Source organism: Pseudorca crassidens, chromosome 5 (genome assembly GCF_039906515.1).
Source record: "Pseudorca crassidens isolate mPseCra1 chromosome 5, mPseCra1.hap1, whole genome shotgun sequence".
Lineage (NCBI taxonomy): Eukaryota > Metazoa > Chordata > Mammalia > Artiodactyla > Delphinidae > Pseudorca > Pseudorca crassidens.
This window is the reverse complement of record NC_090300.1, coordinates 46259123-46331211: the sequence shown is the minus strand read 5'-3', so window position 1 is coordinate 46331211 and position 72089 is coordinate 46259123. Positions and strand designations below refer to the sequence as shown.

Sequence of the window (72089 nt, the reverse complement as noted above, 5' to 3'; positions counted from 1 at the left end):
GAATTGGTGATTTTCCATGGTGGTATATTCTGATTCCCCTCTCTTTATTTTTTATGAATCTACTAAAGGTTTTTGCTTTTGCGGTTACCATGAGGCTTACATAAAACATCTTATAGCTAAAACAGTCCATTTTAAGTTGATAGCAACTTAACTCCAATCACATGTAAAAGCCCCACCCTTTTACTCCTCCCCCTTTTTTGTTTTTGATGTCACAGTTACCTCTTCTTGTATTGTGTATTTGTTAACAAATTAAGGTACCTATAGTTATTTTTAATACTCTTGTTCTTTAACTTTTACACTACACTTAAGTGGCTAACACACCATCATATTACAAGTATTAGAGTATTCTGAATTTAACTATAAGCTTACCTTTACCAGTATATTCTATACTTTCTTTTTTTTTATTGAATTATAATTGACATACAATATTATGTTAGTTTCAGGTGTACAACATAGTGATTTGATGTTTAAATGATTACCATGATAAGTCTAGTTACCATCTGTCACCATACAGAGTTATTATAATACTATTGACTATATTCCCTATGTTGTATATTATATCCCTATGATTTATTTATTTTCTAGCTGGAAGTTTGTACCTATTAATCTCCTTCACGTACTTCACTCCTCTTCCCCACCCGCTTCCCTCTGGCAGCCATCAGTTTGTTCTCTGTATCTATGAGTCTTTTTTTTTTTTGGCTATGCCACACGGCTTGCAGCATCTCAGTTCCCCAACCAGGGATTGCACCCGGGCCACAGCAGTGAAAGCCCAGAATTCTAACCACTAGGCCACCAGGGAACTCCCTCTATGAGTCTTTTTTGTTTTGCTTTGTTTGTTCATTTGTGTTGTTTTTTAAATTCTACATATGAGTGAAATTATATGGTATTTGTCTTTGTCTTACTTCACTTAGCATAATACCCTCTAGGTCCAACCATGTTGTCACAAATGGCAAGATTTCATTCTTTTTTATGGCAGAGTATATATAGATAGGTATATACCTATATATGAATATTGCTCATTAATAGACATATGGATATATATATACCACATCTTCTTTTTCCATTCATCTATCAGTGAGAGTTTAGGTTGCTTCCATGTCTAGGCTGTTGTAAATAATGCCATAATGAAAATAGAAGTTTATATAATTTTTTAAATTAGTGTTTTCATTTTCTGCAGATAAATACCCAGGAGTAGAATTGCTGGATTGTATGGTAGCAGGCATATTGTATGGTATGAATTTTTTGAGGAATCTCCATACAGTTTCCCATAGCGGCTGCACCAAATGTGTTTGTTGGCCATCTGCATGTCTTCTTTGGAAAAATGTTTATTCAGATCCTCTGCCCATTTTTAAAATTGTATTGTCTGTCTTTTTGATGTTGAGTTTTTTATATATTTCAGATACATATCAAATACATCATTTGCTAGTATCTTCTCCCATTCCATAGGTTGCCTTTTCATTTTGTTGATAGTTTCCTTACTATTACTGTAGCTTTGTAGTATAGTTTGAAATCAAGGAGGGTGATACCTCCAGCTTTGTTCTTCCTCAAGATATATTTGTCTGTTCAGGGCCTTTCATGTTTCCATATAAATTTTAGAATTGTTTTTTCTAATTCTGTGAAAAGTGCCACTGGTATTTTGATAGGGATTACACTGAATCTGTAGATTGCCTTGGGTAGTATGGTAATTTTAACAATATTAATTCTTCCAATCCAGGAGCATGGGTTATCTTTCCATTTGTCTGTGTCATCTTCAATTTCTTTCATCAGTGTCTTACAGTTTTTTTGAGTATAGGCCTTTTACCTCCTTGGTTAGATTTATTACTAGGTATTTTATTCTTTTTGATGCAATTGTAAATGGGATTGTTCTCTTAATTTCTCTTTCTGATAGTGTTGTTAGTGCATAGAAATGCAACAAATTTCTGTATATTAATTTCATATCTTACAACTTTACTGAATACCTTGATGAGTTCTAATATCTTTGTGATGGCATTTTTAGGATTTTCTATGTATAGTATCATGTCATCTGCAAGCAGTGACAGTTTTATTTATTCCTTTCCAATTTGGATGCCCTTTCTTTCTTTTTCTCATCTGATTGCTGTGACTAGGACTTCCAATACTATGTTGAATAAAAGCAGCTAGAGTGGAATCTTTGCCTTGTTCCTGATTTTAGAAGAAATGCTTTCAGCTTTTCACCTTTGAGTATGATGTTAGCTGTGGGTTTGTCAGATATGGCCTTTATTATGTTGAGGTATGTTCTCTCTATACCCACTTTGTTCAAAGTTTTTATCATAAATGGATGTTGAATTTTGTCAGAAGCTTTTTCTGCATCTATTGAGATAATCATAAGGTTTTATTCTTCAGTATGTTAATGTGGTGTATCATATTTATTGATTTGCAGATATTAAACCATCCTTGCATCTCTGGGATAAACCCCACTTGATCATGGTTTATGATCCTTTTAATGTATGGTCAACTTCAGTTTGCTAGTATTTTGTTGAGAATTTTTGCATCTATGACCATCAGTGGTATTGACCTGTAATTTTATTTTTTTATAGTGTCTTTGTCTGTAAAAGTCTATATAGTGTCTTTGTCTATAAAAGTGTCTTTGTCTATAAAAGTGTTTTTGGTATCTGGGTGATGCTGGTCTTGTAAAATAAGTCTGGAAGCATTCCTTCCTCTGCAAGTTTTTGGAATAATTTGAGAAGGATAGATGTTAACTCTTTTTTAAATGTTTGGTAGAATTCACCTGTGAAGCAATCTAGTCCTGGACTTTTTTTCCTTGGGAGTTCTCATTGCGGTTTTGATTTGCATTTCCCTGATGATTAGTAATGTTGAGCATCTTTTTATGTGTTTGTTAACCATCTGTATGTCTTCTTTGGAAAAATATCTCTTCAGCTCCTCTGCCCATTTTTTAATCAGGTTGTTTCTTTTTTAGATATTGAGCTGTCTGAGCTCTTTATATATTTTGGATATCAACCCCTTACCAGATACATCATTTGCAAGTATCTTCTCCCATTCAGTCAGCTGCCTTTTCATTTTATTGATGGTTTCCTTCACTGTGCAAAAGCTTTTTAGCTTGATGTAGTCCCACTTGTTTATTTTTGCTGTTCTTACACTTGCCTGTGGAGACATGCAAAAAAAAAAAAAATTGCTAAAATTGACGTCAAAGAGCTTATTGCCTTTGTTTTCTTCTAGGATTTTTGGTTTCAGGTCTTACATTTAAGTCTTTAATCTATTTTGAGTTTATTTTTTATATCATTTAAGAGTGTGTTGTATATTTTTTAGGTTACTAATTAGCATCCTTACATTTCTGCTGGAAGAACTCCTTTCAGCATTTCTTGTAAGGTATTTTTAGTAGTGTTGAACTCTCTCAGTTTTTGCTTTTCTGTGAAAGTCATTATCTCTCCTTCATTTCTAAAATATAACTTTGCCAGATACAGTATTCTTGGTTGGCAGTGTTTTTTCTCTTAGCACTTTGAACATATCATCCCACTCTCTTCTGATGTAAGGTTTACACTGAGAAATCCACTGGTAGCCTTATGGGGGTTCCCTTGTAATTTCCAAGCTTCTTTTCTCTTACTGCTTTTAAGATTCTCCCTTTGTCTTTAAATTTTAACAGTTTTAGTATAATGTGTCTTGAAGAGAATTTCTTAAAGCTGAGTTTGTTTGGTGACCTATGAGATCCATAAACTTGGATATCCAAATCTCTGTCCAAATTTGAGAAGTTCTCAGCTGTTATTTCCTTAAATAAGCTTTCTGCCCCTTTCTCTTCCTCTCTTGCTATTGAAACTCCAATAATTCACAAAGTATTTTTTTTCATGGTATCCCATAAATCACATAGGCTTCCTTCATTCTTTTTCATTCTTTTTCCTTTGTTCTCTGACTGGATACCTTCAAAGTTCCTATCTTTTAACTCACAGATTTTTCCTTTGGCTTGATCCATTCTGATGTTGATGCTCTCCATTTCATTTTTCATTTCATTCCTTGTATTCTTCAGCTCCAGAATTTTTATTCACTTCTTTATGATTTCTGTCTCTTTGTTAAACTTTTCATTTTGTTTATGTATTGTTTTCCTGATTTTTTTGAACTGTATTTTCTTGTAGCTCATTAAGTTTCCTTAAAACAACTATTTTGAAATCTTTATCATGTAAAGTACAGATTTTCATGTCTTTGAGATCAGTTACTGGAAAATAATTATAATCCTTTGGTGATGTCCTGTTTCCTAGATTTTTTCATGTCCTTGAAGTTTTGTGTTGCCATCTTCTCATTTGAAGTAACAGTCTCTTCCTTTAGTCTTTATTAACCTCCTTTGAGAAAGAAATACCTTCCACCAGCCCTGCTAGTGATTGAGGCTTTCTACCTGCTCCGTGCTTCTTGCTCCCTCTTGTGGAAGAATTCCTAATTTATAGGCATACATTGAAGAGATGGCAGGTTCAGTTCTAAACCACCACAATAAAGTGAATACCGCAATAAAGTCACATGATGTTTTTGGTTTCCCAATGCATATAAAAGTTATGTCTACATTATACTGTAGTCTAGTAAGTGTCCAGTAGCATTATGTCTAAAAAGTGTACATATCTTAATTAAAAAATACTTTGTTGCCAAAAAATACTAACCATCATCTGAGGCTTCAGCAAGTTGCAATTTTTTTTGCTGGTGGAGGGTCTTGCCTCGATGTTGATGGCTGCTGACTCGTCAGGCAGGTGGTTGCTGAAGTGTGGGGTGGCTGTGGCGATTTCCTAAAATAAGACAGGAATGAAGTTTGCCACATCAATTCCTGCTTTTACAAATGATTCTCTGTAGCACACAATGCTGTTTGATAGCATTTTACCCACAATAGAACTTTTTCTAAAATTGGAATCAATCCTCTCAAACCCTGCCGTTGCTTTATCAACTAAGTCTATGTAATATATGTAATATTCTAAATCCTTTGTTGTCATTTCAACAATCGATTAAGTTCACTATCTTATATGGGCACAGTTTGTGGCATCCCAAAACAATTACAATAGTAACATCAAAGATCACTGATCATAGATCACCATGACAAATATAATTATAATGAAAAAGTTTGAAATATTGTGAGAATTACCAAAATGTGACACAGAGACACAAAGTGAGCAAATGTGGTTGGAAAAATGGCACCAATAGACTTGCTCAACACAGGGTTGCCACAAACCTTCAATTTATAAAGAACACAATAACCTGCAAATTGCAGTAAAGCCATGCACAATAAAATAAGATATATATACACTACCAAACGTAAAATAGATAGCTAGTGGGAAGCAGCCGCATAGCACAGGGAGATCAGCTCAGTGCTTTGCGTCCACCTAGAGGGGTGGGGTAGGGAGGGTGGGAGGGAGACGCAAGAGGGAGGAGATATGGGGATATGTGTATATGTATAGCTGACTCACTTTGTTATAAAGCAGAAACTAACACACCATTGTAAAGCAATTACACTCCAATAAAGATGTTTAAAAAAAAAAGATATGCCTGTATACCTTCTCTTGATTTTGCAACAAACCAGGCTGAGTACTGATGGCCTCCTTTTTGTTTTTACAGAAGTAGCACTAAAACTCAAGTTTGTAGGTTCTCCCTGGTCCGCAGATTCAGGTCGATTTTCTGTACATGCTCACTAGCCATTTGCCAAAGCTCACTCTTGCTGCCACCAGTGGGAGCATGCACAGGGAGCCACCACAGTAAGCCGGGGGTGGGGGGGAATGAAGCACACAGAACACTGGGGGTACCCATAGGCCAGTTGGGGGGATCTGCTGGCAAGGTGCCCCCAGCAGCTCATGGGCAAGCTTCTTGATGGAGTCTGTGACACAGGAGAATCTGTGTCCCTTTGACGCCCTCCAAGAGTCCAATCTGGTGCCCTCCCAGTCTTCCCCTGCACCTGCCCAGTCATGCAGCTCACAACTCAGTACCCTGGATGGGTGAGAGAAATGAGCGTCAGGAGTGTCCCACACAATGGGGAATCCAGGTGCTCATTCACACACTCTCATTTCCCCCACTGGAGAAATCACAGGCTGAGAAGATCTGTCTTGGCCCTAAGCAGTGCCGTCTTGGGGATGGGGTGATGCAGGTAGTCAAATTGTTCCTCTTACCCACTCCATTGCATCCAAACTCATATGTTTTTGTTTCAGTGGTATGCTAGGATTTTTCCACTGGAAATTTTGACTTCCCCAAAGGCTCTCTTGCTCACGGATGACTAAGACAGTGTTTTCCAGGGGCTCCTGGACTGTAGCTAAGAGGGACTGGAGCCGGTTCACAGGTCATTGCAGGGTCCAGAGCCAGGACCAAGGTCCAGTTGCCTATTATCTGTCACATGAGTGGGCAAGACTCTTCCTGGACCCCTTGACCTATGAGGCTGGATCCCACAGCTCCCACAAAGGCACTTTTGTCCCTGGATGGATGCCAAATTGTTGTTGTTGGGGGAAGGCCACAAATGAGTGATGTCTTATTCAGCCATATGGCTGACATCACTCCCCAAACAGCTCAGCCCTGTATCTTTCAGCAAACTGAGAAATTCATGAATGGAAAAATGTGGACATCCCAGCTTTATTTACCACAAAATTCTTGGATCCATCAACTACCTAACTCTTAACCTCCAGCTCCATTCCTATAATTCCCAGATTTATTCCTGTCCAATATTGCCTCTAAACTTTGAACACTGCCCCCACTGTCCATCCCATGCTTGTCCTTTGGATCTGAAATGGACTTGGCTTCTCTGATTTGACCCCCTCCTTATTTCCTGGCTCATCCATCCTGAGTATCTACTCCAGGAGATCAAGCCTAGGCTCCCAGACCAAACTAGTCATTATCCAGATGCTTATCTGACATCTGCTTGGGAAGAAGTGGGAAACAGTACGTGATGGTTGGACATGCTACAATAATCATGAGTATAGTCAGGAGGGCACAATTCTGCCATGCTGTCTGCTTCTTCTACCACCACCAGCAGCAGCACTTTTCCATGTCCTGGGTGTGTGAGGAGTGGTCTGGCTCAGCTCACCACCACCAGAAGCAACAACTGATTTATCACTAAACTGAGAGACCAAGGCATGAAAGTAGAGAAGACTATAAGCTCCCTAGAGGTAAGAATTATGTGTGTCTTATTCATAATTGCCTCTTCAGGGCATGCCAGTGTCTAATATGTGAGTAGGTTCTCAACAAATTTGTTGAAATAATTAATTAGGAAAAGAGTGGTACTGTCTTTGATCTCCATCTTATTGTCCTTTAAAGGAATTTAAGTCAATAAACATGTATTGTTCCAATCACGGTGCAAGACCTTGCAAATATATGAATAGATGAAATGAGTTACATGTAATCTTTTCTCTCAAGAAGTTTACAGCTCCCTTTAAGCATAAAGGCAGACACATTTTAGACGCCTGTGTGTTGTTTCACTAGAGTTACAGATAAATAACTACGAGCACAGATAGCACTTTATGGAGTAATTTATTCTGTTAAAGTTGGAAGCCTACAGGGGAAAAAAAGTGACATTTGAGCTGGGCCTTGAAATTGGAAGCAGTATCTCAGGGGAACTTATAATGACAAGAATGAAATTGACCACACAGTGAGGGCTCTGTGAAGAACAGCCCAGCCTGAGACCAGAGTGGGTTCAGGGCTGCTAGTGCCCCTCTGGCAGACAGAGCTAACTGTTTGACAGAAGTCTCTATCACAGGAAGCCTAGGACGTACTGGAGATGTCCTAGAAGAACACTGAGGACATATATTGGGAACTTATGACAACCACAGCTCTCCACCAAGATCAGCCAGTGGTCCATGCAGCTCAGCCTGGAAGATGCCTCAGGACTCTCTTCAGTTCTAAGGCTCCCTCAGAGGGTTTCTGGGTTCTTCTGGGCAGGCCCTGCAGATCCAAGTCTGATGAGGTGGGTCAGAGCCAAGATGGAGAAGTCTGGGACTCAAGAGACGACCTGGAACCACTCGAGCCTCTAAGAGTATAGCTAGCTTTCTGTGCTCACCCCCAGCAGGAATCTCCTGTGCAATTTCCCCAGCTCCTGAGGTCATCAAAACACAGAGCCTCCCTGAAGACTCAGACTAGTCTGAACATATGGGTGTAGACATAAAATGGGGGATACCCTTTTACCTGCAGTCAACTATAGGAAATAGGCTGGAGCCCAGATACTGAAGCCCATGTGGGAAGAAAAAGTCCATGATCCGTAAAAATGATGTGGGGATGTATTAAAACCAGAAGTTTGTCTCTCTTGACTATTTACAAGACAAAATAGCAACTTCACTGAGCAAGAAGCTAGTTACGCAAAATTAGAGGAAGTGAGACCCCTAGTAGCACTGAATGCAGGTGACCTAAAGACCCTAAAGAAACACCCCAGGATGAATCAGGATATTCATATATTCCCCTGAAACGTCATCAGGGCTCCAGCTGCAGCACTGCTACTTATTGTTTGCCTGATGTTTCTGTTACTTAAATAAGTGTTATCAATAGAATGTTATAACAGAAAATACATTTGCTAAGGAAAAATGAGCCTCACTGAAATTATTTGCATTATGAACTAGATTAACGAGTAATGACAATATCTTAATTGGTACAGAGTTTCAGTTTTTAAGATACTTTCCCACTCATCATTGTATATGGTGTTAATAATCCCTGATGAAGTAGGCAGGTAAGACACTAACAGAGAGGTTAACTGCACCTCCCATGGTTCCACAGTAAAACAGGAGGCAAGCCCAAGGCGGCTAATTCCCAATTCTGTGGTTTCCTAATCCTGGCCAAATATGGCCACCAGGAATACCACTGTGATCCACTCATTTTATTTAGCCATTTCCAGATTTCATCTGTCAGATGCTTTCCATGTGAGTTGCTCAGGTGACGAATTGCTCTGTAGCTGACTGTTCAGCATTCAAAACACCTTAGTTCTTAATACCTATTACATACTTTACGAAAAGTGTTCATAGTAGTGTTTGAAACAAAATAATTCTCATCTTTTTCTTTATGATGCATGTTACCTTTAGCATGTAGTAAAAGGAATGTAAAACTAGCTTTATATCAGGCTTTTAAATATCTAAAATCACAATATGGATAACTATTTTAAGGTAGATAAGATGTGCCGCTAAGTTCTGAGGAAAATTTCATCACAACTGAGACTTTAAAGTCTCCACATATTCCCTTTATTTTGTTTTTAATTAATAATTAATTTATTTATGGCTGCATCGGGTCTTCGTTGCTGCATGCAAGCTTTCTCTAGTTGCGGCGAGCAGGGGTTACTCTTCGTTGTGGTGTGTGGGCTTCTCACTGCAGTAGCTTCTCTTGTTGCGGAGCATGGGTTCTAGGCATGTGGGCTTCAGTAGTTGTGGCTAGCAGGCTCCAGAGCTCAGGCTCAGTAGTTGTGGCGCACAGGCGTCACTGCTCCCCGGCATGTGGGATCTTCCCGGACCAGGGCTTGAACCTGTGTCCCCTGCATTGGCAGGTGGATTCTTAACCACTGCGCCACCAGGGAAGCCCCTCCCTTATTTTAAACTCTGAATTCAGGAACCAGGAAGGATGCCAGTGAAGTCTTTTACCTGTTTGCCATTGTATGGAAAGTGCCCAGGGCCCAACCCTGAGCAAGCAGGCACTCCCTCGGTGCACACCCACTGGTCCCCCGTCTTTCCCAGGCTGGTCCACTGCACCTCACCTCTAGTCACCCACATGCTCACCACCACCTCAAGACAGGATATGCACCTGCTTCCCCATCCAGTGTTCCACTTGTAGATTTGCCTTGTCTGAGTTCCAGCTCTGGTCTCTCTTATTAATTAGCACAAGCTTGAAAAAGAGCATTGGCCCACATGTTGGATGGGTAATACATTTACACCAAACTCACAGAGGGACAAATAGACAGTCCAGTAAAAAAAGCTTAATAAAACTTGACAGCAAGCATCAAATAAAAATGTCCTGCTCCTCATTTTAAATCTATTTTTGCTGATATTTGCTGTTGATATTACTCAGATTGCAGCTATAAACAAAGCCAAAGGACAGAGGAAGGAAACAGGGAAGGAAGGAAAGAAGGAAGGGAGGGAGGGAGGGAGGGAGGAAAAGAAGGAAGAAAGGAAGAAAGGAAAGAAAGAAAGAAAGAAAGAAAGAAAGAAAGAAAGAAAGAAAGAAAGAAAGAAAGAAAGAAAGAAAGAAAGAAAGAAAGAGAAAGAAAGAAAGAGAAAGGAAGGAAGGGAGGAAGGAAGGAAGGAAGGAAGGAGAAAGATGGACAGGAGGCTCTAGCCTCACCTCTTTGCAGCTTTGCTCAAAACTACTAAGTAACTGATACTTGTCTGTCAATTAGTTTAATATGTTACTCTTTTAAGAATATATCTTTCTAACAGTTGAACCCAAAGAAAACTCAAAGGTCTGACACTTTATGGATAGAATTTAAGAGACTATGACAACTGAATGGAGAGATTTAGAGGTAGGAAGTTCCTTCTAAGACTTCTTATACCATGACACCCTTTTAGATTTCAAAACAAAGCTCAAACTTGGTAATGAGTTGCAGACAAAAAACGTTGCCTGCCATTCCAGTAAATACTGCCCGCCATCAAGCCCTCAGCCACAGCAGCCACCTCCACTGGTGTCCCCTGAGAGGGAATTCAGGATAGAGAAAAACAGGACACAGGTCCTAGATAAGATGCATATCTAAGGAATAACTTCAGTGAGCCCAGACTCATGTACCTTCCCATACATAGGAAAGCACTAAAACCATTAACTTGAGATGTCTATTTTTTGTGATTAGCAGTAATCTTTTGATGTTTGACTACACTTTTTTCTTTCCCCAGCAAAAACTCCTATGTATCCTGGCTCCTCCCTTACCTCTTTGGAATAGTTCTTCAGAGCTATCTGAGGGATGTCTCCCGGGCTACAGTCCTCAGTAAGCTCCCTGAATAAAACGTAAGTCGCAACTTTTGGGTTCTACGTTTTCCTTCAGCCAACTAAGTTTTCAATAGAAGTTCTTGCAATACTCATCCTAAAAGAGAACCACAAGATTCCACCTGTCTTGTTCTGAGTATACCCTAGCCTGTTTCTCTTTGGTAATCTTATAAGCTTTTCTCTGAAGCCAGACTCCCCAGGTTAAAATCTGGGTTCTGCCACTGTATGACTTGAGGCAAAATACTGTCCCTTCTCCACCACTTACTAGCTGTGTAACCTTGAGTACACAATTTCACCTTCTTTTGCCTCAGTTTCCTCATCTGAATAAAGATAACACTATTACCTACCTCATAAAGTTTTTGTAAGGATTACATGAATTAATGTATTTACATAAGGCACTTAAAACAATGTCTGACTTGTAGTACACACTGTTTGCTATTATTATTTCTTCCTAAGAATAAAGACATTCTATCGGTCTCTAATCACAACTAGAGTTGGTTATGCAAATGCCAACCACAAGCCCCAGGAAGAACAAAAGATAATGGGAAAACAAAGTAATACAAAGCAGTGCTAAATCACAGATTCCACACTCCATCTGGTAGTTTTAACTAGTGAGCTGCGATTTCATTTGCTTTCCCTTCCCTTGATCACCCTTTTGATCTAGAGATATAAGAAGGGTGATGAACTTGAAAGGCAAGCAACAAGAAGTAGGAATAGGGAAATAAGAAACTGGTGCATTTCAGACTGGACAGACAGCCCCTTACCAGGGGAATGCTTCACCTGCCCCAACGCTGCTCTGTCGCAGGGTTCAACCTCTTCCCTGCCTACTTACTCCCTGGTTATAGAAGCACAGAGGAATGGAGAGAAGTCTGTGCTAGGATTGGCAAACTTCCAGAGCTGTAAGATACAGAAGAAAGGGCATGGATCTAGGAATCAGGCCTCTCATCCTAGCTCTGGCCCAGGCCTCTGAGTGACCTACGATGAGTCACCTGAATTCTTTCTTCTTCTGTTTCATTTACAGAATGAGAATGCCTATCAGAGTTAGGTCCTAAGCTTAATTATAAACAGATTTTAAAGCTACAAGGACAAAAGTAAGTCCCAGGGGGTGAGGGAGAACTCTTGTTTTTACAGGACAGACTGTGCACTGCACACTATCTACTGTCCATGACATCTGGGCCAACTGGTGTGACAAGAACACTCCCACAAATTTATAATTTATAAAATGTCTCCTAGGGGGCAGTACCACTCTACTGAGAATCATGGCTAAAAGGCTTCAGAGAATCTTTAACATGATAATGTGAGCGGTGCTGAGAAAAAAGTTTGCTTAACCACAGAACACCTTCCAAGTAGCTTCTGGAAAGATTATCGTTTCACTAATCACACTTCGGGAAATATTGGCATTGATCATTTTTTAAAAGTGAATTCAATAGTGAAAACATGCTGAGTACCTGCCGCAAGTGAACAGCAGTAAGAAGGTTCTGGAGATATCAGGGATGGAAAGCCTGATGCTTGGCTGGGCCTCTCAATGTATTAGTAACATAGAAAAGATATCATGTCTCCAAAAGACAAGAGAGAGGGAGCTCACAGAAACTTTTCTAGGATGTTTGGAACCAGGCACAGAGCCTGAGTCATCAGTACCATTCAGAATAAATGGTATGAAAGTTTTATACTTGGAGTACAGATTGTTGCTTGGAAGTTACTCTTATGGTCCTTGGATATATTAATTAATATTTATTTTTCAAAGTCTACAAATTTCTCTATGCTTACTTCCCAAAAGGAAATGGTACTTGTAGATCAGTCCAGTGAATGAGGTGGATAATCTTGCCTAATTTTTTCATTATCAATTCATTATATAAAATTAAAGCAATGCAGTGTTATTTCCATGATTTTCCCAACCTGCAGGTTTTATACACGTTGAAAGATATGTTTAAATTAGAAAGTCTATATTTTAGGTTTCTCTTCTCCCAAACCTGGCTTTAACTCATAATCTAATGATTACTAGAAAAATAAAAGTCCCACTATTCATGGCCTAGTGAGGCTAAGAATGTCCTGATCTCTACCTCAAGTGAAAGAAATAGACTCTAGTAAATAATTACAGAAGAAAGATATCTCACCCAACCTAGAGCCTCAGAAAGGGTTTCCTGAAGACTAATTAATAGGGAGCCAAAATTATCTCCATAATTACACTGTCAATACATTCTTATTTCAACAGATTTTAAGATAAGTGTGAGAATAATGCTTCTGATTTTCATTAAGTACTTATCATGCACTGGTGCCATCTGGTGGACATTTTAAAACTAAAGCTAAAAGTATTATTTAAAAGAGTTTGGGGCTTTCTCCTCTAACTTAAATAAAAAGAAAGTCGAAAAATACCTTTTATTATTTTGCAACATACTTTATCTTATAGTTTCTATAACTTGGGGACCAATGCATTAATTCACTCCCACGAGGTTCTATTAACCTAATTCAGGTCACTTGCAACACAGCCACATCTCATCTTTATCCAGATTTATGAATGGGTTAAGTTACCACATTATATGTAAGATAAGTACTTGCAGTGATGTTGCAAAGCAAATTCAGATGAAATGGGCAACAGCAGAGCATAGTGTTTGTCCATATCTTTAAACCTGCTTCAATTCATCCAACAGTTTTTAGTGAGAAGACTTTTATTTATTCAGAAAATCTAAATTATAGGTATCAGTGGTCCTGCTTGAACAAGATTCAGAGAAGCACAAACCTTAAGGAGAAAGAATTTCTTGTTATAACTACATCAAAGTTAAATACTTCTGTTTAATGAAGGATATTATTTGCAAATTTAACAACTAATAAAATGAGTGAAGATATTTGCAATTTCTGAAACCAGTAAGTGCTATTATAAGACATTTCATCAAATCAACACAAGACAGAAAAATCAAAGAAAGAAGAATATAAATAAGCACTGACCAAAAGGGATATGACTGGATATTCAGCGTGTTATCAAATAAATATAATTAAAATGAGATATCACTTTACACCTATCAGGTTTACGAAAAATTATTTAGAAACACCTGATACTAGCAAGTAAGTGCTAGTGAAAAGTGTGAGGAAACAAAAGCCTCAAGTATTGCTGACAAGAAAGAAATCTGACAGTACTTAAGTATGCATATATCCCACAGCCCCACAATCACATTTCTGGGTATATTAGTTACCTATTGCTGTGCAACAAATTACCCAAGATTATTATCTCAAAGTTTCTGTGGGTCAGGAATCCAGATGTGGTTTAGTCAGGTGCCTGAGTAGGGTCTCTCAAAAGGTCACAATCAAGAGTCAGCTGGGGCCGCAGTTACCTCAAGGGTAACTTGGGAAGCATCTGCTTCCAAGCTCACTCACAAAGCTGTTGCCAGATCTCAGAGGCTTGTTGGCTGTTGGTCAGAGACTTAAGTTCCCTGCTACATGGACCTCTCCACAGGGTGGTTCCTAACATAGCAACTTGCTTCCCCCAAAGAAGAGAGAATGAGAAATGGCAAGTAAGACAGAAGTCACAGGTCTTTAAAAATCTAATCTTGGAAGTGACATCTCATCACAATTGCCAGATGCTATTCACTAGAAGAGAACTGCTAGGGTCAGTCCACATGAAAGGGGAGGAGATTAAACAAGGTGTGAATATTAGGAGGCAGGGATCATTGGGAGCTATTTTTGAGGCTGCCTGCCACACTGGATATACACCGCAGAAACTCTCAACAGATCAATATAAAGTAAATAAAACAGGGATGAAGCTGCTCACTGCAGTATTGTATGCAAGATAACTGCAGGCAACTTAAATGCCCATCTATGGGAAAACAGATGAGAAGAGAAAGGGTGATAAATGTATATGGTAGAATATCATGCAACAAAAAATAGTGAACCAAATTTATATACAGCAACATGGATCCATTTCAGAAACCTAATGCTAAGTGTAAAAAAGTAATACAGAATAAAAATTTTAGCACAACAGCATTTATTTAAATTTAACCCATGGATAACATTACATATTGGGTGGGCCAAAAAGTGCCTTTGGTTTTTAAGTAAAAATAAAAGACACATTTTTCATTTTCACCAAGAACTTCATTGAACAACGTATTCACCCTTTTGTTCCACTACCTTCTGCCATTTTTCAGGCAACTCCATAATTCCATCTTCCCAAAACTTTTTATCTTTTTGAGCAAAGAATTCTTCCAGGTGCCTTTTACAGTCTTCCAGGGAATTGACATTCTTTCCATTAAGAGAATTTTGTAAAGACCGAAATAAATGGAAATCCGAAGGTGCAATGTCTGGTGAATACGGCGGATGAATCAACTTCCCAGCCAAGCTGTAACAGTTTTTGCCTGGTCATCAAAGAAACATGTGGTCTTGCGTTATCCTGATGGAAGATTATGCGTTTCCTGTTGACTAATTCCGGACGCTTTTCATTGAGTGCTGCTTTCAGTTGGTCTAATTGGGAGCAGTACTTGTTGGAATTAATTGTTTGATTTTCTGGAAGGAGCTCGTAATAGAGGACTGCCTTCCAATCCTACCATATACACAACATCACCTTCTTGGGATGAAGACCGGCCTTTGGTGTGGTTGGTGGTGGTTCATTTCGCTTGCCCCACGATCTCTTCCGTTCCACATTATTGTACAGTATCCACTTTTCATCGCCCATCACAATTTATTTTAAAAACAGAACGCTTTCATTACGTTTAAGTAGAGAACCACATGCAGAAATACGGTCAAGGAGGTTTTCTTTGCTTAACTTACGTGGAACCCAAACATCAAAGTGATGAACATAACCAAGATGGTGCAAATGATTTTCAACGCTTGATTTGGATATTTTGAGTATGTCGGCTATCTCCCGCGTGGTATAACACTGATTGTTCTCAATTAATGTCTCGATTTGATCGCTATCAACTTCAACTGGTCTACCCGACCATGGAGCACCATCCAGCGGGAAATCTCCAGCACGAAACTTGGCAAACCACATTTGACATGTTCGATCAGTCACAGCACTGTCTCCGTACACTGCAGAACTCTTTTTTTGCGTTTCAGCTGCACTTTTACCTTTCTTGAAATAATAAAGCATAATATGCCAAAAATGTTGCTTTTTTCCATCTTCAGTATTAAAATGGCTACACAAAAATTCACCAATTTTGGTCTTTTTTTAAAGGCACGCTAATGATGACAGCTGTCGCATACAATCTAACAAATTGTTTTGAATGAAGTTAAAGACAACTAAGTGTTACTAGAGCCATCTTACAGAAAAAAACCTAATGAACCTTTTCGCCAGCCCAATCTCTTTCAAGAATTTCAATATATCTATATAAAAGTATGGGAGGTAGACATACATGGCATAAGTGACAATGGGAAAAAGGAATGGCATGATGCATTGCATGAACAAAAATCAACATGCTATGAAATGAATAAAATCAACTTAATTCTGTAGATCTAAAGGCATTAAAAACAAAGCCCCAAAGACAAGGAATAAAATGAATGCATCCCTCCACTGCTGTGCTCAAGCCCCTAAGTTCTCCTTCCTAGAGACACAGTTACTGATTATAGAAGATATGTGCATATACATAGTCTTTGCACAGGTTAGTTACCTGTTATATTTCATCCCCCCTACCCTTCTATATGCTACTCTGAACATCTGGGGCTGGGAAACATCAAACTATACTTTTAAGTTCTCTTGCCAGGTAGCTTCCTGTTAGGCACTGAAAGGAACTGAGGAAGCTGAAGAAAGAGAAAGGCCCTGGCTCCCAATGTGTGACCATTGCTGGCAGACACTCTTGCTGCTATGGAAATGGATTCCAAATGAGCAGCCAGGGCAGAAGCAGCAGCCTTTGGTTAAGTGACACCTCTTCAGCAGATCCAGGCCTGCCTCTGTGCCTTCAAGAGTACAGCAGCAGGTCAACACAAGGGCAGCAGCATCTGCACTTCTATCTCTGGGTATCATCCCTTCATCTTCCTTTTTACTGCTCCAGGCCCACTTGTTTTCCTTTTTGCACTTCCAGCCCCTTTATGTGAGTAGAGACAGTACAGACCATCTGAAAAATACTGCATTTCTATTACCCTCACAATAATAGGACACACAATTTTAAACAACAGAATTCCCATTTTACAGATAAGTAGATTGAGTCAAAGAAGGGAAGTACTTGCCTGAGGATCACAGCTGGGATCTGAACTCAGGACATTTGGCTCTTGAGCCTATGCACTTAACTATATTCTGCACTTCCTTTCACACACATATAAGTAGAGTAAAACTGTATTACCATATGATGTCATATAAAAAAAGAAAATGTGACTGTACAGTAAAGACAGCTGAGTACCACCTGTGTGCCTTTTATTTTGTATCCTCATACCTTAGAAAAAGGAAAATATGAAAAAGCAGTTATACAATAAAGGATATGACTGACCTCCCTTCCTTCTTGATACATTCATTCATATGCTTGGGGTAAATATGGTTCCATATTTCATACTACAGGTCTGATGCTCAACTTTCCATGGTTTAGTCAGTGGGAAGCACCAGACTGGGTAAACATATTATCAGACCCGTAATTCATGTTAGATTGTTTTGCATCATAAACTATTTTTTTAAATAACTAAAAGAAGTACTAAGACAAATCATATCACAATCTTTAAAATTCTTTTTTAAAAAAAGCATTTCTATTTTTTTGCTTGCACTGGAAATTCTCAAATCACAGAACAATGGGGAAATTTGTATAGGACATTGGTGATGTTAACATCACTGAATTAGATTAGAGTCCAAAGCTAGGGCCTGTTAGATGATTTTATTCTCAAACCAGTAAGCCTCAATCCAACTCCTGTGAACTTCAGTTTAGTCCCAAATATGTGACAGAAAGGGGTCATGTTACTGTGAACATTTACAGCTTTGAACATTCCTAATGCAAAGAAAACTGCTTTTAGTTTCCTAACACAAAGGTCTCCCTGGATTGCCAAAACTGAAAATTGCTAGTCCTGTCAGTTGCCTTCTGCCTCATAAAATGTAGACCCTCTCTTCTCTTTTCCCTTACTTAATATCCTCCTCTTTCCTTTTGCTAATATCAGCAATAACAATGGGTCCTTTTGTGGGACTCCTATAAATTCCACTTGACAGAATTGAATAAACACACACACATACACACATGCACCCTCTCTTCTGTCACATTAACTTTTCTCTAAGGAACATCTTAGATTATCAGAAATGAATAACTTGCCAATAAAATGTATCAATATTCACTTAAATTTCTTTCAAATAAATCATTTATTTTTTATTATGATTATTTATTAAAGGAAAAATTTTTTCCTCTAATATTAGCTCTTACACATGGCAATGCCTTTAATTCCCCTTTTAATTCTGAAATAACAAATAAAAAAATGTACAGGGAGGTCCTGTGTATTCTCCACCTATCCTCCCACCAGGGTAACATCTTGCATAACTAGAATACAGGACCAAAACCAGGAAACTGACGCTGAGACAATCCACAGAGCTTATTCAGATCTTATTAGTTTTACAAGCATGTGTATGTGTATCTGTCTGCCTGTCTGTGCAATTTTATCACCTGTGTAGTTTCATGTGATCATCACCACAGTCAAACCTCAGAACTGTTCCATCCTCAAAAACCTCCCTTGTGCTACCCGGTTATAGCCACACCCAACCTCCACACACACACCCATCCCTAAACCCTGGCAATCACTAAGCCATTTTCTATCTATAAATTTGTTGTTTCAAGAATGTTATATAAATGGAATGACACAATATATAACCTTTTGAGATTGACTCTTTTCACTCAGCATAATTCCCTTGAGATTCATCCAAGTTATGTGTATCAAGAGTTCATTCCTTTTTGATGAATAATATCCCATGGTATGAATGTACAAGTTTGTTTATAAGCAATTTTTAAATTTTCTAAAAAATACTTTTTTCCTAACAAAATCTTACATGAAAACCAAATACCTAAATAAAAGTGAAGCTGCTTGCCTGAAGCAGAGTTGGGAACAAATGGAGCTAGGTCTTCTTGGCCTCCCCCATCTGCCCAAGGTACCATTATTTAAACCAGTAAAGCCTATAATACAGACAGAAAGGAGAATGCATGGGAATGAACCCAATAAAATTTTTGTACTTGTTCATAACAGTGAAAGCAGCAGTAAACGCCAGGCTGCTTTAAGGGACTCTACAGGAGTATATCCACTATCATCTTAACTTTAACCCTATCCAATGAATGGGGGAAGGGAGATTGGCTATTTCTACAATCAGAGAAGGTATCCACTGACAACTACTTAATGAATTTTAAAGATGAAGAGACTATCAGTTAGCTATCGCCAATGATACTACATAAGAAACCACCCCAAAACTCAAAGGCTTAACAACTAATCATTTATTCTTACACTCGGGGTTGTTTAGAGTGACACTGCTTCAAATATTCCATTCTGAGCCCAGATGAGGCAGTGACTATCCAGGACATTTCTTCTCGTGGTGAAGGCAGAAAGACAGGAACACAAATGCAAATAAGCAAAGGCATTTTAATCTTCTTACCATATCCACTAACACCCCACTGCCAAAGCAAGTCACACAGCCAAATCCAAAGTTAAGGGACAAAGAAATACACTCCACCACCATAAGGACTGGGGCAATATAAGGCTATTCATTACTTACAGAGGAATTAAGAATTGTGACCAACAATTCAATCTACCACACTCAGAAGATTTGCTATCTCCCAAAATATATTTTCTCCATTTGAATGTGCCTTTGCTTAAGTCCCTAACAAAAATGAAAATACTCTCAGGAGTAACACTTTACTCCATAACTATTTATTCTATCCCTTACTATGAATATCAAACCATTTCCTATGAAAAGAAGAAAACGCAAACATGACTAGGGAAGGCAGAGTAAGGGACTGGGGGAACAACCCCAAACAAACTTTCTGCAAATTACAAATTTACCTAGGATCAGAGTCTATCTATTCCCACAAAATAAAAGGCAAAATGCCACAGAAATAGTCACAGATGTAGAAAACAAACTTATGGTTACCAGGAGGGAAGGGTGGGTGTAGGGGGGGGATAAATTGGGAAATTGGGACTGACATATACACACTACTATATATAAAACTGATAACTAATAAGGACCTACTGTATAGCACAGGGAACTCTACTCAATACTCTAATGGCATATATATATATGAAAAGAATCTAAAAAAGAGTGGATATGTGTATATGTATAACTGATTCACTTTGCTGTACAGCAGAAACTAACACAGCATTGTAAACCAACTATTCTCCAATAAAAATAAAAAGGAAAAATGCCAAAATGGAACTCTACAATCAGAACACAGATATTTTTAAGATCCTCTCAGAAACACAGAATTCCACATTCCAGACTATTCAGAGTGTCACCAACCCAGTCTTGCAACACTCCGTGGAGACCTCTATAGCATTTGTTTATGCTGACACTCTAGAACCCAAATGAACACTGATTTATCTCAGCCTCTGTCAAGTAGTCAGCACATCAACATTATTCTGATCCAAATGCATAAACACAGGAAAACTACCAGACATATTTCATACTTCTTGAATACTGCCCAAGAGTTTATCATTCTGATTACAAGCTACCTTCCCTGCATAGGTCATTGGTACTTCTCTGTCCACATGATCATTTACAAATACCATTTGTGCTATTATATACAATAAAGTACCCTAAAGTAAGAAAACTATTTACTGTGTGTTACATTGAACAGTTGGTGTTAATACTACAACATATGACTTCTGTGATTAATTAATTATAATTAGCACTACTCACATAAAATTTACCAAGCTTAGAATTAGATGCAGGTTTTGTTTCTATTAAGTAAAATGAAGTCTTGACCAACATGAACAACTCTCCCTACAAATCCCACTTACTGCCTCTCTAACGCCAGTAAGATCTGCTTGATTTCTTATTTCATGCCAGACTCGTAAGGAATTATTTAAAACAAAACCATACCCATTTTTCAAAATATTGACTTCAGTCAAATCATACTACTACCTATATATTTGAGGACTTATGCATTATATTTGTGTTGCCTTAAGGAAATGCAGTCTAGTTAGAGAGAAAGACAAATATACACATAAAAACAGTAATGATAACTCAGGAGGCATATAAAAACTAACCAAGTAGAACAGACAGTAACTGCTACAGAAGTTCAGCAAACAGATCACTGTGGACTGGGCCTCACCTACTTAAGCAGAAAATATTAAGTGAAAAGAGAAACATGTCAATATCAAGAATAGTAAGACTGTAAAAGAGACACTCCTAAAAATTCTACCCCATGGAAAGCATCTTCTGGAAAGGATTTTTGTAATGTGTCCTGAGATTCATACACGCTCTTTGACAGTAATTTCACTCCTAAGAAAATGAGCAAAATGGACAGATTTTTATAAGAAAAGGAAAAAAAAGAAAAACACCTGGCAATGACCAACTTTAGAAATTGGATAATTAAATGCTGGCACATCAGTCTACCAATTGTCTAATGCCACAACAACGCTATGAGGTGAACACAAACCTTCAGGGGCATATAAGTTTACTACTCACGTGTCGGGTTAGTCAAGGGTCAGCTCAGCAGTTCTGCTGATCTTAGCTGGGCTTGCTCAATGTCTGAGGGTTGGCTGGCTTCATACAGGGCAATGGGGCAACTTGGTCTGTGCCATCTGTATCTCCTCCTCCAACACTCAGCCAGGCATGTTTTCACAGTTAAGACAGAGGTGCAAGTCCTCCTGAGCCTTACACTCAGAACTTCCACCTCATTCTAATCACCAAAACCCAGAGAAGAGTATAAGGGCACTACAAAGTTACATCTGGGGTCAACAAACTATAGGCTACAGGCAAAATGTGACCTACTAATTTTTTTTTTTTTTTTTTTGCGGTACACGGCCTCACCGTTGTGGCCTCTCTCGTTGCGGAGCACAGGCTCCGGACGCGCAGGCTCAGCGGCCATGGCTCACGAGCCCAGCCGCTCCGCGGCATGTGGGATCTTCCCGGACCGGGGCATGAATCTGTGTCCCGAACCCGTGTCCCCTGCATCGGCAGGCGGACTCTCAACCACTGTGCCACCAGGGAAGCCCCTGCCTTTTTTTTAAATAAAGTTTTATTAGAATATAGACACTTCCTTTCATTTACATATTTTCTATGGATCTTTCAGGCTACAACAGCAGAATAGTTGTGACAGAGACCATATAACCTAAAAATCCTTAAATGTTTATTATTTAGTCTTATCGTAAAATTACAGTAAAGGGAATGGACACAGTGAAGAGTAAAGAATTGGGGCTATTTCTGCAATCTACCAGTGGAATATTGTTTTATTATTAAATACCTTTTAAAAAATTTAACGGTTTAGAGAAGGTTTATAAAATAATGTTAAAGAGAAAAGAAGGTACAAAAATAAACAGGCAGTATGATCTCACCTCTACATAATCATATATAAGTAAATTACATATATTATATATAAATAATTCATATACATATATTATTTTCATATATATTTTTAAAGGCAAGCCACAAATAAAGAATATATTTTCAAAACAGGTATCTGATAAAGGACCTGTATCCAAAATACACAAAGAACTCTTAAAACTCAATAAGGATATAATTAACACTGCTGTATGTTATATATGAAAGTTGTTAAGAGTAAATCCTAAGAGTTCTCATCACAAGGAAAAATATTTTTTTTCTATTTCTTTAATTCTGTATCTCTATGAGGTAATTGGTGTTCAATAAACTTATTGTGATAATCATTTCATGATGTATATCATTATGTTGTATACCTTAAATATATATGGTGCTGCATGTCAATTATATCTCAGTAAAACTGAAAGAAAAAAAACTCAAATTAAAAATGGGCCACCAGGGCTTCCCTGGTGGCACAGTGGTTAAGAATCTGCCTGCCAATGCAGGGGACACGGGTTCGAGCCCTGGTCCAGGAAGATCCCACATACCGTGGAGTAACAGCCCATGCGCCACAACTACTGAAGCCCGCACACCTAGAGCCCAAGCTCCGCAACAAGAGAAGCCACCGCAGTGAGAAGCCCGCGCACCGCAACGAACAGTAGTCCCCACTCCCCGCAACTAGAGAAAGCCGCGGACAGCAACAAAGACCCAATGCAGCCAAAAATAATTAATTTAAAAATTATAATAAAAAAAATAAAAATGGGCTGCCAGACAAAGACAAATATCATATGATATCCTTTATATGTAGAATCCAAAACAAAAATGATACAAGTGAACTTATATACAAAACAGAAATAGACCCACAGACATAGAAAACAAACATGGTTACCAAAGGGAAAGGGGAGGGCATAAAATAGGAATTTGTTATTAACATATACACACACCACTATATATAAAATAGATAACCAACAAGGATCTACTGTATAGCACAGGGAACTATACTCAGTATTTTGTAATAATCTATAAGGGAAAAGAATCTGAAAAACATAAGAATATGTGTATGTGTAACTGAATCACTTTGCTGTACACCTGAAACTAACACAACATTGTAAATCAACTATACTTCAATTAAAAAAAAAAAAGGCCAAAGATCTGAACAGGGCTTCCCTGGTGGCGCAGTGGTTGAGAGTCCGCCTGCTGATGCAGGGGACACAGGTTCATGCCCCGGTCCGGGAAGATCCCACATGCCGCGGAGCAGCTGAGCCAGTGAGCCATGGCTGCTGAGCCTGCGCGTCCAAAGCCTGTGCTCTGCAACGGGAGAGGCCACAACAGTGAGGCCCGCGTACCGCAAAAAAATTAAAAAAAAAAGATCTGAACAGACACCTCATTATAGAACATATACAGATGGCAATTAAGTATATGAAAAGATGCTAATCATCCTTTGTCAACAGGGATTACAAATTACAACAATGAAATACCACTATGCACCTATTAGAATAGCTAAAATCAAAAAAGCTAACAATACCAAATGCTGGCAAGGATGCAAAGCAACAGGAACTCTTACACATTGCTGGTGGGAATGTAGAATGGCACAGCCACTTTGGAAGACAGTTTGATAGTCTCTTCCAAAGCTAAACATAGTGTTACCATAAAAGCCATCAATATGTCCCTAGGTATTCAACCAATTGATGTGAAAACCTTTATCAACACAAAAACCTGCATATGGAAGTTTATAACAGATTTATTCATCATCACCAAAAGCTTGAAATAACCAAGATATGTTTTGACACGTGAACGAATAAACAAAGTATGGTATACCTATACCATGGAATAGTACTCAACAATAAAAATAAATGCACTAACAAGCCACAAAAGATAGAATAACATTAAAGGCATATTGCTAAGTGAAAGAAGGCAGTATGAAAGGTTATATATCATATAATATGTATATATGATATGTATATCACATGTATGACACTTGAAAGGACTAAACTATAGAGATAGTAAAATGATTAGTGGTTGCCAAGGGTATGGGGTTCATGATGAATAGGTGAAGTACAGGGGACTTTTAGGACAGTAAAACTATTCTGTATGATACTGTAATGGTGAATACAAGACATGATGCATTTGTCAAAACCCATGTAACTTTATAGCACAAAATGAACCTTAACCTAATCCATGCAAATTAAAAAAAATCATTTAGGAGGTTAGGGGATTAAATGCAGACTGTGACAAGAGATTCTAACTGTATTACAAATATATAAAAACAACCTCACTGAAGGAGGTGGGGCAGGTTTATTTAGGTCACTAAATAACTCTGGAAATGACTGCAGTCTGTAAGACTAAAGGCAAAAGGAACTGCACATAAGCACTAACTGTAATAAATAATGTTGTAATGGGCAGAGGTTAACAATTCTGATACAGCTATACATGTATACCAGAATTGAATAATTAAGTAAATGAATGGCAGATGACAGGGACCAGGGTTTTTATTTATTTATTTATTTATTTTACTACTGGAGTGGGAGTTTACAGATAAACGAGGGAAGTTAGACTGATCCATGACATAATGAATTAAGAGTTGGAGACAGTATGAACTCATGTTTAGTTTAATGTAGCTAGAGATGGTTACATACAGAAATACTTATAAATATGTGTAAATACACAGGTTAGTATAAAAGCATTTTTTTCCGCCTGTCAGCTAAGAGGGCCTAAAAGAAATGACACACAGGAGCAACAAGAATTCCTTGTGCCTAGACATTGGTTTCTAAAACCATTCTCCAATAAATGGAAGCAGAATTTCTTGGCAAAATGGCTGATTCTAAGGTAGTAAATATACAAAATGACTCTGTAGTGCCATAATTATGGTGGCAGAGAATAAGGAAATGCAAAGGTGAATGTGAAGGGAGAGGGAGACAAGCGGAGAGGAGGGATGTAGGGAAGAGGGAAGGGTAAGAGAGGAGAGGGAAGGAGGAGGAGGAAGAAGAGGAAGAGGAGGAAAAGAAAAAAGAAAATCTACATACACAAGCCCAGTAGGGTTATGTCAAAGGAGCACAGGAGCCAACCAAAAGAGCTCCCAATGACCAAATCTAGAACAATTCAAAGAGCAAAGTAAAATAGTATTAGCTAATAACCCAAAATATAAAATAAGTACTCATGAGTCCATGTTGCTTTAAATAAATGATTGAACAAACTAGTACAGTTGTCCCTCAGAGTCTGCAGGGGATTAGTTCCAGGACTCTCCATAAGTACCAAAATCTGAGGATGCTCAAGCCCCTTATGTAAAAGGGCACAGTATTTGCATATTGGACACACCCCGCTATATACTTCAAATCATCTCTAGATTACTTAAAATACCTAATATAATATAAATGCTATGTAAATAGTTGCAAATACAATGTAAATAGTTGCTGGCATTTGGCAAATTCAAGTTTTGCTTTTTTTGGAACTTACTGGAACTTTTGTCCCAAATACTTCTTTTAAATTGAAGTATAGTTGATTTACAATGTTAATTTCTATTGTACAGCAACTGATTCAATTATACATGTATATACACTCTTTTTTTCCCCAAATATTTTTAATCTGAGGTTGGTTAAATCAGTGGATGCAGAACCCAAAGATATGGAGGGATGACTGCAAATGGGAAAAAAGAGACACATCTCCCATATAGAGGAATTCAAAATAATTTATGTAGATATCCCACCCTCAAGAAAAAGCAGCATGACTCACTACTTCGTAGGTGTGGAGTGTGCATAGTGACTTCCTTCCAAAGTGTACATTATGCAAAGGGGAAAAATAAGAGTAACTCTACAGTGGAGAAACCTGACAAACACTATCTCAGTCAGGTGACCATGACCAACATCAACAGTGATAAATCATGCTAACAGTATATACCCTTGATATAATGTCATGGAAATAGCACTTTGCATGTGGTCTTCCTCCCAATAACCCATAATCCCATTCTTATCATGAGAAAAACATCAGACAAACCTCAATAGTGGGGCATCCTACAAAATCTGTGCCCAGTACTCCTCAAAACTGTTAAGTTCATCAAAAAAAAGAAATTCAGAGAAATTGCCCCTGCCAAGAGGAGCCTAAGGAAACAGGACAACCAAATGTAACATGGTATCCTGGATAGGATTTCAGAAAAGAACAAGTACATTACATAAGAACTAAGGAAATCAAATCAACTATGGACTTAGCTAATAACAATATATCAATATTGGTTTATTAAGCATAACAAAGTATATAAAATGTTAAAATGTAAAATGTTAAAAACAGGAGAAGCTGGGTTTGATATACTCAGTACTATCTTCTCACTTTTTCTGAAGATCTGAAACTATTAAAAATTAATGTCTATTAAAAAAGAAAAAACAGCCAAGTATTAAATGATAGATCTCTCTCTACTGGAAATATGGGCAATTTATGATTTGTCTTTATAGTTCTCTGTGCCATACACATTTTCTAGAATAAGCACTATGTTGCTCTAAAACATATAAGCATACAAGATTTGTTTGCTCAACTTAAATACTAAACACTAGAACTGTGATTATAAATTTTAAAAGCAGATATTATTTATTGAAAAATTACAACTTGTTGCATATTGATTGTGCTAAGAATTTTTTTTTTTTTTTTTGCAGGACGCGGGCCTCTCACTGTTGTGGCCTCTCCCGCTGCGGAGCACAGGCTCCGGACGCACAGGCTCAGCGGCCATGGCTAACGGGCCCAGCCACTCCACGGCATGTGGGATCTTCCCGGACCGGGGCACGAACCTGTGTCCCCTGCATTGCCAGGCAGACTCTCAACCACTGTGCCACCAGGGAAGCCCTGCTAAGAATTTTATCAATACTCTGTGAACACTACTATTCCGTTTTAAAAGAACACCACTGTGCCTTTTTAAAAGATAAGGAACTAGAGGTTCAGAAATTTTAGGCCACAGAGCTAACAGATGGCAGATAAGCTGACTTCAAACATGCTTTTATTTTTAGATAATATAGCTTCCCTAGAATTACTCGTTCACTAGTGCCATATATTATCTTAAAGTACTTCACAACAACACTATGAAGTCAGTTTTAAATAACCGTATTTATGTGAAACTGTGTTAGAAGAAAAATGTGACAGGCACCATTGCAGTGCCAACTCCACCAAAGACAAAACAAAACCTCCATCAGATAAAACAATGGGTTTAGGTCCTGATAAACACATCATAAATTGAAAATATCATTAGGTTGAAAATGCATTTAAATACACCTAACCTATCAAACATCACAGATTAGCCTAGCCTACCTTAATGTTCATAAAACTTAATTAGCCTACAGTGGACAAAATCATCTAACACAAAGCCTATTTTATAATAAAGTGTTGAACATCTCATGTAATTTAATGAACACTGTACTGAAAGTGAAAAACAGAACCGTTATATGTGTACAGAATGACCGTAAGTACCTTGACTGTTTACTCCCTCATGGCACTGGGAGCTATGCTCTCTGCCACTGACCAACATCACAAGAGAGTATCGTACTGCATATTCCTAGCCTGGGAAAAGATCAAAATTCAAGGACTGCCCTGGTGGTCCAGTGGTTAAGACCCCGTGTTTCCACTGCAGGGAGCGTGGGTTCAATCCCTGGTCGGGGAACTAAGATCCTGCTTGCCGCGTAGCGCAGCCAAAGGAGGAAAAAAAGAAAGAGGAAAAAAAAGAGAGAGAGAAAAAAAAAGATAAAAATTCAAAGTATGGTTTCTATTGAATGCGTATCATTTTCACACCATGGTAAAGGTGAAAAATCCTAAGTTGAACTATCGTAAGTCAGTGAGCAACTGTACAAGCAGCACTGCTACAGAAACACAGTGACTGCCAAACCTACTTCTAATAACTTTAAAATATTTAGATCTTGTTTTACCAGGAGGCATCCTCAAGCATGCCTCTTTCCTAGGCAATAAGGTGGTTCTTTCAAAATGTATCAAATCAATTATTCTCCTTACACTACTGTTAAGTTCAAAGAGATATTGAGACTGATTTCTTGCCTTCATCAAGGCTCACCACCCTACTGCTCAAGCTATTTTAACATGTGACAGAATTGATAAACTGAGAATGAATAGCCTATATCTGTGTTTCTTATGATGCTATTTCATGATTCCTTAATTCACAGGCTGACTCAACTAAGCCTGGCTTATTTTTAAGAAAATTGGTCTATTTTTAGGAAAATTGGTCCCATCATGAAAATAAGCCAAGAGGAGACTGCACACATGTCCTGAACAAGGGAAATCCAAAACCTACTCAAAGAGTTACATTATCAGCATCCATGAATAAACTCAAATATATGGAGAAGAACCTGGCAAAAGGGCACAGGAGCCACACTGATGGGGCACCCATTAGCCAATTCTGGGATAATGTGAGCAACGAAAGAAAAGATTAACGAAAAGAAAACAAACAATCTGATTTTTAAAAGTAGGCAAAGGTTTTGAACGGCCATTTTACCAGTGAAGATATACGGATAACAAATAAGCATATGAAAAGATGCTCAACACGATAAGCCATTAGGGAAATGTAAATTAAAACCACAAAGGACACAACCAACCACCTATTAGGATGGTTTTAAAAAAATGACAACATCAAGTGGTGGTGAGGATGCACAGTTACTGAGATGCTGATACACTTCTGGTGGGAAAGCAAAAAGGCACAAACCACTTGGAAAACAAATATACAAATACTATAAGGATCCAACAATCGCATCCCTAGTTACTTATCCAAATAAAATGAAACCTGTATACAAATATTCAAAGCAGCTTTACTCCTAATCATCAAAACGTGGAAATTCAAATGTGCCTCACCAGAGGAATGAATAAAATGTGGTACATCCATACAATGCAATATTATTCAAAATAAAAAGTAACAAACTCTTGATATATACCACACCTTAGATGAATCTCAAGTGTACCACGCGAAGTGAAAAAAAACCACACTCAAATGGTCACATACTGTATGACTGCATTTACATATTTTGGAAAAAGCAAACCATAAGGTTAGAAAACAGATTGGAAGTTGGCAGGAGTTAAGGATGGGTGAAGGGTTTGAAAACAAAGGGAATTTAGGGGGACTGGGGAGGATGATAGAATTTTTTTTGTATTTTAATTGTAGGGGCGATTACATGAATATACACATGTTAAAATTCAAAGAACTGTAAATCAAAGCATAAGCTTCACCATCTATAAGTTAATGAATTTAAAAAGAAAAATCAAGTTAAAATAACAATTGCAAAGGATTAAATCCTTTAATCCCTTTAAACAGAAAACCAACTAATATAACCCAAAAACATTTGGGAACATCTGGACTAATCGACAGCATACGTCTCCTGATGCAATGCATTGAGAGTTTAGCATTACGTCTGGGGAAGTCCTGCTAAAAGGGCTTAACATAAATTTAATCAAGAGGAAAGTCAGACAAGCCTAAGCTGAGGTCACTCTATAAAACAACTGGTTTGGACTCTTCAAAAATGTCAAGTACGGGCTTCCCTGGTGACGCAGTGGTTGAGAGTTCGCCTGCCGATGCAGGGGACAAGGGTCTGTGCCCCGGTCCGGGAAGATCCCACATGCCGCGTAGCGGCTGGGCCCGTGAGCCATGGCCGCTGAGCCTGCATGTCCGGAGCCTGTGCTCCGCAGTGGGAGAGGCCACAACAGTGAGAGGCCCGCGTACGGGAAAAAAAAAAAAAAAAAAAAAAAAAATGTCAATTACATTAAAAAAAATCAGGAATGGATCCAGATGAAAGAAGTCTAAAGACATAAGAGAACCCAATGCAACATACAATCTTAGATATTTATTTTTTCCATAAAAGACTTTATGGTTGGGATAACTGACAAAATCTCAATGTGGTCCATCAATTGGATAACAGTATTGTGTCAATGTTAATTTTCTGATTTTGATCATTACACTGTGATTATGTAAGAAAATTCCTGGTTTTGGAGGGGAAAAACCAAATATTTAGGGGGGTTACTCTTAAATGGCTCAGGAAAAAAATAATTAAAAAGAGGAAGAAAGAATATAAGGTTATGTTCATGTTTGGCAAATCCGAGTGAAGGCTATCAAGGAATTCTCCGTACTATTTTGCAACTTTTGTCTGAAATTATGTCAAAATTTAAAATAAATTACTTTTTAAAGTAAACGTCCTCTGGGCTAAAAATAACAGATCAAGTTATCTAAAGGATGGGAATCGGACTTCTCTGGTGGCATCCAGAGAAGAATCCACCTGCCAGGTTTGATCTCTGGTCCGGGAAGATCCCACATGTTGCGGAGCAGCTAAGCCCGTGCGCCACAACTACTGAGCCTGAGCTCTAGAGCCTGGAAGCCACAATTACTGAGCCCATGCATATAGAGCCCGTGCTCCACAACAAGAGAAGCCATCGCAATGAGAAGCCCACGTACCACAACGAAGAGCAGCCCCCACTCGCTGCCACTAGAGAAAGCCCGCGTGCAGCAATGAACCCAACGCAGCCAAAAATAAGTAAAATAAATAAATAAACTTATTTTAAAAAAAATAAAGGATGGGACTCAACATGAACACATTTACTAAAATTTTAAGAGTCATGGGAAAGCTGGCACTTACTCAGAACTGATCAGAGAAGTGTGCTCTAGCACAAAGTCTACAATTCTGGGTTCCACTGCGGCAAGGAATTAGCTTGATGCTGTTAAACATCTAACCACACAAGCAACTCTCTCCCCTCAACTGTTTCCTTGCTCATCAAGTGCCCCTTGCCAATAAAACAGCAGCTTCAAATGCAGATTTGGCCACAAAAAAATAATCAATCATACTGACTTAGAATATTTATAAATTGGGTTATAAATCAGGTTCCTGTTATTCTGATTAATACCAGCATCCTCAAGTTGTATCAACTCTGGGACATAAGCCTGGAAATTATCCTCTAAAATGGTAGATTTATCAAGGCTATATAACTGTGTGCACTCTTGGCTAACAGCTTTTCTTTTAGCTATACTCCCTCATCTTGTCACAGCCTTCTTTCAACCAACAGATTTCATTACTCATAAAGACACAACATGAAAACAAGAAAGACTAAATAGGGTTAGTGAGAAATTACATGTTTCAGTGGGAAAGTCATATGACAATACTTAAATAACATTAATTCTACTTCAGAAACCTGCATGAAATTTAAATATGACACCCACATAATCACTTCAAGGACACAAAAAAGGGGGAGAACGTTTTTATTTTCATGCTTTTTAAAGTCTTGACATAGAAGAGGTAAACACAGACCACAGGTAAAAACTTTAAATATGCAGACAGAAGCCACTTTAGAAAGCACAGGCCTTTATTCAAAACTTCAGAATTAGGGAGTCTGATCTTAAAAAAAGGAAAATGTTCCATTCAGCACTTACTCAATTTCCTTATATAGTGGTATGTATAGAATTTATGAATTAGCGCTTAGTAAGTCTGATCTTGCTTATAGAAATAGGATCTTAATACTTCATTTTCAGAACACTTTAAAACCCAAGCCAATGTTTATCCTTCAAGGATGTGGAAGGCATTCCTCATTCAAATCTGATTCGTGGTTTTATAAAGCATGAAGATCATTTTCATTACTTCATCAACTATATGCTGGATTCTAATATTCTTTTTGATAGTGATGTGTTCAGTGATAGAAACTTATAAAAAGAGAATTCCTTCTCAATTTGTAAACCAAAATTTTAAAAGTAAAATCCCTGAAGTGATAGGAAGACATTTTTATGACATAAGTAGCTACTTCACTAAGCTGCTGGCACAAGCCAAAACAACAAAGGTACAAATTGTTATTTAACCTTTAAATACTGTTTGCTACAAATCTACAAATATTTTAAATATACTTTCTTCTTCAATGAAAATTAAGATAATCTCCAGCTTAACAGCTTTTGAAGATGTAAATATTACAAATAAAAAAGACAGCTTTCCTACTGAATGTCCAACGATAAACTGAACCCCAAGTTTTCTATCCCAAAGACATAAAAATGATCTAAAGTGGACTAAGTGCATGGCAAGTTCTTATTAAAAATGATTCTTCATATGCTCTTCTACTAAAGCAATCAATATAAAGAGAGTATGAAAGCTTGTTTTCTGCTTGAAGATTTAGGTAACCTCCAAGGAATCAGAACTTGTGAGCTTTTAAACCCAGAGCTATCGTATGTGAAAATACTAGTGTCTGATAAAAAAGCAAACCAATAAAATTCCATATGTAAAATGGCCTAAATATCAGTAATAATTACATTCTGCATTTTTAATCTAAAACTTCAAAGCCATCAACCTTTATCAGTGCTTCAAGTGAACAATCAAAATAGTCATATTCAGGTTTAAAACTAAATTTCTCTTCTCTCAATATGAAGGCATAGACAGAATAGACAGTAAAAATTATTTTGTCCAACATCCTGAGCCTACGGATGTGGAAACCATCTACAACATGATCTCATTATGTCATCATCGATTCACCTTCTTCACCAGTAGCATCTTGGGAAATGTGAAGGTCTTCAAGCATCTCAGCCAGACTAATTCGAGGTGCTCCTTCATCATCTGTGTCACCTTCCACAGGAATAGTTGAATCTAAGAAAAAATACAAAGAGGATTTCAAATACAACTATGGAAATATACAAATATATTTGTATAGGGGTCAGCAAATTAAGGAAGGGATCATGCTAGGATGCAAATGATATCAAATGTGGTATAGTAAACAACATTTTAATAAGTTTTACTGTTGTGCAAGTTTGGGATTTTTTTTGGGGGGGTAAATGTTTACAGTAGTTTTAAAGACATATGACAAAAGTCATTTATGGAATCAGAGTTTAAGATACCAAAATACTCATACTGGGTTAATATATTTATTTACAGAAGCTACAACTTAAATCAAATACTCCTAATTCACCAACCTCTATAAATGTTCACATTTTTTCTAATTGCCTCATCTTCTTCAAGATCTTCAAGGAAATCTTGGTATTGCCTATAGAAGGGTAAAGAAACATTTAAGTATTTCACCTTTACCAAGAAAGTATGAAGTTAATGTTTTCTTCATTTTCAGCATTATAAGTGTGTTCCAATTATTAAAATCTTTAAAAATAGTAACTGAAGGTCAAGTATGGATGTTAATTAAATACTAACAGGTTTTTAAAAATTCTTTTCTTTCAAAATTACATTATTAAAAAAACACACACCTGAATATAGGTGACATTAAATATAAGACAATAACAAGACCCCTTCATACTTTACCCTCCCCCCAAAAAAATGTATGGCCAAGTTGAAATACACACACTTTAAGACTATAGATGAAATAGTCAAATATGTACTTACAATATCTACTTAACATTATATACTTATATATACGTATTTTAAATTATACTATGAGACTATATTTTAGAAATATTGCTGTTTCCCACTCACATTTCATGACACAACTTTATTTAAACTTTTTGGTTTTTTATACATCAGTGTCATTAATGTCATCATTAAGGCCACTTTTCCAATCATCCAATAAACTTTTCTAGAACACAGTATCTTCATTTCTCCTTAAGTTGTATGAAAAACAGCATATTTGATATCAATGTGGTATTTTCTTTTTATGCTAAATCATAAGTAATACTTTGCTATTTGTGATATCCACAAGGTAATTGCTCATTATATTTTCAAATGAATCATCAATAATAACACTGCAATTGTCAGGTCATAACCCAGGAAATAATAACTAAATCTGTGTTAAATGTCATTACATCTGTTCATACTGATCCAAACAACATATTGATAAGAACAGAAAATTAATACTGAGTGCAAGGAGCAAGTATGTGGTGACTATTTCTTTATGATAAAATAAACCCATAAAGATTTATCATAAGAATTTCCTTTGAGACAACATATAAAATATAAAGAAAGTGGGACCTTTCATCATCTGTATCCATGTTTTCTCTATCTCTTGCAAGCTCTTTCAGTTTCCAGTTTCTACGACGCTGACGTTTGGTACGGTCATAGCTCTTTTTGATTAACACCTAAAAGTAAGAGAAATATTTGCAAAGTTACAATAAATGGGAACTAGGACACAGGACCTCAAAATCCAACAAAATTTTTAAAATGAAAGCTTATGGGAATGCCAGGAAGACACTAAACTAATGACAGTGGTTATACCTTAAGGGAAAGGAGTAGGGATCAAGAAGTGGTGTCAAGAGAACTTTTAACATTTTTATTAATGTACTTAATATTTTATGAGAATTCATTTAGCCATTATTTGTATAACTGTTAAAATTTACTAACTGAAATTTTCCAGTGACTGAAAATTAAAATTTTTTATACCAAAAATTTCATTTCTGGTGGTTTTTTTTCTTCCTTTATACCAAAGTTCCGTTTTCAGCTACCATTCACATAAATCACTCTGAAACATTATTACAGGCAGACATTTTTCTCCCTTTCATTCCTACTAATAAGCACTTATAGAATTATATATATATATTTTCACAACTGTATATCCTAGAACAATTTAATAAAGTGTGGAATAAATGAAAATAACTTTATAATACAAAATCTATGTAAGACCATTTGATCTTCTCTTATGACCTTTTTGAAAAACACCTATTTAGAATTACACCGAAACCATGCTCCTATTTCCTAATTTATTAATTAATAAAAGCACAACTGGGTGGTGAGGAGGGGAGCCTTTCTTACACCATGATTTTATTTTTGCCCACAGCTAAAGAGATCAATGTTTATTTTAAAAGATTAAGTAAAGCAAACAGGAGATAGGGTCTTTCACATTTCACATTCACTGTTACTCAGGATTCTGATAAACTCATGTTAGAATTTAACAGATTTTTTTCAGAAGTAACATTCTTTCTCTAAGACCTAACACTGTGAAGATTATTTTCAACTACAATTATATTCAAACCTGAATGATGGTTTTAACTCTAAATGCCTTCTTAACAATACATGGAATAAGCTGAGCCTAAAAGAATGAACAGGGATAAATTCTAAAGGTCATCATTTTTAGCTGCAAATTTATTTTTACTCTAAAGATACTATCAAGTATTTTGACAGAATGAAAATTTGATTATAAGAGCAACCAAAAAAACTCAATAAATCTTGGATTTTATCCACTAAGAATAATTATCTTAAATGAAGGTTTTGCTATTATACCTTAACTGCGATTTCAAAAGAAACCTCTAAATTGATTACTTTCAAAAATGTGAACTCATGCATCTTACTCATAAGAGTTACATCAATCGTCTTCAACACATGAGAAAGAGGAAAATCTAAAGCCTTACCACATCTGGGACTCTATCTGATTTCATTTTGTTGACATGCTCATCATTTAAGTTACAGTTGGCCAAATCAAACCTGAAATGAAAACAATGAAACACTTAATGACAAAAACACTTACTCTTTCCATGTAACTTTTTATTTTATAGATGATCACCTAACAGTTCCTCCTAAGATCAAACATTTAATATGTTTTCCCACTTTAGAAGTTTTGCAGTGTACTATACAGTGAACAGGCTTCTACAGACCTGGTAAAGATAATAATGCACTCCATCTCTCAGTTTCACATGTCATCCATTATTGTCCACCTTACTATACTCTTGTAAAAGAAGCAAAACAGACTTATATATCAGTCTAACATTAGGATTCAGTTACATGGTTCCATTCAGTTTATAGACAACAAAAACAAAACACCCCTCATTCTCTAGTAAAAGGAACTGAAACCCTAAGAGCAAAAATAACGTTTAAGGCATGCTTATAAGCTCTGCATCAGAATGGACTATCCTATGCCTATAAAGACCCGTTACATATATAGCTGCCATATTTTAAAAGTGAAATATTTTAACAACAGCATATGCATAATAAAAAACTACCTGCTCCCCCCAAAAACTACAAACATAATCTAATCATACTACTTCAGGGTTCAATTACTCAAAATCTTGTAATAAATGACTCTTTAAGATGATGGCCAAAATGGAATAACTATGGGTTTCTGTCCAATTAATAATTTCATTTAGTTATCAATAATAAAGTGAGCTATATGGTTCCTAAGAACTCTTAAATTCTTTTTAAGATAAACAACTTTATTTTAGATAGCTTTGCTGGCTCCCAGAGAAAATCTGCAATGCTAGTCGGCAGTTTAAAATAATATAAAATAATACAAACCCCAACACCAGGTCTCCAGGATTTAGAAGATGTCCCAAATGAGTGCGACAAAAATACTGCTTATCTGTATTCATTTCAGATGTTTTCTGTACCCAGACTTCCCCGAGGGTATGCTTAACAGGAAAGAAAATGAACTCTTCAATAATCTAGGCATAACTTAAAAAGCATCTCATAGAATAGTTAAATACAATGTTGATTTTGGTTTTCTGATTTTCGTTTTAAAGACAGAAATTGTTTTATTTTCCAGATCTCTGAAACACTGTCAAAATTAACAGATTACTGAATTATGAGTACAGAAAAAGACTCATAAGTAATTCATAAAATAAATATTTTTGTTAAGATTTTATTCAAGGCTTTTATAAAACATTAACATTGTCACCTAAAAACAGACACATATGTAGAATTTTCAAAAGAAATGTTCTCACAGGGAGATGGGCCAACACAGACTGAGCAAAAAGAATAACTAAAAAAGTAGGGGAATCTTAAATCCAGAAAATAACTTAAGCAACCCCTTGTTTTACACATAAGGTTAAAAAAAACAGCCTTCAGAGAAAATAATCTAGCAATCCCAGCAGCACCACTACCACCACAACAGAACCCAAATCTTCATCAGTTTTTTGAATGTCTACTATTTTGAGGTATAACTTTTTTTTTTAACTATTTACCATGGAAACATCATCTCAAGTTTGAACTTTTAAAGCAGAAAACCATTAATGTCCCTTTCCAACATGGAATTTTACAAGCAATTGTAACTGACATTTCCAACTTCCCGGCTGAATGAAGTATAGCACATGCCAATACCTTTTACTAACAAAAACAGAACCAAGTAAAATGGGATCAAGAGCAAAATACTAAGAATTATAGATAGAATTAAGGATCTCAAAGAGGTGAAAAGAAGAGGTAGAGAGAGGGGAAGAAACTGAAATAACAGACAGGTCCCAGATTTAGGAAAAAACTGGAAAAAAAATCGAATTACCAGGGAAACACTAAATTCTAGCTAAATGCATTTTTTGAAAGCAAAGAAAGTAGCTTGTTTTTTGGGGGGTTTTTTTGCAGTACGCAGGCCTCTCACTGTTGTGGCCTCTCCCGTTGCGGAGCACAGGCTCCGGATGCGCAGGCTCAGCGGCCATGGCTCACAGGCCCAGCCGCTCCGCAGCATGTGGGATCTTCCCGGACCGGGGCACGAACCCGTGTCCCCTGCATCGGCAGGCGGACTCTCAACCACTGTGCCACCAGGGAAGCCCAAGAAAGTAGTTTTATATATGCCTGAGGGGAAGTGGTGGTGCTTAAATGATAAACATTTCTTTTTTTTTTATAACTTTATTAATTTGTTTTTACTTTCGGCTGTATTGGGTCTTTGTTGCTGCTCATGGGCTTTCTCTAGTTGATGCAAGCGGACGCTACTCTTTGTTGCGGTACGCGGGCTTCTCATTGTCTTGGCTTCTCTTGTTGCAGAGCACAGGCTCTAGAGCGCAGGCTCAGTTGCTCCGCAGCATGTGGGATCTTCCTGGGCCAGGGCTCGAACCCATGTCTCCTGCATTGGCAGGCAGATTCTTAACCACTGTGCCACCAGGGAAACCCTAAACGTTTGTTCTTAATCATATCATCAAATTTTTTATTTTAAAAATATGAAAAGTAATTCTTCCATTCCCATTGATTTTCTCAAGTTACTGGAAGTTATTTTTGTCTCAGGACACAATATTACCTCAATAGAAATAGCACTCAATAGAAATGAGCACTGCTACTATACAGTTTGGGGGGGCCTCTAAATACTATTTTATAGTAGAAGAAATCAGACTTACATCCTTGAAGAAACACCTGATTTCAGATATGGGGTAGGAATTATGTGATTTTGTGATTTTGGAACACCGAAATGTTGTGGTGTTGTCCCACCAAGTAAGGATGCTTTCAAAGACTAGGAAAGTCATGTCAAAAGAACAAAGGAATAGACCTATATCTATTAAAGAAATTGAGTCAATAATTAGTAATCTTCCAAAATAGAAAGCACCAGGCCCTGATGGATTCACTGGTGAATTCTAGCAAACATTTAAGGTAGAAATTATACAATTCCTCTAGAATCTTTTCCCAAAGGCAGAAACAGAGGGAATACTTCCTAACTCATTTACAAGGTCAACATTACCTTATAACCAATACCAGACAAAGACATTACAAGGAAAGCAATCTACAGACCAATCTCTCATGAACACAGATTCAAAAATCCTCAACAAAGCATAAAAGAACTGTACACCATTACCAAGTGGGATTTAACCCATGTATGCAAGGCTGGTTCAACATGTGAAAATCAAATTAATGTAGCCCATTAATCAATCAACAAGTTAAAAAGGAAAAAAAATCACATGATGATATCAATAAAGAAAAAGCATTTGACAAAATCCAACACCCATTCATGATTAAAAAAACCTCTCAGTAAACTAGAAATAGAGGGGAACTTCCGCTACCTGATAAAGCATATCTATTAAAAAAAAACCTTAAACCTAACATTATACTTAATGGTGAGAAACTTGCAGCTTTCCCACTAAGATCAGGTACAAGGCAAGAATGTTCCCTCTCACTACTCATTTTCAATATCTTACTGGAAACCCTAGCTAATACAAAAGATAAGAAAAGGAAATGAAAGGTATATATAAATTGGAACGGTAAAAATAAACTTATCTTTGCAGATGACATGGTCATCTACATAGAAAATGTAAACGGACCAAAGAGCTCCCGGAATATAGCAAGGTTATAGGATACAGGGTTATAAACGAAAGTCACTTTCCTATATACCAACATAAAAAAGTGGAATTTGAATTTTAAAAATACCTTTTACATTAGCACCCCCCCAAAAATGAAATACTTAGGTGTATTTCATTAACAAAATATGTATAAGATCTGTATGAGGAAAACTACAAAACTCTGATGAACAAAATCAAAATCAAATCATGTTCATGGACAGGAAAACTCAATATTGTCAAGATGTAAGTTCTGCCCAACTTGACCTACAGATTCATGCAATTCCAATCAAAATCCCAACAAGTTTAGCCACAGAGGCATAATATACAGCATAAGGAATATGGTCAGTAATACTGTAATAACTTTGTATGGAGACAGATGGTAACTAGACTTATCATGGTGATCATTTCATAATGCATGAAAATATCAAATCACTTGTATAGTACACCTGAAAATAACATACTGTTGTATGTCAAGTATGTTTCAATTTAAAAAAATTTCCAATAAGGTATTCTGTGGATATCGACAACTGCTTTTAAAGTTATACCAAGACAAAAGATCCTGAACAGTCAACACAAGTTTAAAGGAGAAGAACAAAGTTGTAGGACTGACACTACCCAACTTGAAGACTTACTATAATGCTACAGTAATCATGACAGTGTGGTACTGACAAAAGAATAAACAAATATTATACATCAGTGGAACAAAATAAGAGAGCCCAGAAATATACCCAAATAAATACAGTCAACTGATCTTTGACAAGGGACCCAAATAAATACAGTCAACTGATCTTTGACAATGGAACAAAGACAGTCTTTTCAACTAATGGTGCTAGAATAATTGGACATTGACATGCAAAACAAAAAAAAGTCAATCTGGACACAAACCTTACACCCTTCATAAAAATTAACTCAAAATGGATCATAGACCTTAGTGTACAACATACAACTATGAGACTCCTAGAAGATAACAAAGGAGAAAATCTAGCTGACCTTGGGTTTGGCAATGACTTTTTCAATACAATAACAAAGGCAGGATCCATGAAAGAATAGTTGATAACCTGGACTTCATTAAAATTAGAAACTTCTGCTTTATGAAAGACAATATCAAGAGAATAAGATGATAAACCACACTGGGAGAAAATATTTGCAAAAAACATATCTAACAAAGGACTTTTAACCAAAATACACAAATAACCCTTAAAACTCAAAAATAAGAAAACAACCTGATTAAAAAATGGGCCAAAGACCTTAACAGACACCTCACCAAAAAAGACATACAGATGGCAAATAAGCATGAGAAAATACTCCTCATCACGTGTCATCAGGGAAATACAAATTAAAATGACAATGAGATACTACTATATACCTATTAGGAAGGCCCTAAACACTGACAAATCCAAAATCCTGACATCAAATGTTGGTGAAGATGTGGAGCAACAGGAACTCTCATACATTACTGGTGGGAATGCAAGATGATACCACCACTATGGAAGACAGTTTGGCAGTTTCTTACAAAACTAAACATACTCTTACCCAATGCTCCTTGGTATTTACACAAAGAAGCTGAAAGCTCATGTCCACACAAAAACATGCAAAAGAATGTTTATAGCAACTTTATTGATAACTGCCAAAACTTGGAAGCAACCAATATGTTCTTCAGTAGGTTAATGAGTAAACTGTGGTACATCAAAACAATACTATTTGGCACTTAAAACAAAAAGAGCTATTAAGCCATGAAAATACATGGAGAAAATTTAAATGCACATTACTAAGTGAAAGAAGCCAATATGAAAAGACTGTATGAGCCCAATTATATGACATTCTGGAAAAGGCAAAACTATACAGACAGTATTAAAAAAAAAAAACAAAAAATCAGTGATTGCCAGGGGTTAGGAGTGAGGGAAGGATGAAAAGGCAGAGCACGGAGGATTTTAAGGGCAGTGAAAATATCCGGCATGATACTATAATGATGGATACGTGTCACTATACATTTGTCCAAACCCATAGAAAGTACAATACCAAGAGGGAATCCTAATGTAAAATATGGACAATGGGTGATTATAATGTGTCAATGTAGATTCATCAATTGTAACAAATGTACCACTCTTTTGGCAGGAGAAGGGCATGTGATAATGGTGGAGGCTATGCGTGTGTGGAGGCAAGGAGTATACAGGAAATCTTTTACCTCCTCTTAATTTTGCTGCGAACCTAAAAGTGCTCTAAAAAAAGTAAGTCATTAAAAAATATTTTTTTGAAGGAAATAGAAACTATTCTGAAGGGGCTCCTACTGGCTACATTTGAGGCCATCTGAGAGGGAGGGAGGGAGGAGGGAGGGAGGGAGGAGGGAGGCAGGGTAGTAGCAAAGGGAAAAAATTCTTAAATTACAATGGAGACACCTGGCTATCAGATAAACAGCCAAACATTACTTGCCTCTTGATATATCATAAAAGGTACATAGCATCACCTCTGAAATGTTCTGCCAAAAAAAAATTAACCTAAACGTAAATAGGACTTTAGATCCATTTTCCAGTTTAAAGGACATATAAGAGAGTACGAAGCAAGTTAAATGACATCATGAGGGGCTTCGCTGGTAGCGCAGTGGTTGAAAATCTGCCTGCTAATGCAGGGGACATGGGTTCAAGCCCTGGTCTGGGAGGATCCCACATGCCGCGGAACAACTGGGCCCGTGAGCCACAACTACTGAGGCTGCGCATCTGGAGCTTGTGCTCCGCAATGAGAGAGGCCGCGGCAGTGAGAGGCCCGCACACCACGATGAAGAGTGGCCCCCGCTCGCTGCAACTGGAGAAAGCCCTCGCACAGAAACGAAGACCCAACACAGCCAAAAATAAATAAATAAATTTTTTTAAAAAATGACATCATGAGGAAACAATAACACTAGATCCACAAGATAAATAAATGCCCTAGTTGCATTAGGAAGTTGGTATCATAAAAAAATGAATGAGAAAAAAAGGGGGGGCTGTTATTAAATATTTAAAAGGTACAATATTCACATTCAATATACAGTCCCCAACTAGACACTGGTTTAAATGAACCATAAAAGGCACTTTGGGACAAATAAGGAAATCTGGCAAACTATGCAGTTTATATGTATGATAGTACTTTGATTATACAGAAAATGTTTCTATGTTTTAGAGATGATTATTGAAGTATTCAGTAATTAGTGATAATATATATATATTTAATTCAACATGTTTGAAATTTTTTAAAAAGCAAAAGAGGGTTAAGCTTGTCATTTGGTGCTTCTGTACAAAAGGAAAGGAAATGCTTTTTCATAATAATATTTTTTTTAATTTTTCCAATATTAAAGAGGAAAAGTTAACTTACTAGATAGTATAAGTCTGACAGTTTTCACCACAATGACCACATGTTAAAAGCAAATGTTATACAAACACACAATGCATTTTTAACTGAATGTGCTGTTAGCTTATTTGGAACCACATTTTGGAATTACCAACAAATTTTTAAAAACAAAGATACAAAAAAAAAGAGAGAGAGAGTGAAACTAAAACAGTAAGTTGGGGGCTAGGGGGAGGTAAGCAGGATGGAACTTACCTTTTTTGATATCATTCCAGCACCTGCATTGCGTTTTAGATCTCGGACTATGCTGCATTCCATAACAATAAACTCCTCTAGCTGTTTGGGATGGCATAAACTATTGAAAGGGTGACTCCAAAAAGTGTTGCCATCAATATCTGCAACTAAGAATAAACAAAGAACATTAAAGAACAAAAGAACTGAAGTATTTCAAAAGCCATTAAATGCAGTCCCAGGTGAACGACCAGAGCGTCTGAGCCCGCCTCCAGGGTTTCAGCAGCAGCAAGGCAGCAGGCAGATTTCAGACACTCAGACTCCACCTATACTTTCATCTACAATGGCGGCCCCAAAAGCCATGTGGCTGACAGGGTCTTGGTGCTCTGGCCAGGTGTCAGGTCTGTGACTCTGAGGTAGGAGAGCCAGGTTCAGGACATTGGTCCAGCAGAAACCTCCCGACTCCACGTAATATCAAAAGGCTTTGAAAACTCTCCCAGAGGTCTCCATCTCAACGCTAAGACCCAGCTCGACTCAACGACCAGCAAGCTACAGTGCTGGACACCCAATGCCAAACAACTAGCAAGATAGGAACACAACCCCACCCATTAGCAGAGAGGCTGCCTAAAACCATAATAAGGTAACAGGCACCCCAAAACACACCCCACACGCAGTACTGCCCACCAGAAGGACAATACCCAGTCTCATCCACCAGAACACAGGCACCAGTGCCCTGCACCAGGAAGCCAACACAACCCACTGGACCAACCTCAGCCACTGGGGGCAGACACCAAAAACCGGGAACTACAAACCTGTAGCTTGCAAAAAGGAGACCCCAAACACAGTAAGTTAAGCAAAATGAGAAGACGGAGAAACACACAGCAGATGAAGGAGCAAGATAAAAACCCACCAGACCAAACAAATGAAGACAAAATAGGCAGTCTACCTGAATAAAAAATTCAGAATAATGATAGTAAAGATGATCCAAAATCTTGGAAACAGAATGAAGAAAATACAAGAAATGTTTAACAAGGACCTAGAAGAACTAAAGAGCAAACAAACAATGATGAACAACACAATAAATGAAATTAAAAATTCTCTACAAGGCATCAATAGCAGAAAAACTGAGGCAGAAGAACAGATAAGTGACCAGGAAGATAAAATAGTGGAAATAACTACTGCAGAGCAGAATAAAGAAAAAAGAATGAAAAGAATTGAAGATAGGCTCAGAGACCTCTGGGACAACATTAAACACACCAACATTCAAATTATAGGGGTTCCAGAAGAAGAAAAGAAAAAGAAAGCGGCTGAGAAAATATTTGAAGAGATTATAGTTGAAAACTTCCCTAATATGGGAAAAGAAATAGTTAATCAAGTCCAGGAAATGCAGAGGGTCCCATACAGGATAAATCCAAGGAGAGACATGCCAAGACACATATTAATCAAACTATCAAAAATTAAATACAAAGAAAAAACATTAAAAGCACCAAGGGAAAAACAACAAATAACATTCAAAATCCTCAAAAGGTTAATAGCTGATCTTTCAGCAGAAACTCTGCAAGCCAGAAGGGAGTGGCAGGACATATTTTAAGTGATGAAAGGGAAAAACCTACAACCAAGATTACTATACCCAGGAAGGATCTCAGATTCGATGCAGAAATTAAAACCTTTACAGACAAGCAAAACCTAAGAGAATTCAGCACCACCAAATCAGCTTTACAAAAAACACTAAGGAACTTCTCTGCACAGGAAACACAAGAGAACGAAAAGACCTTCAATAACAAACCCAAAACAATTAAGAAAATGGCAATAGGAACATACATATCAATAATTAACTTAAATATAAACGGATTAAATGCTCCAACCAAAAGACATACACTTGCTGAATGGATACAAAAACAAGACCAGTATACATGCTGTCTACAAGAGACCCACTTCAGACCTAGGGACACATACAGACTGAAAGTGAGAGGATGCAAAAAGATATTCCATGCAAATGGGAAACCAAAAGAAAGCTGGAGTAGCAATTCTTATATCACACAAAATAGACTTTAAAATAAAGACTATTACAAGAGACAAAGAAGGACACTACATAATGATCAAGGGATCAATCCAAGAAGAAGATATAACAATTGTAAACATTTATGTACCCAATGAAGGAGCACCGCAATACATAAGGCAAATGCTAACAGCCATAAAAGGGGAAATCGACAGTAACACAATCATAGTAGCGGACTTTAAAACCTCGCTTTCACCAATGGACAGCACACGCAAAATGAAAATAAATAAGGAGACACAAGCTTTAAATAATACATGAAACAAGATGGATTTAATTGATATTTATAGGACATTCCATCCAAAACAACTGAATACACATTCGTCTCAAGTGCTCACAGAACATTCTCCAGGATAGATCATACCTTGGGTCACAAATCAAGCCTTGGTAAATTTAAGAAAACTGAAATTATATCAAGTATCTTTTCTGACCACAATGCTATGAGACTAGATGTCAATTACAGGAAAAAATCTGTAAAAAATACAAACACATGGAAGCTAGACAATACACTACTTAATAACCAAGAGATCACTGAAGAAATCAAAGAGGAAATCAAAAAATACCTCCAAACAAATGACAATTAAAACATGACAGCTCAAAACCTGTAGGATGCAGCAAAAGAAGTTCTAAGAGGGAAGTTTACAGCAATACAATCCTACCTTAAGAAACAAGAAACATCTCAAACAAACCAACATTACACTTAAAGCAATTAGAGAAAGAAGAACAAAAAACCCACAAAGTTAGCAGAAGGAACGAAATCATAAAGATCACATCAGAAATAAATGAAAAATAAATGAGGGAAACGATAGCAAACATCAGCTGGTTCTTTGATGACATAAAGAAAACTGATAAACCATTACCCAGACACATCAAGAAAAAAAGGAAGAAGACTCAAACAACAGAATTAGAAATGAAAAAGGAGAAGTAACAACTGACACTGCAGAAATGCAAAGGATCATGAGAGATTACTACAAGCAACTATATGCCAATAAAATGGACAACCTGGAAGAAATGGACAAATTCTTAGAAATGCACAACCTTCCAAGACTGAACCAGGAAGAAACAGAAAATATGAACAGACCAATCACAAGCACTGAAATTGAAACTTGATTAAAAAATCTTCCAACAAACAAAAGCCCAGGACCAGATGGCTTCACAGGCGAATTCTATCAAACATATAGAGAAGGGCTAACACCCATCCTTCTCAAACTCTTCCAAAATATAGCACAGGGAGGAACACACCCAAACTCATTCTACGAGGCCAACAACACCCTGATACCAAAACCAGACAAAGGTGTCACAAAAGAAGAAAACTAGAGGCCGATATCACTGATGAACACAGATGCAGAAATCTTCAACAAAATACTAGCAAACAGAACCCAATAGCACATTAAAAGGATCATACACCATGATCAAGTGGGGTTTATCCCAGGAATGCAAGGATTCTTCAGTATACGCAGACCAATCAATGTGATACACCATATTAACAAACTGAAGGAGAAAAACCATATGATCACCTCAATAGATGCAGACAAAGCTTTTGACAAAATTCAACACCCATTTATGATAAAAACCCTGCAGAAAGTAGGCATAGAGGGAACTTTCCTCAACATAATAAAGGCCATATATGACAAACCCACAGCCAACATCGTGCTCAATGGTGAAAACCTGAAAGCATTTCCACTAAGATCAGGAACAAGACAAGGTTGCCCACTCTCACCACTATTATTCAACATAGTTTTGGAAGTTTTAGCCATAGCAATCAGGGAAGAAAAAGAAACAAAAGGAATCCAAAAAGGAAAGAAGAAGTAAAGTTGTCACTCTTTGCAGATGACATGATACTATACATACAGAATCCTAAAGATGCTATCAGAAAACTACTAGAGCTAGTCAATGAATTTGGTAAAGTAGCAGGATACAAAATTAATGCACAAAAATCTCTGGCATTCCAATACACTAATGATGAAAAATCTGAAAGTGAAATTAAGAAAGCACTCCCATTTACCACTGCAACAAAAAGAATAAAATATCTAGGAATAAACCTACCTAAGGAGACAAAAGACCTGTATGCAGAAAATTATAAGACACTGATGAAAGAAATTAAAGATGATACAAAGAGATGCAGAGATATACCATGTTCTTGGATTGGAAGAATCAACATTGTGAAAATGACTATACTACCCAAAGCAACCTACAGATTCAATGCAATCCCTATCAAACTATCACTGGCATTTTTCACAGAACTAGAACAAAAAATTTCACAATTTGTATGGAAATGCAAAAGACCCTGAATAGCCAAAGCAATCTTGAGAAAATGGAGCTGGAGGAATCAGGCTCCCTGACTTCAGACTATACTACAAAGCTACAGTAATCAAGACAGTATGGTACTGGTACAAAAACAGAAATATAGATCAATGGAACAGGATAGGAAGCCCAGAGATAAACCCACACACATATGGTCACCTTATCTTTGGTAAAGGTGGCAAGAATATACAATGCAGAAAAGACATCATCTTTAATAAGTGGTGCTGGGAAAATCGGACAGGTACATGTAAAAATATGAAATTAGAACACTGCCTAACACCATACACAAAAATAAACTCAAAATGGATTAAAAACCTAAATTTAAGGCTGGACACTATCAAACTCTTAGAGGAAAACATAGGCAGAACACTCTATGACATAAATCACAGCAAGATCCTTTTTGACCCACCTCCTACAGAAAGGGAAATAACAACAAAAATAAACAAATGGGACCTAATTAAACTTAAAAGCTTTTGCACAGCAAAGGAAACCATAAACAAGACCAAAAGATAACCCTCAGAATGGGAGAAAGTATTTGCCAACAAAGCAACTGACAAAGGATGAATCTCCAAAATATACATGCAGCTCATGCAGCTCAATATCAAAAAAAAAAAACAACCCAATCCAGAAATAGGCAGAAGACCTAAACAGACATTTCTCCAAAGAAGATATACAGATTGCCAACAAACACATTAAAGGATGCTCAACATCACTAATCATTAGAGAAATGCAAATCAAAACTACAATGAGGTATCATTTCACACCGGTCAGAATGGCCATCATCAAAACATCTACAAACAATAAATGCTGGAGAGGGTGTGGAGAAAAGGGAACCCTCTTGCACTGTTGCTTGGAATGTAAATTGATAAAGCCACTATGGAGAACAGTATGGAGGTTCCTTAAAAAACTAAAAATAGAACTACATATGAACCAGCAATCCCACTACTGGACATATACCATGAGAAAACCATAATTCAAAACGAGTCATGTACCACAGTGTTCATTTCAGCACTCTTTACAATAGCCAGGACATGGAAGCAATCTTAGTGTCCATCAACAGATGAATGGATAAATATGTGGCACATATATACAATGGAATATTACTCAGCCATAGAAAGAAACGAAATAGTTATTTGTAGTGAGGTGGATGGACCTAGAGACTCTCATACAGAGTGAAGTAAGTCAGAAAGAAAAAAACAAACACCGTATGCTAACACATATATATGGAATCTAAAAAAAAATGGTCCTGAAGAACCTAGAAGCAGGACAGGAATAAAGATGCAGACATAGAGAATGGACTTGAGGACACGGGGAGGGGGACGGTAAGCTGGGACGAAGTGAGAGAGTGCCATGGACATATATACACTACCAAATGTAAAATAGATAGCTAGTGGGAAGCAGCCGCATAGCACAGGGATATCAGCTCGGTGCTTTGTGACCACATAGAGGGGTGGGATAGGGAGGGTGTGAGGGAGATGCAAGAGGGAGGAGACACGGGGATATATGTGTATGTATAGCTGATTCAGTTTGTTATAAAGCAGAAACTAACACACCATTGTAAAGCAATTATACTCTAAATGGAATACAACTAATAAAAATTTAAAAGTTCACAGAAATCTTTCTTCAAACAAAAAAATACAAGGATAACTTATTAAAAGCTTTAAAAATTCCAGTATTTTAAAACACCGTATGGTAAAAATTTTAACCACTGTATAGTACTTTTTTAAAACAATGTTACTAAGAATGCTTAATAAAATTAACAACATTAACAAATTATTACTGCTTGCTGGAGAGAACTGTCAAGGCAAATAGCTTCGTAAACTTACCTTGTAGGGTATTTGGATCTATGAGATGGATGACGCTGGTTACTCGAATACACACACAAATCTGGTTCATGTTTCCCAGGCTTTGTGCCAGTTTTGGAGACAGACAAACAACATTATCCTAGGCGTAAGAACTAACATTTAGTATGAAGGAAATCCTAAGTAACAGTCTCCAGTAAACAATCATCAATGTAAAGCTGATCCAAGCGCATTTGCCCAAACCAAAATGTCATTTTTAATTCTATGTATCAACAAAGGGCCTAAAAAAAAGAATCAGACCTTAAAGAAACAGAAAATAAGCTACACCTTCTTAAGATGGGAATATCTGTCTTAATAAAAATGCTTTAAAAAATATTTTCCAGATTCTTCACCAAACTATTAAGTTTGTTTCAATTTTATTAAAGTGTGAACGCCTGCTTTTTACTCTATGTTAATATAGTTTACATTCCAAGCAAAGTATTATAAACACCAGAAGGAGAGTGATTTTCTAATCTATTTGTGCCTTCATTTAATCTCTATAAAAATTAATTTCAGGGACTTCCCTGGTGGCGCAGTGGTTAAGAATCCACCTACCAATGCAGGGGACACGGGTTTGACCCCTAGTCCGCAAAGGTCCCACATGCCGTGGTGCACCACAACCTGTACTCTAGGGCCTGCGTTCCACAACTACTGAAGCCCGCGCCCAGAGCCCATGCTCTGCAACAAGAGAAGCCACTGCAATGAAAAGCCTACGCACCGCAACAAAGAGAAGCCCCCGTTCGCCACAACTAGAGAAAGCCCTCATGCAGCAATGAGGACCCTACACAGCTAAAAATAATTTTTTTAAAAAACATAACCATTATTAAAAAAAAATTAATTTCAGAGGAGCCACGTGTTCCTCCTTCTTGTCTACATGTACCAATATGAAATCAAAGATCTAATGCCCCCTTAAAAGCACATATGCCTATGTGTGCATCAGGAAGTATTACCACCAATGTGGTTTACTGCTTTTAAGCTGTTATTGAAATATAAAAAGGATCTGGGTTATATTTTAAGCTGTATCTGTTCACAAGCCTCCCCCACTGAAGGAACATTCTGTGCCTCCCTAATGGCACCTAGTTCAGTCCTTTTCCTTTTTTTTTTTTTTAACGTAGTAAGAGTCTCCAAAGATTAATGAAAAAACTTCTTTACACTGTGTATTTATCCAGATACCTGTATGAGTCTCTCAAAGCACTTAATACACATGGCCTAAATATGCCCTCACACCTAGATTCATATTTCCCCAGTTTTACACCAGGAAAATGTTCACTATTTTAAACTAGGAGTCTGCAAATAAGATTCTCAGGCCAAATTTTTGTAAATAAAGTTTTGCTGGAACACAGCCTCAGCCCTTCATTTACCTATTATCTATGGCTACTTTTGTGCAACAACAGCACAGTTGAGTAATTGCAAAACCGATTATATAGCCTAAAAGCTGAAAATATTTACTATCTGGCCCTTTACAGAAAAAATTTGCTGACTTGGTTTTAAGCCATCATTTCATCCCTGGTAGTGTGCTACACCATAAATTAGTGATAACTTTAAAGCCTCAGAGTCACAGACCTAGACACAAATCCTGGCTTCATCATTTTGTAGTTATGTAACTTTGGGCAAGTCATCTAACCTCCCCAAGCTTCAATTTCCTCATCTTCAAATGATGATATGACTTACTCCCGTTGTTATGAGACTTGAAGAGGTGAAATATACTTATAATAATAAGTATAAGAGATAACTTTATGTAGAATGCTCACAATAAATTATGGCATTTATTATTAGTGATTTAAACATGGACATGCAAGTTCCTACGTGGCAGAGACCTCTAGTACTTAATCCTTAACACACAGCCTTCTATACAATAGATCCTCAATAACTATTTGTTGAATTTTAATTCATTTATATTTTTGAAGCAGAGTTTTACCTTAGTACAATTAATGAAATGATAATCTATGTCTTAAGTGTTATTCAGATTATATTTTTAAAATCACAAGGATTTCCCTGGTGGTGAAGTGATTAAGAATCCACCTGCCAATGCAGGCAACATGGGTTCGAGCCCTGGTCCAGGAAGATCCCACATGCTGCGGAGCAACTAATCCCGTGTGCCACAACTACTGAAGCCTGCGTGCCTAGAGTCCATGCTCCACAACAAGAGAAGCCACCGCCATGAGAAGCTCGCGCACCACAATGAAGAGCAGCCCCCCGCTCGCCACAACTAGAGAAAGCCCACGTGCAGCAACAGAGACCCAACACAGCCAAAAATAAATAAATAAATTTTTTTAAAAATCACAAAAATAATTCTGTGATCTCCTTTCCACAATACTGTTTAATTTTATCATGCCAAAATCCAGTTTGCATATATTCCACAAAGTGGTTCACTGATAATTATTTTAAAGTAATTTCCTGTATTCAAAGTTTCACAGAACTGTCAAGTGTCCACTAGGACTGCCAAAGTTTAAGGAATTCGCACCATAAAACTGCAACCAGGCCTTTTAATTAGTACACCAAAAATTTATAATTTTAAGCATGATTACTTTTAAACATCTTTTTAACATGGCTGAAATGTGTCAGCAACCATTAAGAAGGAGGTTTTCTAAATGTTTAACCAATCCCAGAAGGAAACCAGGACCTAATAATTACATATAAACCAATTAAGAAGGACATGGATTAAGCTGGGCTTCCCTGGTGGCGCAGTGGTTGAGAGTCCGCCTGCGGATCCAGGGGACACGGGTTCGTGCCCCTGTCTGGGAAGATCCCACATGCCGCGGAGCGGCTGGGCCAGTGAGCCATGGCCGCTGGGCTTGCGCGTCCGGAGCCTGTGCTCCGCAACGGGAGAGGCCACAACAGTGAGAGGCCCGCGTACGGCAAAAAAAAAAAAGAAAGAAGGACATGGATTAATTAAATGAGAAAAAGTACCTTGCATATTGGAACAATTTCCACAGAAAAAGTGCTTTTGTAATTGTATGTGTTACTATGGACATCCTGAGAGATCAGTCTCTGTGAGGCTTTGTATCTGTTAAGAGAAAAAGTTAATCATATAAAAAAACAAAGGTCCTTACTTGTAACAAGTCTCAAGAATATAAACATCAAAACAAATCATTACTGTCCAAGGTCTGAAACAGCAATGCCTGCTATGGTGAACCCTCATTTCGTCCACTTCATTTAAAAACTTCACCAATCTGACTGCACCCTACCTATTTTCAACTTTACCTACTGAAAACCTCCAAAACATGCCCTTGGCTTAGACCAATCTAGTCTACATATAGCATCCATTAAAAGCCACACTAATGCCTGCCCAAAGTCATTGTTCACACTAATCTCACTTTTCAATACAAACTCTACTTTTGAAAATTTCCCCATTTTATGAGCTTAAGTTCTTCCTCTTCCATGAAGTTTCTCCCCAAAGTCCTCTACCCCCGTTTTTCTTCTCGCTTATTTAAACATATTCAATCAGTGGTTCAGTACTACAGTGCTTACTATTGTGGGGTGAGGTCTAGCTCCCCAAAGAGATTGCTAATGCTCTTTGGCTAATACTTCCCTTAAAATGGTTAATCCAATAAATACTTACTGACTGTGTAAGTATCCCTACTATAATTTAAATATTTTAAGATAGGATGCCAAAGCCTGAAGAATGGATGTGACCTAAGTTCATTCCCAGTTCCCTGGATTTAATCACATGTACGTTCAAAACATACCTAGTGGGAACCGTACACTGAAGAAATTCTACCATCTTCTGAGCATGTTGTTTTGAGGAATAATAGAAATCCAGACCATCTTTTAAAGAAAAAAGCCATGTTAAAATAATACCACAAAGTAAGATTTTCCTCTGCTAACATGATTATACCAAAAATTCAATGCATATTAAACAATTACAATATTCTAGCCATAGCACAGGAGGAATACCGTTATCACTTAAAGGCTTGTTTGACAAAAGGATAGACAAATCCGATAAATACTAACAAAACAAGATGCCCAATTTAAATTTCAGACAGAATAAAATTAAGGTTAAAAGAAAACAATATTAAACAGAAGGATATTTTATGTAATAAATGGAACAATCTACCAAGAAGACAATAGGAATTCATCTAATAGCAGCACTGAGATGAAGAAAACAAAAACTATTAAAAAGAATAAAATTAACAAATGTTAATACACATGCAATCATTGTGGGAGACCAGTATAAGACTATCAAAACCAAAATGACCAAAATGACCAAAAATAGGGAGGATACATAGAACTTGAAAAACCAAGTATCAAGGTTGATTTAATTGACATTGTAGAACATGGTCCCAAGAAAGACTATTATTTTCAAAAAGTCATAGAATATTCATAAAATAATCACATCTAAGAATAAAAAAATTCAATAAATTCCAAACAGCAGAAATTACTACAATGTTATCTGATCACAATGCAGTACCATTAAAAATAAGCAGCAAAGAGATAACTAAAAGCAAACTACCTGCTAAGAAATGTTTAGAGATATTCTTCCAAACAACTCAGCTAACTAGGAAGACTAAAATAACTTCGAATAGCCAAAACAATTTTGAAGGCGACCAAAGTTGTCAGGAATTTACACTTCCCAATTTCAAAACTCAATAACTTTAGGTAGTCAAGACAGTGAGGTACTAGTATATTAAGAATAGATTATACAGATCTACAGAACAGACTTGAGAATCCAGAAATAAACCCTTACATTTATAGTCAATAAATCTTTGACAGAGGATCCAAGGCAATTCATTGGGAAAAGAATAGTCTTTTCACTAGGAAAACAGGCTATCCACATGGGAAAAGATGAATTTAGACCCTTACACCATGCACAAATATTAACTCAAAAGGGTTAGACTTAAATATAAGAGCTAAAATTATAAAACATTTGAAAGAAACAGGAGAAAATCTTTCTGATATCAATTAGACAAGAGTTCTTAAACATGACACCAAAAGCATGCTATTTAAAAAATGATAAATTAGACTTCAAAATTTAGAAATTTCACAATTCAAAAGACACCATTTCATGCAGGCATCACACATCCTAATTTCAAAATATATTACAAAGTTACAGTAATCAAAACAGTATGGTATCGACAAAAAGACAAGTCTATAGAATCAATCCACACATACAGTTAACTGATCTTCAACAAGTGTGCCACAAATACATGGTGGGGAAATGATAGTCTCTTCAACAAACGGCATTGGAAAAACTGGATATCCACATGCAAAAGAATGAAATTGAACTCATCTTACAAAAATCAACTCAAAACAGATTAAAAAGACTCAAATGTAAGACCTGAAACCATAGAACTTCTACGAGAAAACATACAAAAAAAGCTTCATGACACTGGTCTTGGCAATGATTTCATGGATGACACCAAAACAAAAACAAAAATAAACAACTGAGACTACATCAAACCCAAAAAGCTTCCACACAGCAAAAGAAACAATCACCACAGTGAAAGGGCAACCTACAGAATTGGAGAAAATATTTGCAGACCATGTATCTGCAAAGGGGTTAATCTCCAAAATCTATTAGGAATTCCTACAGGTCAACAGCAAAAAAAACTAATAACCCAATTAAGCAACAGGCAGAGGAACAAGACATTTCTCCAAAGAAGATGTGCAAATGGCAAATAGGTATATGAAAAAAGCTCAATGTTGTTAATCGTCAGGGAAATGCAAATCCAAACCACAATAAGTTTACATTTCACACCTGTCAGGATGGCTATTACCAAAAAAACCCACAAAAGACAATTAGTACTGGCGAGAACATGGAAATACTGGAACCCTTGTACACTACTACGGAGAATATAAAACTGTGCAGCCACTATGGAAGATAGTCCAGATGTTCTTCAAAAAATTAAAAATAGAACTACCATATAATCCAGTAATCCTATTTCTAGGTATTTATTCAAAAGAAGCGAAATCAAGATCTCCCATGTTTACTGCAGCACTATTCACTACAGCCAAGATGATGGACATTTAGGTTGTTTCCACAACAGATGAATGGTTAAAATGTGATATACACCTCCAATGGAACATTATTCAGCCTTAAAAAGGAAGGAAATTCTACAATGTACAAAAACATGGACTAACCTTGAGGACATTATGCAAAGTGAAATAAGCCAGTCACAGAAAGACAGATACTGCATGATTCTACTCATATGAGGTATCTAAAATAGTCAAATTCATTGAATTAAACAGTGGAATGATGGTTGCCAGAGAGGAGGGGGAAATGAGGAGTGACTAGTTAATGGGCATAAAGTTTAAGTTAAGCAAGAGATTAAGCTCTAGAGATATGCTGTATAACACTATACTTACAGTCAACTATAATGTATTATACACTTAAAAATTTAAGAGGGTAGATTTTATGTTAAGTGTTCTTATCACAATTTTAAAAAAAGACCCATTAAGAAAATGGAAAGATAAACTAGGAGAAAATATTTACAAATCATATGTGATGAGGGGCTTGTATCCAGTGTATATTTTAATAACTCTTACAACTTCAGACAACCCAATCAAAAACTGGGCAAAATATTTAAACAGCTATTTCACCAAAAAAGATACAGAAATGGCTAATAAGCTCATGAAAGATAATCAACATCATTAGTCATTTGGGAAATGCACATTAAAACCACAATGAGATACCACTTCAAATTATCCTCTAAAACGGCTATTTATAAAAAGAAACAATAGCAAGTGTTGATGAGGATATGCAGAAACTAGAACCCTCAAACACTGCTGATGGGAATATAAAATGATACAGCCACTTTGGAAACACTTTAGTAGTTTCTTAAAAAGATAAATATAAATTTACCATATGACTCAGCAATTCTACACCTAGGTATGTACTCAAGAGCATCAAATAGCTGAGATACTTGGTGAGAAAAAAAAGAAATATGCAATGGGTAGTGGAAAAAGTCAGCTTTAAGTACCAGCTACAGAGCCAATATGATACTCAGAAAATTTATTAAGTCTACATATTAGCAACTGAAAATAAACTAAGCTTTCAATTAATTCAAACAAAAAACTAAAGAAAGTAGAAGGGAAAAAAATTGTATAACTATGTATGGTGATGTATGTTAACTAGACTTAATAGGGTGACCATTCAGCAATATACACAAATATTCAATCAATATATTGTATACCTGAAACTAATATAATGTTTTATGTCAATTCTACAATTCTACCTCAATTAAAAAAATTTTTAAATAGAAGGATTAGTAACAAAAGCAAAAATTAAGAAAAAGTAAGACTTTCTTGATAAAACTAACTTTGAAAAAACTAGAATAGACAAAACTTTGGCAAATCTGATGGGAACGGGGAGAGAGAGGAAGTGAAGGGAGATGAAAAAAGACAAACAACATTAGCAAAAATAAAGAAGATACAATGATAGTTATGGATGAGATTTAACACTATGATATATATACCACGTTCAATTTTATGCCAAGTATGTGAAAAGCTAGACGAAATGGTGAATTTCCTTGGAAAATGCTATTAAAATTGATTCAAGAAGCAGTATAATACCTGAAAGACTAACGTCCTAATAAAAGGAGTTGAAAAGCCTTTACATCCTTTCCTCATACCAAACTGGATGGCTTACTGGGCAGGTTCTTACAAAACTTCAACATGTTGATTAACAGTATGCAGAAAGAGGGGAAAACTCCAACTGTTTCAACGTCACTAACATAACTGATAGCATGATGGGACAGAACAGTTTAAATATAACTTTGTATGCATATGTATCAGATAGAAATCTCAACAAATATTCTATTTAGGGGTGAAACACAGAAAGATGGTAATGCCTGATACATTACCACTCAATGCTATTCTCCACTCCTAGCCAAAGGGGAAAAAAAGAGGGAATAATACTGCAAAGGAAGAAATAAAACTATCGTTGTGTACAGATAATAATTTACCTAGTAAATTATCATGTATATGACAAGAATATAATGTAAACTATTACTGATTAAGAAATTTCAGAAAGATCAACATACAAAATCAACATTTCCAAAATACTAGCAATAATCACTTAGAAAACATAATGAAAACAGTTGCCATCCACAATAATAAAAAGCATAGAATAGTCAAAAAAAACTAGAAACATTCAAAATCTTCACGATGAAAACAATAACATGTCACTGAAATACAGAAAAGAACTAAATAAACATGATTATGCACCAGGCACAGTTCTAAGTGCTTTACACAAATTATTTAATCCTCACTATAATCCTATGAGGTAGTGTTATTATCATCCTCTCTATTCTATTAATGGGAAAACTGACGCTCAGAGAAGTTAAATAACTTGCCTACGGTCACACAGCAAAAAACTGGTGGGACAGAGATTCAAATTCACAAAATCTGGTTCCAAAATCCATGCTCTTACTCACTATCAACCAAGGTTTACAAAAGAATTAATAAAAGGGCACATACTATAAAGTATAATTTACATACTGTAATAAAAGCAGTGGGACAAAATAAACCAGAACTGAGCCATGTGTACAAAGGAATTTAGTATATATAAGAAAGGAGATATTTCAAATCAGTGGGGAAAGGACAGACTACTTGGTAGGTAAGTATTGAGACAATGCAAGTTAACTTTCTGGGAAAAACTCTTACCAGGTAAGATTAAAGATCCAAAAGTAAAACAGAAATTTACTTTCTAAAAATATCTTTGGAGTATAAAAAACTTTCCTATGTAAGACAGAAAGTCATAAGCCATAGCTATACAAAACCAAAAAATGAAAAATTTAGGGCTTCCCTGGTGGCGCAGTGGTTGAGAGCCTGCCTGCTAATGCAGGGTACACGGCTTCGTGCCCCGGTCCGGGAAGATCCCACATGCCGCGGAGCGGCTGGGCCTGTGAGCCACGGCTGCTGAGCCTGCGCGACTGGAGCCTGTGCTCCGCAACAGGAGAGGCCGCAACAGTGAGAGGCCCGCGTACCACAAAAAAAAAAAGAAAAAAGAAAAATTTAGATGATAACAGACATGAGACATTGTAAGAAAGTATATGCTCTCTCAGGCTCACACTCAAACACATGCTCTGCATGCTCCTCTCTCTCTATATGTAATAATACACACACGTAATGAGATTGATATACTAAATAACAGACACAAAATATGTAAGGAAAAAACAGATATATGCAGAACAGACAATTCACATTAGATAAACATAAATAGCCAGTACATATGAAAATGTTAACCCTCATTAGTAATCAAGGAAATGAAAATAAAAACAAGATGCCTTTATTCTCTTCATCAGAACAGCAAAAATTAGAAAGTCCAATACAATCTTATGCAGTGTTGGCAAGTGTTTGGAAAAACAGAAATTCTCACAAGTGACTGGACTGTAAGCTGGCACCATTTTGGAAAACAATCTAGCAGCACATGTATAAAATTTAACATTTGCATACTTTTGTCTAGTAATTTCAATTCCTGAACTCAGTCCCACAGAAAAACCACTATGCACAAACATAAGGATGTTTATTACAGTACTGTTTGTAGCAGCAAAAAAAACTAGAGCATCTTGTAAACCAGTTAATAGGAAACAACTAAATAATTAAAAACATACTGATTAACAAATATACAACCATAGTGGTTAAAAATAATAAAATAGGATTATATGCAATGACCTGGAAACGTTTCTAAATATATTAAGATGGCAAGTCACAGAATATTACAGAACAGTCTCACATATGAGGGAAAACCAATGCTATCACAATTCATATACAGAGTACACATTGTAATACCTTGTTTTAAGGGGCTACATCTGGGAATAACAAGTGGATAAATGGGACAGAGGTCCTTTATTCATATATACTTCTGTTTAAATTTTTACAATTGTTATGATTTTAAAAACAAAGTTACAAACAAACAAGCAAACAAACAAAAGATTCATTTACATCAAATCAAGAACCAGTAGGGGGAAAAAAATAGATTAATTCCTCTGGATGAAAAAAAGGACTGTTAAACTTCCAGCATTTTTGATTTTTAAAGTGACTGCAAAGGTATGTACCAGAATGTATCCAAGTCTTTTGCTACAAAAAATTCTGTGTAAGGACATTTCTGCCCTGGTGATGAACGATAATCAGAGTTTTCTGCTTCCTTTTCTAGAATATTAGGATCCCCTAATCCCCAAAAGTTACTCAAAACAAAGTTACTCAGAACAAAGGTGTATTTTTGCCTGATGGCTAGCCACAAATATCCAGGCACCATGTTAAACAGGCTGCAAAGTACCTTCCCCACAGTAAGTATTCAGTAAACTATGTTTTACAAATTTAGACTGTTAACCTTATAGTGGTAATGCACTCAAATCAGATACAAAGCTTAAAAGATTTTCTCCAGGTAACATAACTGATACTCATTTCTTCCCATTTAAGGACCTAAAATTACACTTCTAATTACTTTCCTCAAGACATATGAGATAAATGACTAACAGATCAGTAAGTAACAGAGGAGCTTACACTTTTAAAATAAGTAGTACAAGAATTTGGTCATTCCTTCAAGAATAGCTATCTCTAAACCTGTACTTTAACAACCAGGAAAATTATACACATGTCCTACAACTAAAAATATTAACTTTTAGCAAGAGACTTAAGAGTTTGCTAAAGAATATTTACTTTTTCTATTATTAAAGAAATATTTATCCATCGGCTAGTATATAAAAGTGTGCTACATCAATAGTAAGTGCTAAGACAGAACACGCTGTGAGGAGCCATTATGAAATTACACATTTTTAAATTCCATCTTCAAGAAATCTAATTATATCATTTGTATATCACTATTTATTATTACTGAGTTTAGCCTTTTGATTTAATGTATCCAGCACAAATGCAGCTAGGCATATGAAAAACAAAAATATTACAACTCACAGATCTCAAAAATAATTTTCTTTCAATCAGAAAACTGACCTCTACATAAAATAAGTTTTTGATGAATTTCTATCATACCACTCTACATTCTATTAATGTAGTTACTGGTTTACTCATCTGGTAGCTATTTAGTGTAAATTTCAATTAAAATAGAAAAAAATTAAAAATTCAGCTCCCCAGTTGCACTAACCACATTTCAAATATTCAATAGCTACATATGGCTAGAGGCTACCAAACTGGTTGGACAGTGCAGATAAAGAGCTAAGATTTTTTTCTTCCTAACAGAAATTTCTTTTGGACAGTACTATTCTAGATACTATCAGTAAAGATAAAAGACTCCTTAGGATAGCTGCAATAAAATTCTGACATCATTTCAAATGCTTTAAATTTTAACTCACCATGAATGTCTTTGATACGAAGTGTATTCTGGTACATGCCATATTTCAAAATCAACTGTTCCAGATAGTAGAAAGTTTTTTTGTGCAAAGTCTAAACATAAATGCATTACTGGATTAATAAATGAAATGCAAAAAAAAAAGCCATCTACAGATATAGGACACTGATTTTTAAAACAAAAACAACCTTTAAAGATTATCTAAAATGTGGCAGTGATCTCTTTCTAAAGGTGAATGCCCCAGAGACCTGGATATCCCTACTGCCTGAACGATTTGGAAAGAGGGGAAAGGAGAAAGTTTTACTCGCTATTTATAACCGACAAAGATGAAATACAAGATGGAGGATTCACACATCATCTTTCTCTCATTACCTTTTGCCTGACTTGAACCACAGCCTTCCAGAAATCCTTAGCTTCCACTCTGTGGCAATCTCCACACATCTGGGGCTGAACAACATAATCCACCACAAACACTTGCTGAAGGATAGCACCATTCATCACCTGACGAAGAAAACAATCACACTCCTTCATTCTTTCCTTTCTGTTTAATAACATAGTTTTCTTAAAAGAAGATCCTTCAATATTTAACTTAAAATCTTCTTCCATGAATGCTTTGAGGAAATCAACAACAAATGAGTTACATTTAAAATCGTAAGTCATACTATTTCAAGAAAGATATATAGGTTTAATTCATAGGATTTATTAGATTAACATTTCAAATTTACCTTTAGTTGAAGTGTTGTAAGGATATTTTTTGCAGAATTTTAATAGCTATATATTCATGTACATGCGTGTGTGCGTATAAAGTTCTTCCTTAGGAGACCAAGAAAACTCTCAAAAAAGAAGACATTCCTTAATTTAATTGTCCCCAAACATAGGCAATCATCAAAAATCACCTGGGAAGCTTTAATAGATTCCTGGATCTTACATCCAATTGAATCCAGTTTGATTCAGTCACTGTGAGTCAAATGATCAGCCAAGTTTGAGAAGCACTGCCTTAGCTCATGTTTTTACTTCAATCTTATTCCAAATATAAATGACTTTGAGAAGATTAACTTAGCCCACTATCATGAACAATGGCTGCTTACTATCAACCTGATCATCTGTGCAGATGATCCAAAAGAAAACAAAGGGTTAAAATTAAGAGTGCCTTTGTTTCCTTTTAAGCTGTTCAAGTCATAATTTACCAATAGCCCCTCATTTTCCTACCTATACTTTTTTTTTTTACATCTTTATTGGAGTATAATTGCTTTACAATAGTGTGCTAGTTTCTGCTCTATAACAAAGTGAATCAGTTACACATATACATATGTTCCCATATTTCTTCCCTCTTGCGTCTCCCTCCCTCCCACCCTCCCTAACCCACCCTTCCAGGGGGTCACAAAGCACTGAGCTGATCTCCCTGTGCTATGCGGCTGCTTCCCACTACCTACCTTACATTTGGTAGTGTATATATGTCCATGCTGCTCTCTCGCTTTGTCACAGCTTACCCTTCCCGCTCCCCATATCCTCAAGTCCATTCTCTAGTAGGTATGTCTTTATTCCTGTCTTACCCCTAGGTTCTTCATGACATTTTTTTTTCTTAAATTCCATATATATGCGTTAGCATACAGTATTTGTCTTTCTTTCTGACTTACTTCACTCTGTATGACAGACTCTAGGTCTATCCACCTCATTACAAATAGCTCAATTTCGTTTCTTTTTATGGCTGAGTAATATTCCATTGTATGTATGTGCCACATCTTCTTTATCCATTCATCCGATGATGGACACTTAGGTCGTTTCCATCTCTGGGCTATTGTAAATAGAGCTGCAATGAACATTTTGGTACATGACTCTTTTTGAATTATGGTTTTCTCAGGGTATATGCCCAGTAGTGGGATTGCTGGGTCATATGATAGTTCCATTTGTAGTTTTTTAAGGAACCTCCATACTGTTCTCCATAGTAGCTGTACTAATTCACATTCCCACCAGCAGTGCAAGAGTGTTCCCTTTTCTCCACGCCCTCTCCAGCATTTATGGTTTCTAGATTTTTTGATGATAGCCATTCTGACTGGTGTGAGGTGATACTTCATTGCAGTTTTGATTTGCATTTCTCTAATGATTAATGATGTTGAGCATTCTTTCACGTGTTTGTTGGCAGTCTGTATATCTTCTTTGGAGAAATGTCTATTTAGGTCTTCTGCCCATTTTTGGATTGGGTTGTTTGTTTTTTGTTATTGAGCTGCATGAGCTGCTTATAAATTTTGGAGATTAATCCTTTGTCAGTTGCTTCATTTGCAAATATTTTCTCCCATTCTGAGGGTTGTCTTTTGGTCTTGTTTATGGTTTCCTTTGCTGTGCAAAACCGCTGAAGTTTCATTAGGTCCCATTTGTTTATTTTTGTTTTTATTTCCATTTCTCTAGGAGGTGGGTCAAAAAGGATCTTTCTGTGATTTATGTCATAGAGTGTTCTGCCTATGTTTTCCTCTAAGAGTTTGATAGTTTCTGGCCTTACATTTAGGTCTTTAATCCATTTTGAGCTTATTTTTGTGTATGGTGTTAGGGAGTGATCTAATCTCATACTTTTACATGTACCTGTCCAGTTTTCCCAGCACCACTTATTGAAGAGGCAGTACATTCACTATACAATCCACTGTACATTCCTGCCTCCTTTATCAAAGATAAAGTGACCATATGTGCGTGGGTTTATCTCTGGGTTTTCTATCCTGTTCCATTGATCTATCTTTCTGGTTTTGTGCCAGTACCATACTGTCTTGATTACTGTAGCTTTGTAGTATAGTCTGAAGTCAGGGAGTCTGATTCCTCCAGCTCCATTTTTCGTTCTCAAGATTGCTTTGGCTATTCGGGGTCTTTTGTGTTTCCATACAAATTGTGAAATTTTTTGTTCTAGCTCTGTGAAAAATGCCAGTGGTAGTTTGATAGGGATTGCATTGAATCTGTAGATTGCTTTGGGTAGTATGATCATTTTCACTATGTTGATTCTTCCAATCCAGGAACATGGTATGTCTCTGCATCTATTTGTATCATCTTTAATTTCTTTCATCAGTGTCTTATAATTTTCTGCATACAGGTCTTTTGTCTCCTTATCCTACCTATACTTTAAACCATGCTGAGAAAATTATGTATAGCTTACCTCTTTCTGAATAGTTAGTTTAACCTTAAGTCTCTTAGAATGGGGCTCAGTCCAAACAAAGCTTGCATCTACAAGCCGTACCTTAACAAAACACAAACAAAAAGAAACGTAAGTTCCCCTCTGAGGAGAAAAGAAATGAGAGAATAACTCATTAATAAACAGATTTCATAGATGCTTAAGGAATCCATGATTAATCTACCCAACATCACCAGTTTAAAAAAAAAAAAGTTATCATCAGAGGTATGGCAACAAAAACAGCAAATAAAGGGAAAATCTAATGACTATATTGATGAAACTGGTATAATTCAAGCAAAAATTAAAATACTTGCATAGAAAAAAACTCCTTTCCCCTAAAAACAGTATACAGTTTTTTGAATGGAAATTACACTTTTTAGAAGAAAACAAAGACCTGATGACCTCATCATCTACTAGAAATCTCATGAACAAAGGTTTCTACTTTTATTATTCTCACTATAATATGTATGTGGCTTAAAAAAAAATGAACATTCATTACAAGGAGTCTCATGCACTGAATACTGAATCCACAATGGTAACTCACTGCTAAATCAGCAGAGGCCAGAAACAGTTTGCCATATGTGACAAAATGAATGTAGCTCAATATGGCTAAAATGGGTGTTTTGAGGAAGGGGGTGGGAGAACAAAAATGGAGGTTGTTTCAATAATTTGGGCAGGAGTTGTAGCTGACCTGAACTGAGGGGTCAGAAATAACAGTAGCATAAAGATCCAAGCCAAGAGCTATTTAGGAGATAAAATCTATAGGATTTAATAATAACTGGATATGGGAAGGAAGAAAAGAAGATTCTAGAATGATGGTCAAGTATCCAGCTTGGGCATCTAGGTAACACTATTTTTCTGACACAAATAAAAAACAGATTAAATGGGGAGGGATGTGCTATATTTGGTTTCAGACATTTAAGTTTAAGAGGATTTATCTAAGATATCCAAGTGAAGCTGTTCAGTGGATAGTGAGATATCTATTTGGTCTGGAGCTCTATGGAGAAATCTGAGCTGTAGATAACAGATTTGGGAGACATGAGCAGGCAGATAATTTTATCAAGACCTTTCTGGTGAGAACTAGATAAGCTAGTATAGGTACAGCCATCCAGAGTAAAACCCTCCTCATTCGACTGGTTCCCTAAAGCAAAGCCTAGTAGTCAACAAGCGACACCACGTACAGAGGGTGACAGAGAGCTTCTTACTCCCTCAGCCTCCATCTGCATTCCCCATTCCTCAGCCTCACCACACCATCTGTCCTCAGACAACCAGGAATAATCCATCTTATCGAGCCCTTTAATTCTTCTTTACCATTACCTCAGTCACTCCCTCATCTCCCACACTCCGATCTCCATATGGTTCCACATATGCCCTTTTCTCTTTTTTTTTTTTGCGGTACGCGGGCCTCACTGTTGTGGCCTCTCCCATTGCGGAGCACAGGCTCCGGACGCGCAGGCTCAGTGGCCATGGCTCACGGGCCCAGCCGCTCTGCGGCATGTGGGATCTTCCCAGACCGGGGCACAAACCCATGTCCCCTGCATCAGCAGGCGGACTCTCAACCACTGCACCACCAGGTAAGCCCACATATGCCCTTTTCTATCCCATCTAACACTCCTCCCCAAATCCTGAAAACCTTTTACTGGCCTCTGGAATTCAACATTCACTAACAACAAAACCTCCAAAATCCTCAATCTCTTTCCTGAACATTCCCTTCACCTTCTAGATCTCCTGATTATATATATTGTTCTCCCTGCAGCTAATTAGAAGTACTGACTGATTTTTTTTCTCATCTTCTCAAACTTTTATCATTAAAGGATCCCCGGATTCAGTCCTGAAATTTCTCCCTTTCTCTAAACTCTCTAGGAAATCTCATCTAATATTATAGCTTTAAATACCATCACACCCCAAATTTATTATCTCTGGTCTGGACCAGTCCCTTGCTCATTTATCCAGCTCCCCACTATTTCTACTTCCATGTCTAATGGACATCTAAGCACCACTTTGAGATGAGCTTTGATCTCTCCTGCCTGACCTGCTCCTCTTTTTTTTTAAATTTTATTTATTTATTTATTATTTATTTTGGCTGTGCCAGGTCTTAGTTGTGGCATGCGGACTCTTAGCTGCTGCACGCATGCGGGACCTAGTTCCCCGACCAGGGATTCAACCTGGGCCCCTTGCATTGGGAACAAGGAGTCTTACCCACTGGACCACCAGGGAAGTCCCCTGACCTGCTCCTCTTAAAGCCTTTCCTACTTCACTATCAGTAACTCCCTCCTCTGGTTGATCAAGTTAAGAACCATGGAAGTCACCCTTGACTATTCCAACTCATAAACATACATCCAGCTTCATGAGTAAATCCTACTGACTACCTTCAAAATACAGCCAGAACCTGTCCACTTCTCACTTCCTCTACTACTGATCCAAATATCATTTCTCATGACTACTACAATCGCTTCCTAAAGGTGCCCATGCCCCTCACATCTATTCTAAACACAGCCAGAAGGAAGCTGATAAACTGTAAATCATTCATCTCACTATTCTGCCCTATACCCTGTATACCAGCGGTCCCCAACCTTCCAACCTTTTTGGCACCAGGTACCGGTTTCACAGAAGGCAATTTTTCCACAGACGGGGGTGGGGGGTGGGGCGGTTGTTCAGGCGGTAATGCCAGCAATAGGGAGCAACAGGGAGCAGATGAAGCTTTGCTCACTCACCCACCCCCGCTGCTCACCTCCTGCTATGCGGCTCAGTTCCTAACAGGCTACCAACCAGTACCTGTCCGCGACCTGAGGGATGGGGACCCCTGCTCTATACCCACTATACTCAGAGTAAAAACCAGGCCTCAAAAGGGCCTACAAGGCCTGACCTACCGACTTTCCATGCCTTCCCTGGCTTCATCCCCAATTACTTTTCCCTCCCCACTCCACTCTAACCACACAGGTATTCTCCTGCCTTTGGCCTCTACACTTGTTTTCTCTACCCATAATGCTCTTCTCCTCCAGATTGTGGCTCCCTCCCGTACTGCCTTTAATGTTTATTCAAGTATCACCTTATCAATGAGGCCTCCCCTAACCATTCTATTTTAAATTGCAACTCTTCCCTGCACAGTTCTGGCTTTTTCCTCCACAGAATTTATACCTCTTAATATACCTATTTATTTTGTTCATTGACTACTCTACACCCTCCCCTTCAACTAAAATAAAAGCTCTCTAAGACAGGGATTTTGTCTCTCTCATTCACTTCCATATCCCTAACACCAAAAGTAGATTGGCACAGAGTTGAGTTAATAAACATCTGTTGAATGCTAATGAATTATTAATGAACATCTGACAAAAGCCTGAAGTATGAAAACAAAAGACCAAATTACACAAAAACTGACTCCAGGAAAAAAAAAAAAACTAAGACAAATCAGGGAACAGAAGGAAAGTAAAAAACAATAACAGCATATTATTAAACCTTCAGAAATATTCAACAGACTGTATCAAGAACATTAAAAACTCTAAACTTAAAATATTACTACTGAAAGAAAATTAATACAAAAACTGGAAGATAAAAGAAACTGTCAGGAACACAGGGAAAAAAAGATCAAAAACAATACAAGGGCAAAAAGGCAAAGTTTTCAGCTAGTAGGGCCAATATTTGACTGATACAAATTCCAGGGAGAAAAAACAAGGAAAATAAAGGGAGAAACTTCAAAGAACTCTTACATGTAATTTTATCAGAGTTTTAAGAGAATCTGAAGCTCGTCAAACCAAAAGAGCCATTTCAATTACAAATATACCTGATGGAAATAAGTCATAAAGTTTAGCATAAAGAAAACTGAAAGTGGTATGTAGAGAGCCTAACTACACTAACAAACCTTATTTGTTTTCTGAAGATGTTTATACCCTGACTTTAAGTAATAGGCACAAATATTTTCTTTGCAGAGCAGTAACGAAAAATTTTTTAAAACCGAATACCATAGCCCTAATACTATAGTCTCCAAATTATGTTTAGCAATGGCTTTATATAAACATTTTCAGTAAAGATTATTGCACATAAGAGGTTCTCAAATAATGAATGAAAAAAATTTGATTCTAAAGCAAAAAGATTTTCATTTCCATTAAAAAAGAATATATACAACTTTAAAAATGAAAACAGCATTTGTAGTAGTGTGCTTACCAACAGTAGCATTTAATAGTTATTTTGGAAAATCTACTCAAACAAGGATTATCTGAAAATGAGAGATTAAACACACACACACACACACACACACACACACACAGAACCCCCCACAAAAACTGGTTTTAGCTATTTGACCTACCTTACTCAGAGGGGCTTTGATTTTTTTCAAACATAAAGCAAGAAGTTCCCTAGATTCTAATGCACATTGTACCCAAGTTCCTGGTGGCTGGAAATATCTGAGAGAAAATATATTGAAATTCAGGATCTCTCAGGAAAAAAAAAAATTTCCACGTGAATATGCAGACGTAACAATGATTATTAAATTAATAATACCCAAGGTTGATCTGAGGCACTTAACCAAAATATATTTTAGAAGTTCCAGAAAACTTTCGGTTAGACAAGTAATTTAGTTAAAAAGATAAAATTCTGAGTATTTGAGAAAGTCAATCAGAAATAACTTATTAAAAGGTCTTATTACTTCAAGCACCAATAAGCATTCCAGTGAGGATGACAAAATGCCCCAGTGTTCCTTGAAGCTATACTTTGAAACACAGGTGAAAAAATCACCTCCAAATAGCATTAAAATGGTTTATAATGTACATCTAAAATGCTTAAGAACTGCTTATTTCTCACACACAAAAAAGGTAAATTAGTACCTAATACTATGTATCAATAATACCTCAGACTATTTATCTACTTCAAAGTCCCTTTTCAAATTTTAAATTGTAAAATTTAAAATCTTATATAAAACCTGACTAAATTAAAATTGAAATCCCTTATGTATGTACTTAAAGTTTTTTAGCCCAGTCAGCTCAGGACTTAGGACAGTGCCTAGCATACAGCAAATGCTCAATAAATTAATACTTCTAAATGTATTATGTGAATGCTTTTTTTTCCTTACTTGTTAAGTAAATAGTCTGATTTTCACTTTTAAAGTTTCACTGAAAAAAATTATTTATATAGGTCCCTTTGTTATAAGCATGTTTTTGGAGTTAGAAAGGGCTTCGTATATCATCTAATAAAGCCCCTTCATTCTGATGAGGAAATTAAGGCTTAGAGAGGTGAAGTGGCCAAGAGTATCAAAGAGCTAGTTTGTGAGAAATTCAAGATAAACTGGGTCTCCTGATTCTTTGTCCAGTGTTTTTTTTCCACCGATGCTCTTAAGAATAGCGAATATTTATTATAGATTAAGCCTCACACCTGCCAAGCTTACAAACTATAAACTCCCTGAAACAGTACACAAGTTTCATGTCTTTGTTTTCTGTATTTTTCTGGGAAGATGCAGTTTTTAAATTCTTAAAGGGATTCATGAACCCCTCCCTCCCAAAAAAGTTAAGAGCCACTAGAGTCCTAACCCATTTGGGAAATCACAGGCATATAATTTTATGGGTAGTTTCAATGGGTAGTTCTGTATTACTCAATGGCCTCCTAGACATAAGCTATTCATGCCAACGACTAAAGAAAACATAAAAGGAATAAAACATTAACTTTCAGAAGAAGTCTGCCTTAAAATCCAGTCTTCATTTCAGACCATGCTAGATATGATATATTGAGCTGTTTTTCCATCAGCTATAGTTATTTTAGTTACATGGGAACATTAATACATGATTTTTAATTTAAAACACACCACTAAATTACTTAAAAAATAAGGTGCTTTTTATCATACACGGCTTCTAAATGACTGAAGCGGAAAACAAAAGCTTCATGGTAATTAATAGTAATATGTCTTTAAAATCTGCTCTCACCCTTAAAAACATAAACTTGTATCCATTAATTGTATACATCAAACCTATTAATCTCTTAACAGAAAAAGAACAGATTCAAATACCTTTGCACTAACTTTACCAAATTAGCAGAGAAAAATAGAAAAGAACACTACAAAATTGCCAATTCTAAAATCTCTAACTAGGCCAACATAAATAAAACTTAAATCTCAATTACATGCACTTTATTACATATATCTTATCGCATGTTATTTTTAAAGGATGGAAAGAGTATCATGTCTAGTGATTCACTATTATGGGAGTGTCATAACCCTAGGTGTACTGGGAACACAAAATGTTTAAGAATCATTGCCGTGTTATCCAAAATGAAAGTTCTATAACCTCTGATGTCCACTATGGTAACCACCAGGCACATGTGACTACTGAGGACTTGAAATGTGGGTAGCAGACAGAACTGAATACTTAATTTTATTACATTTTAATTACCTTAAACTTAAAAAGCCACATATGGCCAATGGCTGATGCCAATCTAGAAGAATGTACAGTGAATATCTTAACACTCTTAAAATATTGTCAGTATATCCTGGTGGCTCTCCCACATACAAATTTCAACTTTAAGCAGGATAAAATAGTACCACACCGTACCTTTGGCACTGTTTGCAGAAAGATACAGAGACTTGTTTTGGAATGCCTTGGCTGATATCTACTTTACTTCGCAGACAAGCCACACAAATATTGGCAGGATTTGGACTGATCGGGACACCGCAATCGCAGCACAAGCTTAAATAAACAAAGCATACGTTTTTCAAATTAGATTTCATAAGTGCACAGGTTAAATTAAAAAACTATCAAACAGGGAGTAGCAGATACAAACTATAATACTATATATAAAAGAGATAAACAACAAGGTCTCACTGTATAGCACAGGTAACTATATTCAATAACCTGTAATAAACAATAATGGAAAAGAATATAAAAAATATATATAACTGAATCACATTGCTAGACAGAACAAATGAATACATAATTTTATTACATTTTAATTACCTTAAATTTAAAAGTCAATGGCTGATGCCAACATAGAAGAATGTACAGTGAATATTTTAACATTCTTAAACCAGTATTTACTACCACAAACTTCCCAGCGAAAAATGAACTCGTTTTTCTCAGGAAACAAGGCTTTTCATTTTTCCCACTTAAGACAAAAGAATCCCCCCGACCCCACCCCGCAAAGAAAAGCTTTCCCCACAGTAAGTTTCAAAGAGTCACTTTTAACATTTTTAAACTTAAGAGGGATGGGGGAAAAGGGACGCGACTCACATGTGTCCAGGTGTGTGCTTCGCGGGTTCTGTCACATACTCCATTTTTCTGTATATCCTGATTTTAAAAAGAGAGAGAATAGTAAGATTTAAGACATCTGTTACTCATCTTCCTTCTGCCTCTCTGAATAAGGCAGCCAAGCCTCGTAAAGCCGCAAATAAGAAAAACCAATTCCACCTGGAACCTTTGGAAGAAGTAATTTCTTTAATAACACAAATAAGCGAATTCCGGAGGTTCCCGTCTGCAAGACCCTCGAGCCACTAAACTGCGCGCTGACCTCAGGCGGCACCTGGACGCCAACCCCGGCGAACCCAAGGAGGGGCCAGAGGGGGCCGGGGCCGCACCGGACACCCCACGCCCTCACCGCTGCCGCGGGCGTGCCTCGAACCTCACTGTAAGAGTCCGCGGGCGGTGTCACCGCACCTGCGGGCCACCCACCACCCCACTCCGACCCCGCACCTCACGGGTGAGACCTCACGCGGGCTCCCGCCGGCGGCACACACGCTCCGCGCACGCGGCCCGAGGAAGCCCGAGCCCAGGGAGTCCGTCCCCCTCTCTCCTTAGGGACCCCGCACGACTGCAAGCCGGGTCTCGGCCCCCAGAACCTACTTACCGCCTCTGGGCCAGACCCAGATGTGCCGAAAAACCGCAGCAGGACCAGCTCCTACCGCCTAGTCAGCGGCCACCACAGCTGACTCCAGTACACTGAAGATCTCGCGATAGAATAGCTCGAAATCTCGCGGGCCGACAGCGCGAATCACAGCGGCGTGTGGGGGACCGAGAAAGGGGAGGGTGCTGGCGAGCGGAGGGCGGAGAGGGCAGGGCGGAGACGGCAGGGCGGGGCGGGGCGGGGCGGGGCGGGGCGGAGGCCAGGCTGGTGGAAAAGATGAGGGAGAGAAGGCAGCGGGCTCTCTGGCTCTCCCGTCCTATGGCGCCTGAGACTCACACAGACTTTACAACTCTTCTATTTGGTTATCGTCCTTCCCGATCTTCTTGGCCAGAGTTCACTCAGAGCCACTTTTTAGATACCCCTATTGGGAGCTTGCTTCTTGTTTAAATGATTATATAAAAGTTATCTATAAACGGTACCACATTGGACAAAAATTACAGTAACCTCCATCGAGGGCAGAGCCTTTGTCTATTTTGTTCACCGTTATATGCCTAATGCCTGCCACATCCTAACTGCTCCAAGGAATATTTGTTGAATAGATGAAAGAAATGTAAGAAATAACTATTTGTGAAGAAGTCTATGTTATTTTCAGACCACTCTAATTATTAGAATGTGTTTCCCCATAGTGCACTTAATATTTCCTTATGACTTTATACCTTGATCCTAGAGCAGCTCAGAAAGAGTCTAATCACTTTCTTATGACAGAATTTCAAATGTTTGAAGAGTGCAACCATATTCTTTTTCTGTCTTCTCGCCCCAAATTTCAAGAAATAAGCAAGGTCGTCTTATAGAAGGTCATTAAAGAAGGCCTCCCATTTCTTGCGTAGGGTACTTAAGTAGTCTCCCATTCCTTCTTATTTCCACACTCCAATCCATCCTTCTAAAATGCAAATTTGAT

The 72089-nt window shown here is 37.1% G+C and overlaps 1 protein-coding gene across 1 annotated transcript; it reads right to left on the bottom strand.

Moving 5' to 3' along the window:
- Window positions 1–31474: 31474 nt before the first annotated feature.
- Window positions 31475–71278, bottom strand: NMD3 (NMD3 ribosome export adaptor). Its single transcript, XM_067737949.1, has 16 exons — window positions 71135–71278; window positions 70522–70578; window positions 69847–69981; window positions 67617–67713; window positions 63299–63379; window positions 60535–60663; window positions 60167–60257; window positions 52604–52682; window positions 51825–51921; window positions 48900–49017; window positions 42738–42883; window positions 36430–36542; window positions 35550–35622; window positions 34177–34283; window positions 33177–33247; window positions 31475–32853 (listed from the first exon to the last, which is right to left on the bottom strand). The coding sequence occupies exons 2-16, from the start codon at window positions 70563–70565 to the stop codon at window positions 32723–32725; spliced, it is 1512 nt and encodes a 503-aa protein (XP_067594050.1). The 5' UTR covers window positions 70566–70578; window positions 71135–71278; the 3' UTR covers window positions 31475–32722.
- Window positions 71279–72089: the final 811 nt, after the last annotated feature.

Bases quoted from the DNA above. Each gene is read 5' to 3' on its own strand.
- NMD3 (XM_067737949.1), bottom strand. From the start codon at position 70,565: ATGGAGTATGTGACAGAACCCGCGAAGCACACACCTGGACACAT. The intron at 63,380-67,616 runs GTAGGTCAAATA...TGTTTTGTTAAG, and splicing joins TCAAAGCCCCTCTGAGTAAG to GTACGGCTTGTAGATGCAAG. The intron at 60,258-60,534 runs GTAATGAGAGAA...ATTTATGTTTAG, and splicing joins TGGTTCAAGTCAGGCAAAAG to ACTTTGCACAAAAAAACTTT.